Source organism: Agelaius tricolor, unplaced genomic scaffold (genome assembly GCF_023055355.1).
Source record: "Agelaius tricolor isolate 1412-34295 unplaced genomic scaffold, bAgeTri1.0.p SCAF_40, whole genome shotgun sequence".
NCBI lineage: Eukaryota > Metazoa > Chordata > Aves > Passeriformes > Icteridae > Agelaius > Agelaius tricolor.
This window is the reverse complement of record NW_027269300.1, coordinates 1,076,343-1,145,737: the sequence shown is the minus strand read 5'-3', so window position 1 is coordinate 1,145,737 and position 69,395 is coordinate 1,076,343. Positions and strand designations below refer to the sequence as shown.

Below are 69,395 nucleotides of genomic sequence, written 5' to 3'. Positions count from 1 at the left end.
CTTGGCAGGGCTTTGGGTGCTGGGGCAGCTGCTCCCAGCTCTCCTGCCTCCCAGTTCAGCTGCCCCAGTGCTTGGGGACAGGCCTTTGGCCTCTGGGCCCTGCGGCAGCAGGATGGCATTTCACAAACTTCTGTTCCGCACAGACCAAAAAAATGTGGAGCCTGACTGAAAGTCTTGTGCAGTTCCTGTGGGATGCAGATGGAGAGATAGTTTTCATGACAGTCATGCTACTCAGCTTTATCATCTTGGACAACGACGCGCTGATGCCCGGCCCCATCACACTGCAGCTGCTTGAGGCGCTCCTGCCACTCTTTGACCACGTAAGGCTCACTGCCCCCAGCCACGGCCACTGGCTGCTGCCCGCACACTGTGTCCTGTGCATTTGCAGGCCTGCGCCAAGCTGAGCCCCGTGCAGCTGCAATGCTGAGGTCTTGTCTTCTTGCTTCCATACAGAACAATTGGCAGGTTCAGCTGATCTCCATCCTGCTCTTCCAAACGTTGGTGACTCTTCCACAGGAAAGGGAAAAAAAGGCCCTGAAGACAGCCCTGCGCCAGAGCCTGCTGCCCCTCTTCTTCCACTGCCATGACGGCAATCGGCTTGTGGCACAGGTGAGGACTCGTGGGCTGCTGCTGTCCCCCTGGCAGGGAGCTCGGCTGCCTCCTGGCCTGGCGCCTGCCGGGCTGCAGCCTCCTGCAGGCCTTGGCCCAGGGACCCGGGTCCTGCGCCCTGGGCTGTGGGGCCAGCTCCGCGTCTCTGCTGCTCTCCAGGCTTCTGGGAAAACGCTGCTTTGTGTGGCCAAGTTCCTGAAGAGGAAGGATCTTGAAAGACTGGTGAAGAGCCAGAATCTGTGGAAGTTCAGCAAGTGCCTGGTAAGGAGGGCCTGGAAGCCCCAGCCTCAGCCCACAGAAGCCCCCTGAGGGCGGTGCAGGCAGCGCCCGGCCCAGGGGCTGAGCCCGCGCCAAGCCTTCCCTCCTGCCGCTCTCTCCAGCTGGCAAAAGACAGCAGCAGAGCGGCCGAGCACCTGCGCCGGGCCCTGCCCTACCTGCAGAGCCCACAGGAGTCCCTGCGAGCGGCAGCCATCAGGTTCATGGGTGAGCCACGAGCCTGGGCTCCCTCCCGGGCCCAGCCCGCCGCAGCTCGGCCCCAGCCCCGCCTGCTGCCCCGGCAGCGCCAGCCGGGCCCGGCGCCGTGGAGCCCCGGCTGGCCTGGGCATTGCTGCTGCCGCCCTCTGGCAGCCGTGCCCTGGGGCGGCAGCGTGCGCCAAGGGCCGGGCTGAGCCCTGCCGGGCCAGCAGCCCAGGTGGCCACAGCGCCAGCAGCGCCGCTGGCAGGGAGCTGTGCCGCTGGCGCCCTCACAGGCTCTTTGTTCACAGGGATGGCCGCGCGGCACCTGAGGGGGAAGAAGGAAGAGCTCCGGCTCATCTGCAACGGTGAGTGAGGCCAGCGGGGGCTGCCGGGGGAGCTGCAAGCCCTGCCCCGGCTGCCGAGGGCTCTGCTCCTTGCGCGCACCAGGGCTGGCGTGGGCAGAGCACACAGAGATTTCAGGGCCACCCGGGGCATTCGTGGCCAGCAGCTTTGGGCTGGTCCCCTTGGTCCCTGCTCCCTCCTGGCCATGGCTAGAGCCAGCTGCCATGGCCCTGCCAGGGCGCTCTCCTCGGCTCCCCGCAGATGCGGCATCTGACCATGGCTCTGTCCCTCTCTCTTTCAGCCCTTCAACACCTGACAGAGGACACCAGCAGTGCCGTGTCAGACGTGGCACTTGCAACATTGCATGTCCTCCAGGCACTGCAGAGTGAGCCATATTCCGTCTTCCAGAGGCTGCAAGATCAGCTCCGCAGGGCATGGAGGACTCGGCCTCGTCTCTCAGGGCTTGGCTGGCTGCGCTGCTGCAGCTCTGCAGAGAGCTGATGCCAGAGGCTCTGTCTGCTGGGACCACCTGAGGCAGGGGGAATTTTCCATTGCTTTCAGATTGTTCTTTTCTTCCTTTTGTTTTTTCTTTAGTATATGAATATAGAGTTTGTTAGAATACACAGATTCCCAGGAGCTTTCTTTTGCTACCCAGGCTGTGCAGGGCTTAGGGGAAGAGGGGGACAAGGGTGCCTGGGCTGGGCCAGCTGCCCAGGCGTGCAGTGTTGCAGGGAAAATGGCCAGAAGTCCCTTGGCCTTTGGTGGTTCTGCGGAAGCCTTTGTGCTGGTGACAGAGCGGCTGGGCAGGGGCCGGAGCTGCGGGGATCCCTGTGAGAGCGGTGCCTGGAGATGGCCACAAGCCCTGTGCCAGGCAGGAAGCGCCCTCTGTGTCCCCCTGCCCGCGTGCTGCTGGCTGGATTGCTGAGGGCTCCCGGCTGCCTCTGGATGGGGCTCCTCTGGAGCTGCTGTGGGGCTGCGGCGCTGCTGCCGGGCAGCTTGGCCAGGCTGGGGCAGCCCCTGAGGGGCTGGGGCGCTGGCAAGCCCTGAGCAATGGGGCTGTCAGAGGCCACAAGCAGCCCCCTGGCAGCTGCCTTCTTCCTGCCACAGTTGACTTGCAAGAGGGATCCTGGGCACTTTGCAACTAACAGCATCAGTGCTGGGTGAAAGCCAAACGCAGGGAAAACTCAGACCTTTGGTCTTGTCAGCAAAGCTTAGAATCAAACACAGCATTTGATCGGAGACCTTGGAAGGGGCTTCCAAACTTAGGTGCTAGAAGCCAGCATGCGGATTTCTAGTTGATTAGAGCGGAGACATGGGGAGGAAAGTTGAAGTGGAGGAAAGTTGAGAGTTTTAGGGCTGAAGATCTAGAAAAAATCCAAGTAGTTCCAATGGGAAACAAGAAGCTTAGGATGCAGTGCTGTAGGTTTGTGTGTCCTAGCATGATTGGCTAAGGAAGCTTCCACTGTAGCGCGAGTGCAGAAGAGGAAATATTGAAGCATTGGCTCCAAAACAGAAATATCCTTGTTGGCAGTGTCTTCTTGGCCAAGAAATCCTTCAAAGCTCTTGGAACTACAAGTCTTGCGGCCTTGTGAGCCATGCAGTGCAGATGTGAGCCAAAGTCACCCTTCCTGGCTATGGAGAAGAGAAGAAAAAGCAATGGCATCATCTAAAAAACTCAGAGGTCCTCTCTCTAGCTCCTTCCAAACTCCTTCAAATCCCCCAAAGTGGCATTCAGCTCCAAATAGATGACAAGGACTCTTAGTGCTGGCTCTTGGACTCCAGAGCAGCTGCTTTAGGATCTTTCCCATAAGGCTGTGGAGTTGTGTGCCAGCAATGGATCATTTGAAGAAACTTTCCCAAGTGACTTGCATGGAGGTTTGTTTGAAGGGTGTTTGAGGAGAAAGGCTCCCAGCAGAGGTCTGGCCTTTGGCCTAGCTGTGTCCCCTGCTGATTGTCAAGTGTGCCATCAGCTGCAGGGCTTTCTGGGCTAAAAATATCATCAAGTCACTTGGACTTGCTCTTTGTGGCCTCTAAGAGCTGGACCGAATTTTGGGGCAAATTTGGAGAGCTCATCTACGGCTGGATGGAGCAGCTAGGATTTTCCCAATTGCTGGCAATGGTTCTCCAGGTCCCTGGTGTAAACCGGGGCTCCCCAGCAACTGCGGATCTGCAAGATGATAAACAATTGCCTTGCTCTGAAGAGAGAGGCGTCTGCTAATGAAGGCAGAAGGCTTCTCTAAAATGGAAAATGAACATGCCCTCCCTTCAAATGATTCTAATTTAGAAATTCAAATGCTCTCAGGGAAAGATATGGGCATAGGAGTGAGCCCGCAGAGCCGGGCAGGGTTTGCTGATGCTCTGAGCCCTTGCTAAAGATCCTGTGCGGGCTGTCTTAGACACCTGGAGCCAGGGATTCCTTCCAAGCTGGGCCACTTGGGCTGGGCTGGGAGCGGCCCCAGGGCAGAAGGCAGTGTGTGCAAGGGCCCTGGCTGGCACGCTGCAGCACGGTCACCGTGCCATGGAACGGAACCCGGTGTCCAAGGCCCCTTTGTGACACGTGGGAAATAGAAGCTTGCCCGGCTGCTGGGAAGAGGCCACGGGGCAGAACGGGACAGAGCGGTGCCGTGAGGAGCCCCCGCACAGCGCACTCGTTCCTGTCTGACCCGCAGCCTTTCCCAGGCGTTATTCCTGCAGCTGAGCTCGAGGCCAGGCCACGGAACTTGGTGACCCGTGGCCTTGCCGAGGCTTCTCTTCTGCAGGTGCTCTCGAGGGCAGAGCGTGGCACTTGGTGCCCCAGAGGCATCTCCCATCCCTGCCACCAGTGCCATCGAGGCCTGACCACAATCCTTGACAGGAATCTCCTGTCCTTGTGGCAAGAACCCTGGAGATCAGAGTGCAGGACTTGCTGTCCTGTAGCCTTCCCCAGGCTTCTGTCTTGAAGGTGCCTTCCAGGCACAACTGCAGGACTTGCTAACTCGGAGCTTTTCCCAGGCATCTCTCCTGCAAGTAGCCACAAATCCACTCACTAACATGGAGCAGAGACCCCTGAGAGCGACCAAGGTGGCCTGGGGGGAACAGGAGGAAGAAGTCTCTGCAGCTGCCCCAGCATGGGAAACCAAAGAGGTGGTGCCGTTTGAGCTGCCGCAGGAGGGTGAGTGCCAGAGCTGGGCCACAGGCTTGGTGCCTGCAGCCAGCTTGGCAGATTTGCATCCCATCCCATCCCATCCCATCCCATCCCATCCCATCCCCTGGGCCATGCCCATGGACAGCACGGAAGAGGGGCCGGGCAGACACCCCGCAGGGGCCGTGCTCCGTCCCCTGGGGCATCCCGGGGCTCTCCCTGCCTGGGCAGCGCAGGGCTGGGCCGTGTTCTCCGGCCTCTCCCGCAGCCCCTCAGCTCTGGCTGCGCTCGCTCTTTGCCAGGTGCAGCCCTGGAGCGCACACAAGAGCAGGAGCCCTCCCGTGGCCTCTTCCGCAGAACAGCGCAGGTACCTGCAGCCATCCCCACCTGGGCTGGGCCTGCTGGCACCGCGCTTGCAGCATGTTCCCTGCAACATCCCTGGCTTCTTGCCCTTCTCCTACAGCCAGTTTGCAAATTCATCAAGAAAATCCGGGCAGAAGAGACCAGCCCCATGGGCACTGGGCTCAGAGCTTATTCGCACATCTTCAAAACCAAGACCAGTGCTGCTCTGCTGGATATGCTGGTAGAGGAGGGCTTTTCCAAGCCAAAGCAAGTAAGCAGCCTGTGGCCAGGCTTTGATCCTGCCAGGAATTGCTTGCTCTCAAAGCCATGCCTGCTGCTCACTGGAACTCTTGGAGGCCATGGCAGCGTGGTGGCAAGGGAAGCATTTGTCTGGAGAAGCTGGGCACATTCCTCCCTCTGGCCGCTTTCCAAGTGTCCCCGTGCCTTCTCCAGGTGCCCGCCCTGGTCAGGTACATCCACCAGTGGCTCCTGGCCAATCAGTTTGCTGAGCACAGGCTGAACAGGAGCCTGCTGGATCTGACGGAAGCACAGCCCGCTGACGTAGTCGTGACGCTCCTGCGTGTGGCCCCGTCCTGTGACAGGTATGGGGCCCACCTGCCCAGAGGGCTCAGGGCTCCCCAGCCCATCAGCCTGTACAGCCTGGCCCAGGTGTCCGAGCAACAGAGAGTTCCAGGGCCCTCTGGCTGCTCCCTTTGCAAGCCCTGCCATGTCAGGCCTCGAGCCTGCTGCCATGCTCCCTCGCTGCCCCTCAGGGGCCTGTCCCCACAGGCCTGGGCTGCCTGGCTGCTGCTGGCCAGTGGCAGTGGGCAGAGGCAGAGCTGGCAGCCAGCTCAGGTCTCCACTGCTGCCCAGGCCCCCGTGCTGTGTCTGAGACCCCCCTGAGACAGAGCTCTAACCCCACAGAGCTGCTTTCACCATGTGGAAGAGCATCATGTGCTCGCCCAGGACTGCAGAGCTGGCGCTGCTGATTCTCCTGCATGTGCTGGGCAGCTGGCCCAAGCACAGCATGTGCACCTCCGACCGGGACAAAACGGGTGTCTTTGTCCTGGCTGTGAGTTTCTCTAACTGGCCTTTGCTGGCCCCAAGGCCGCCTCTCCAGCAGCTCTCCATCCTCCTTCCCCCACTGCATCTCCCTGCCGCAGGCGCTGGCCTGAAACCTGGCCCAGGGGCAGCTCCAGGCCCACCAGGCCCCGTGCTCCCGCTGCGTCTCTCCGGGCCTCTCCCTGCCAAGCTCGGGCCCTGCCACACGGACACCTGGGCACTGAGCGCTCTCTCGGGGGCTTTGTCCTTTGCAGGCAACCGTGGTGATGTGGAAGATCCTCCAGGTGCCCTGTGTCCCACATATGGTGACGGTCTATTTCCCCCGCCTCTTTGTGCATTTGCTCTCCCAAGTGTTCTTCAGCACTCTGGATATGCCAGAGGAGGTCCATGCCTTCTGGAAGGGATGCCAGGAGGAATACGGCCTTGCCACCAGCCCCAACAGGTGCTCCATCCCACTCCTCCTGTCCCTGCCATGTCCCTGGCCAGGAGCCAGTGCTCCCAGCGTCACCTGGGCTTTGCTGTGCACGCAGGTTTGCAGTGCGGACCCTGAAGTCCCTGCTCTGCCACATGCAGCACAAGGATGTGGTGGTGGCAATGGAAGGCAACTGTGGCTGGGACACGCTGCTGTGTGCTGACACCCACCACTATGCCGTGGCTCTGCTGGCCAGGTGAGAGCCCCTTCTCCCCACAGCCTCTGACATTTGTGCTCCGGGCCCAGGGAGCTCCACACAGTGCCTGTGGTTGTGGGTCAGAGGGCCTTGTCATTGAGGGATGGCCAAGCAGATTGGAAAAGGCTGGCAGAGGAGGGTGCCCAGCAGGAGCTGCCTCCCAAATAGCCCAGGGCCCCTTGCAGGATGCTGGGGAAAGAGCAGAGCTCTGTGCGTCAGTCCTGGCAGAGCTTTTTCCCCCTGGCCCACAGGCTTGGCTCCTTTTTCTCCTGCCAGGGAGATGTGCTGTGTCTCCATCCCCTTGTGCTCCCGCATCGCTCGCTACCTGCTGCAGCTGCTCAGCACACAGGAGCCACGCTGGGAGCTGACCGGCCTGGCCTTCCTTGTGGAGGTGAGCCTGATGGCCAGCGCTGCCTGGCTCAGCTGCCTGCCAGCTCTCTGCCCTCTGGGAGCCGCAGCTGCCTGGGACGGTGCCCGCGGCCTGTGCTGCTGCCCGGGCCCAGGCCTGTGCGGCTCCGGGCTGCTGCCGGCCGGCTCCCCTGTCACTGCCCTGTGCCTTTCAGGCCCTCCAGTTCCTGGACTTGAGTCAACGTGGTGCTAACAGAGTCCTGCAAATCTTGTCAAGGCAGCTGCAGAGCCAGTGCAGAGAGAGGCGTCGCCTGGCGCTCAGGGCCCTTCTCGAGCTCATTGAGGAGCCCTTCATGGTGAGAAAGGGGCAGCGGCTGAGGCTGAGCTGGGGAATGCAGTCGCTTGGGCTTGGCAGGGCTTTGGGTGCTGGGGCAGCTGCTCCCAGCTCTCCTGCCTCCCAGTTCAGCTGCCCCAGTGCTTGGGGACAGGCCTTTGGCCTCTGGGCCCTGCGGCAGCAGGATGGCATTTCACAAACTTCTGTTCCGCACAGACCAAAAAAATGTGGAGCCTGACTGAAAGTCTTGTGCAGTTCCTGTGGGATGCAGATGGAGAGATAGTTTTCATGACAGTCATGCTACTCAGCTTTATCATCTTGGACAACGACGCGCTGATGCCCGGCCCCATCACACTGCAGCTGCTTGAGGCGCTCCTGCCACTCTTTGACCACGTAAGGCTCACTGCCCCCAGCCACGGCCACTGGCTGCTGCCCGCACACTGTGTCCTGTGCATTTGCAGGCCTGCGCCAAGCTGAGCCCCGTGCAGCTGCAATGCTGAGGTCTTGTCTTCTTGCTTCCATACAGAACAATTGGCAGGTTCAGCTGATCTCCATCCTGCTCTTCCAAACGTTGGTGACTCTTCCACAGGAAAGGGAAAAAAAGGCCCTGAAGACAGCCCTGCGCCAGAGCCTGCTGCCCCTCTTCTTCCACTGCCATGACGGCAATCGGCTTGTGGCACAGGTGAGGACTCGTGGGCTGCTGCTGTCCCCCTGGCAGGGGGCTCGGCTGCCTCCTGGCCTGGCGCCTGCCGGGCTGCAGCCTCCTGCAGGCCTTGGCCCAGGGACCCGGGTCCTGCGCCCTGGGCTGTGGGGCCAGCTCCGCGTCTCTGCTGCTCTCCAGGCTTCTGGGAAAACGCTGCTTTGTGTGGCCAAGTTCCTGAAGAGGAAGGATCTTGAAAGACTGGTGAAGAGCCAGAATCTGTGGAAGTTCAGCAAGTGCCTGGTAAGGAGGGCCTGGAAGCCCCAGCCTCAGCCCACAGAAGCCCCCTGAGGGCGGTGCAGGCAGCGCCCGGCCCAGGGGCTGAGCCCGCGCCAAGCCTTCCCTCCTGCCGCTCTCTGCAGCTGGCAAAAGACAGCAGCAGAGCGGCCGAGCACCTGCGCCGGGCCCTGCCCTACCTGCAGAGCCCACAGGAGTCCCTGCGAGCGGCAGCCATCAGGTTCACGGGTGAGCCACGAGCCCGGGCTCCCTCCCGGGCCCAGCCCGCCGCAGCTTGGCCCCAGCCCCGCCTGCTGCCCCGGCAGCGCCAGCCGCGCCCAGCGCCATGGAGCCCCGGCTGGCCTGGGCATTGCTGCTGCCGCCCTCTGGCAGCCGTGCCCTGGGGCGGCAGCGTGCGCCAAGGGCCGGGCTGAGCCCTGCCGGGCCAGCAGCCCGTGTGGCCACAGCGCCAGCAGCGCCGCTGGCAGGGAGCTGTGCTGCTGGCGCCCTCACAGGCTCTGTGTTCACAGGGATGGCCGCACGGCACCTGAGGGGGAAGAAGGAAGAGCTCCGGCTCATCTGCAATGGTGAGTGAGGCCAGCGGGGGCTGCCGGGGGAGCTGCAAGCCCTGCCCCGGCTGCCGAGGGCTCTGCTCCCTGTGTGCACCAGGGCCGGCATGGGCAGAGCACACAGAGATTTCAGGGCCACCCGGGGCATTCATGCCAGCAGCTTCGGGCTGGTCCCCTTGGTGCCTGCTCCCTCCTGGCCATGGCTAGAGCCGGCTGCCATGGCCCTGCCAGGGCGCTCTCCTCGGCTCCCCGCAGATGCGGCATCTGACCATGGCTCTGTCCCTCTCTCTTTCAGCCCTTCAACACCTGACAGAGGACACCAGCAGTGCTGTGTCAGACGTGGCACTTGCAACATTGCATGTCCTCCAGGCACTGCAGAGTGAGCCATATTCCGTCTTCCAGAGGCTGCAGGATCAGCTCCGCAGGGCATGGAGGACTCGGCCTGGTCTCTCGGCACTCGGCTGGCTGCGCTGCTGCAGCTCTGCAGAGAGCTGATGCCAGAGGCTCTGTCTGCTGGGACCACCTGAGGCAGGGGGAATTTTCCATTTCTTTCAGATTGTTCTTTTCTTCTTTTTGGTTTTTCTTTAGTATATGAATATAGAGTTTGTTATAATACACAGACTCCCAGGAGCTTTCTTTTGCTCCCCAGGCTCTGCAGGGCTTAGGGGAGGAGGGGGACAGGGGGCCCTGGGCTGGGCCAGCTGCCCAGGCGTGCAGTGTTGCAGGGAAAATGGCCAGAAGCCCCTTGGCCTTTGGTGGTGCTGCTGGAGCCTTTGTGCTGGTGACAGAGCGGCTGGGCAGGGGCCAGAGCTGCGGGGATCCTTGTGAGAGCGGTGCCTGGAGATGGCTACAAGCCCTGTGCCAGGCAGGAAGCGCCCTCTGTGTTCTCCTGCCTGTGTGCTGCTGGCTGGATTGCTGAGGGCTCCCGGGTGCCTCTGGATGGGGCTCCTCTGGAGCTGCTGTGGGGCTGCGGCGCTGCTGCCGGGCAGCTTGGCCGGGCTGGGGCAGCCCCTGAGGGGCTGGGGCCATGAAGGGATGAGGGGCTGGGAAGCCCTGACAGGACACGGCAGTGGGAAGGCACGAGGGGGATGTGTGAGGGAGTGGGTGGCTGTAACGTTGGCTGGAGTGGGAGTGGGTTGGAGACAGAGAGAGCACTCACCCCGATGTTCATGTGGGAAACAGAGAGCGTTTATTCTCAAGCCCTTCCTTCTAAAGGGCTTTTGAAAAACCCAGTCTGGATAATTTCATTGCTGTGATCTCTATGCCCTGTCAGATTCTGGCCAGTGAAATGCTGCAGCCCTGGGAGAGATGTGACTGGGCAAGGCCCCTGGCAGTCAAACCAGGGCTGGTACATTCACACAGCACGAGCCAGCCTGCACTGTGACACACGGCAACAGAGTGCAAGGCACAGCTCCAGGTGCTCCCCAGGAACCTTAGCTCTGGGAGCACTGTCTGCCCCAAGCTCCAGGGACTGCAGTGGGAGCCCGGCTGGGCTCTGCCCTGGGGCCATCCTGCAGGGACAGCTGGACACAGGGAGCATTCCCTTGCCACAAACAGCCAAGCCAGGGCTGCAGGGCAGCTGCTGCAGCCCGGACTGCACTGTTGTGTGCTGTGCTCTGGGGCTGGGGCTCCCCGCACAGGGCACTGGGCTGGTGTGCCACAGGAGACAGAGAAGCTTCAGCTTCAGCCTAACTGAGGTGGGTGCGTGGGCTGGGAAGGGTGGGGAGGCTCAAGGGGATGCACAGAGCTCATCCTGCTGCAAGGACGAGGAAAAGGGAGAGGGAGCTCAGCAGTGAGGAGAGCTGAGGGCTGGAGAGCAGCTCTGAATGACACTAAAATCCCACTGGACCTCTGAGACATTGCTGCTCCTCAGCCAGTGACAGGATGAGTCCCTAAACCTGGGGCTCTGCCTTCCTCATGGTGAGCGGCACCAAGGAAGGCAACAGTGTGATGGAGACTGCAATGGGCTGGGAACTCACTGGGGGAAAAGAGGGAGCAGTTGGGAAGTAAAAGGCAGGTGGAGGAGAGAACTGTTCAGAGAAGGGCTGAGCTACAACTTGAGCAAGATGAAAAATGTCATTTGGGGTCATCCCAGATTGATTTCATTTCAGAAGTTACTGAACAAGTTTATTTTCTGGGGGGTGTCATGTTTTCCCTTGGAGGTGTACACTCTGCAAACTTGAGCTGTGCTGCCAAAATGCTCAAGCAAGTCTGTGCTGCAGGTCACACCATTTCTTCTTTGGCTGATTCTGGCCCGGTGCTGAGCTCCAGCAGAGCCCAGAGCAGCCTCAGCACCCGCAGAGCCCGGCTGCAAGGAGAGAAAGCAGAAACCGCCCGTCAGCTGAAGGCTCCTGTGCCCTTGTCCCAGCCGCCCGCGGTGCCCAGGCCATGCTGGTCGTGCTCAGAGCGGTGCCCAGAGCTGCCCATCCCTGCGGCCTTTGGCACAGAGCAGGAGGGCAGGACATGTGCCCAGCCTGCAGCCAGCCAGGGCACATCCAGCCCTCAGCAGCTGCCCAGAGCAGGATGCTCCTGTGCTCGCTGCCATCTCCCAAAAGCTCTGATCCCACCCTGCCAAGCAGATGGGGACCCACCTCACGCCCTCCCCCGCTGGAAGAAAAGCTGGTCCTAAACGATGTCCTCAGCCTTCTCCAAGGGCACAGCCCATCCACGCCGCAGCGGCTCCCAAGCACTTCCCAATCCAGACTGGAGCCCACCTGGAACGCTTCCTCTAGGAAGACAAACAAATTATTGAAACTAGATTACAGACAAAAGGGGAAACAAGAAACAAGGTCAAAAATCTTATCTCTGCCAGGGGCTTGAGGAAGGCCCAACCCCTGCATGCCAGGGAAAAACCCACCCATGGGTGAGGGAAGCCCAGGCTTTCTCCCTTCCCCCCTGCACTGCCCCCCACAATAACGGTGATCCCAAAGCAAACAAGGGCAGTGGAGCAGCCCAAGCCCTTCCTTGCCTGCACAGCAAAGCAGCCCCTGCACAGCTTCTGGAGTCCCACCTCTGCTCCCACCATGGGGCTTTGTTTGTGTCGGGCTGGCTGCCCCAGCCCCAGCCCCAGCCCGGGGCACGGTGGGTGCTGGGGGCTGTTGGCAGGGCCAGGAGCCCACTCCCATTTTGTACCCACCCCAGCCCATGCCCCAGCCCTGCCAAAAGCAGCTGGGCAGCGGCTGAAGGATCAGCTGCACCCACCCCAGCAAAGGGGGAACCTTTGGTTCCTGGCCAGGCTGTGCAATGCCCAAATCTGGGAGCATCCCCCTGCGTGTGGACTCATCTGCAAATTCCCTGTGGAGCCTGGCTTTGGAGAAGATGCCCCAATCAAAGTCCAGCATCTTCAGCTGGCCAGTGGGCAGGTCCAGGAAGACGTTGTCATCCTTGATGTCATCCTCGCTATCTCCAGCAGCAGCAGCCCCACCTGGTACAGCTTCTCCAGGGGCTCCTTCTCCTTCCCTGGGCTGAGACCAGGCTCTCAGGGTTCTGCCCAGGGCCCCAGCTGTCAGGGAACCAGGACAAGCAAAACCAGCTCAGATGGCAGCCACCAGTGCTGGGCAGAGCAGCTCAGCTCCAGCACAAGGGCTGCGTGTTCCCATCTGATGAGCCCTGGGCAGTGACACAGGCAGGACAAAAAAGTCTGGGTTCCTTTGCTACTCATTGCCAAGGCATGTGTGGAACTGTAACTCACCAGGGCCCTGCATCAAAGTGTGCCTATGGCTCTCTCCCTTCTTCTAGGGCAGATGAATATCCTGCATCCAAGGATGACAGAGCAGCTCTTCTAATGAGGGCCTTTCCAAGTCCAGCATGGATAAACACCGCCTGATCAGATCTTGGCACTCTGGGCACAGAAACCAGAAACCACCAGGCAGTTGGAGAAGGCTCCTGTTGGCTTTGCCCCACTATTCCCATGCCCAGGCCTTGCTGGATGTGCTCAGAGCTGGGTCCAAGCTTTCCCATCAATTCCCTGTTTTGGAGGAGAGCAGGAGAGCAGGACATGTGCCACCTCCTCAGCAGCTGCCAGAGCAGGATGCCCACGAGCCCGCTGCTGTCTCCCAGCACTGGGATTCCTCCCGTGGCCAGAGATGACGATCCACCTTGAGAGAGCCCTTGTGGCAGCGAGAGCTGATGGTCCCAGCTGATGTTCTGGCCCCTCCTGAAAGGGTGCTCCCCGCAGACCATCTGCTGCAGCAGGATGCCCAGGGACCAGATGGGAGCTGGCTTGCCATAGTACCAGCCAAAGTGGCTCCATTCTGGGGGGCTGTATGACCGTGTTCCTATGGAATACAGATGGAGTTCAGCAGGGGGATGCTGCTGCTCCCAGAGCCTGGCCCCAGCATCCCTGGGCGTGCAGGGGCTGCCCCAGTGGCACACGGGGTGACCCACTGCATTCTGACCAGCACCTGGGACTTGTGCACAGACTTGGGGTTGGGAAAGAAGCCACTGGTGTTAGAAGAGGGCAGTGGAAACCCTGGCAAGGCCGAACCATAACAAGGAGGAACCCACTCAGTGCTGGTGAAAAACCATGCTGTTATGAATTCGAATGAGGCCAGATTTTGAGAAGGAAATAGGCTCTCATTTATCAAAACAAACTACAGAGGACGCGGAGTTTGAGATAAGCCCAAACTCCCACGCAACAACCCAAAGATAACAACATGTCCCAAACACGCTGGGTTCCCCCCCATATAGTACATCCCTCAGAAGGAGAAGAACCCCAACCCAACCAAACCCTCATTTTATAACCCCTCTCGGGTCCAGGATTGGTGGGGTTTGGATCCGCACGTTGATTGGTCATTTTCCGGTGTTCTCATTAGTCCTTATCGATATTCATTCTGGACCAATCATTTTCTCAGGGCGTCAAATGATTGGTCAAGTCCCCTGTCCAGTCACCTCCCGCCCCCCTTTGACTATCGCCCCCACCAAACCCTGGACCTCCCCTCCCCAGGACCCACAACAAACACCCATCAACTCACCCCAAAACAACAATTCCCAACCCAGCTCCAATGCAACACAAATTGAACACCATTTATAACAATGCCCTCCTCCTCCCTGCCTTCATTGCCCCAAAAACATTATGAACCCAAAGCAAACCAGGTGAGTGGAGCAGTCCAAACCCTTTCTCACCTGCACACCAAACCGGCTGGGGCTCAGGTTCTACCCCCCCTCTCTGCTACCCCACCCACGGGTGTTTTTGTTGGGCTGACTGCCCCAGCCCCAGCCCCAGTCCTGGCCAGAGTGGTGGGCAAAAGCTGCCAGCAGGGCTGGAAGCTGGCTCCCCACTCAGCCCTGCTCAAAAGCAACTCAGCTGAAGACTCAGTGCCATGAAGGGCAGCAAAAGGGAGAATCCCTGCTGCCACACCCAGCTTGGGCTGTGAGATCTTGGGCCATGAGATGCCGGGACCAGGAGCACACACCCCTGCATGGGCTCACCTGCAAAGTGAGTGTAGGCTGTCTCTTGCAGGTAGGTGCCACAGCCAAAGTCAATCAGTTTGGCCTGCCCGGTGTGCAGGTCAAGCAGGATGTTCTCTGGTTTGATGTCCCCGTGCAGGACCCCGCAGCTGGTGCAGTGCCGCACGGCCTCCAGCACCTGGCGGAACAGCTCCCGCGCCACCTCCTCGGGCAGGAACCCCCGTGCCCCAATGAAATGCTGCAGGTCCTGACACCGGTCTGGGCCCTCCAGCACCATCAAGATGTCGTTGGCGAGCTCGAGCCACTCCAGCAGCTGCACCACACCAGGGAAGCCAGTGGACACCTTGGCCAGCAGCACGATCTCCAGGGGTGCGCTGGTGCCGTTGGGCTGCGGGAGGAGCACGATGCTGTCAGTGGGGCCGATGCCGTGCCAGGGCTCGGGGAGCCCTCAGCCAGCCCGGGATGCTCTGCGCCCTGCGCTGGCCCCACGCCTGCTCTCCCTCGGGGCGTCTTGGCGGCTTCCACCCTGCCAGGGCTTGGCTCATCCCCGCCCGGCACGGCCCGGCTGCTGCCGCTGGCCCCACTCACTCACCAGCTCGCCCCAGTGCTGGACGCGCTTCCGTGGCACCCTTTTGATGGCCACCTGCAAGCCAAGGGCAGCAGCGGGCTCAGCTCGCCGCCCGCCCTGCCCAGACCCATCCTCCGCCCTCCTCTTCGTCCGCCCCCTCCTCCTGCGGCCGCCGCCGGCCCCGCCGCTCACCGGGGCGCCGTCCGAGAGCCGCGTGGCCGCGAAGACGCTGCCAAAGCCGCCGCGCCCCAGCAGCGAGCCCAGCCTGTCCTGCTCCTTCAGGCCCTCCTGCGCCTTCCCTGCGGGCGGGACGCGGCTGTCAGCGCTCGGCCTAGGGCCAGCAAGGGCCCCCGAGCGCCCCTCAAGCGCCCCGGGCCAGCCATGCCCAGGCGTTCGCTCCCGGGAACGGGACAGCGGCGGCTTGGGGCCGGCGGCCGCGCTGCCGAGCGGCGGAGCTCGGGCCGGGCAAGCCGCAGCGGAGGCGGCGGGAGCGGCCGCGCCGCCCGTGTCCTCCGCGGGGCCCGGGAGGAGCCGGGGCCGGGGCCGGGGCTGGGCTCGGTCCAGGCAGAGCCAAAGGGAGGCGATGCCGCCCAAGCCCCAGGCACTGACCCCCGCCCAGCAGCGCCACCGCCAGAACGGCCAGAGCCGGCTGGAGGCGAGACCGTGGCAGGACTCCCAGGGCCGGGCATGGGGCAGCCCCGCCCGGGGCCGGGGGCGGGCCGGGGGCATGGCCCGGCTGGGCATGGGGAAAGAGAGACTGGGAGAGGATGGGACACCGGGAAAGGGAGAGCAGGAGAGGGTGCGGGACTGTGGGAGAGGTAGAGGAGAAGCGAGAGGGAGTCGACAAAGTCGCTTCATTCGCTGCTTTCACTGCTGCTGCCGCCGCTACATTCGCTGCTGCCGCTGCAACTGAAGCTCTGGGGCCCTTTGTCCCCGTGTCTGTTTGTCAGCTGCCTGCTCGCCCCCGGGCCAAGCCCCGCACTCTCCTGGGGCAGCCCCTGAGCCTGTCCAAACACGGGAACTTTGCTGAGTTCAGCCAAGACCCAGAGTCTGGACTCCTGCACAGCGGCACAGGAATCCCCTCAGTCGCTGCTGTGCATTGTCCCTGCTGAAGGTCAAACACTATCAGAGAGTGTTCCCTGAATGCAGAATTTGTACCTGACCCAAGCACTGCACTTATCTCTCCAGCATTGCTTTCCAAAAAAAAAAAAAAAAGCAGAGGAAGGCAAACTGTGTATAGCTCATGGTATTTGACAGTCTCTAAAACGTGCCACGTCATGGATCTTAGAGGTGAGATCCATTTGGAATTAATGGGATGGAGAAATAATGCAAAGGGGAGCATAAAAATAAACAGAGAAAACATCTTGGTTTGTTTCTTTCTATTTTCATTTCATTTACTAAAAACTGTTTCAGTTCTTCCAGAATCTTGTCCACAGTCTTGTTTGCTCTTTCCAAGAACCTTTCCTGGAGAACCAGGTGCAGCTTCTGTCACAAGATGTGCCACCAACTGCAGCTTCTCTTGGCTTTCCACACCGTGCGAGCAGCAGGACTCCTGCAGCAAAGCAGGACAAATGTTTGAAGAACTTTACAGCTTGTTCTTTCTTTTCCTTGTGGGCTGGGCACTTGTGCCATTGGTGAGGTTTTCAATGTTACTGTTCTACCCTAAGAAACTATGATGGGCTCCTAGGAATTGTTAGGCCATGCAAGCCTGACTGAATGCAGAGAAAAAATCTCCAGAGCCTGCAGCCAGAAATGGAGAGCTGTGTGATAATCATTACAACATCCTGTGGGACATCTTGAAAGTGATGTAGAACATGAAAATGAGCTGACAGAGGGAGTTTGTTTCAGTGTTCAGTTCAGATGCTTCTACATCTCATGCATTGATATAAATCAAGAGTACAATCAGTTCATGAAAAGCACCAGAACAAGCTGGACCTCTGAGGAGATGACTGAAAGAATGTGAAAAGGAGAAATGCAGGGAATGACTTAGTGAGCTTTGCCTGTAGAAAGGATCATTTTTCCTAATAATTTCCAATCCATTCCCTCCACTTTTGTCCTTCACAGCGAACACCTTTTCATCCCAGTTTCCCCATGAAATGGGAACCCTGAGCTTGTGGAAGTGCCTGAAAGATGCCCTGTTCCTGTGCAGGGACACTGAGGCTGAGGCAGGAGCCTGAGCCCTCTCTAGGGCAGCCTCCTCCGAGCTGGAATTTGTGCCGTGCTGGGAGAGGAGGAGGAGGGGGAGAGCGCTGGCGCTGTGTGGCAGGAGCAGGAGGTTTGGGCCGCAGGACATTCCGTCTGCGCCGCTGCCCCGCAATGGGCGGCCGTGCCCGGGGCTCTGGGCCTGGCCCCGCGTGCGCTGAGCTCCCAGCACTGTGGGAGCTCCCCGGGCTGGGCTCAGCTTCCTGCTGGGCCTGGGCAGCAGGCTGGGCTCCAGCTGGGATCAGCAGCAGCTGGAAATACCTCTGGGCATCTCCATTCGCTGCTGCTGCTCGGAAGAAACAATGGAGAGAGCCGAGAAGTTCTGGTTTCTCTTTCTCCTGGTGGATTTTTTCATTTGATTTGACACTTGAGAGGCAATTTCTGTGATGGCCTCTGTCAGTTGATTCTATTTCAGCAGCAGCAGCAGCAGGGCTGTGTTTGAGCACTGCAAATATGGCCTGTGTGGCTGCTTTAATTCTCCTTGACTTTGTGCTCAGGGACTTGAGAGCATTTCAAGATCGGCTAATCATGATGCCTGTGACCAAAAGCCTGAGTGCACCTATTGCCGGCTGGGGGCTATGTACAAATCACCAACAGGACAGGACTGCTGAGGAATGTGTCTCGAGCTGTTTATTTTCCAGCATCAGTCTCATTACATGGTTATGACAATGGGATGATGCCTGCAGCTCGTGTCCTCAGCAGCAGACAAAGAACGCAATGTTACAACTTACTTTAAAAGTTTTTTTACCAATCCCACAAAGCAAAAGCATATTGATGGTAGTTCCATCCAACCACTATAAGCACAGGTACCTTTGGTTAAAACAGTGCTTGCTTATTTTGAGTACAATACCTGCTTGTAAGCCTTAAAACACAATGCACAGAGCTCAAGCTTAGAACTTCCTAATATCTGACTAGATATACTTCTCTGTAGCTTAGGGAGTTATTCTACCAAGCGTTAATACAAAAACCATTGTTCTATTTGTCCTTACTTTCTACTTCTATTATAACTTTACTGCTGACAAATCTTATGGCTACCACTTAGCTCTAATCCCAGTTCTGCTGTCTCTGAGGTCTGCCTTTTGCAGCTTTCCCAAAGCCCTCTGATTTTAAGGATTCCAAAATTCACTGTCACAAAAGCACTCTGGGTAGTGCTGATCAAAAAAGGCAATTGCAGTTTTACAGATAAATTTCAATTGGCAAGCAGAAGAGGGGCAAGAGCAGCCAGATTCTCCAATTCCCAAGGCAAAGGCAGCAGCAGCCTCCTGCTGTCACCTCAGGGTGAGTAAAACAGTGCTGAAAACAGTGCTGGAACCCAATCCTTTCTTTCTCTGAGGGCTGGCTCAGGGCAGCACAGGCAGGCCCTGAGGAGTCAGGGCTGTGTGTGGGTGATTGCTGCTCTAGTCCAGAATTGAGCTGGAAAAAGCCCTTGGGAGCCGAGGCAGGAGCAGGTGGGAAGGGGCCGGCGCTGCTGCTGCTCCTGGCCGGGAGCCCCGGCTGGGCCGGGCCGGCGCCCCCTGCGCTGCGGCTGCTGCTGCTGCCAGAGCCGGGCGGCACTCGGGGACAGGGAACGGACACGGGGGGACAGCAAAGGCCTGGAGGCTGCAGGGATGGTGGCGCTCAGGCCAGCGCCAGCACAGAGCTTCAGCCCGCAGGTAACCCCAAGGGAAACACTGGGGAAAGGCTCCATTTCAGCCTTTCTGCACTCGTGGCTGTGAAGGGACCGAAATAAAAGGAGAACAAGCAGGGCCCGACCCCTTCTCCTTTGGGAGGAGCCCCAGGCCTGGGGCTGTGAGAGGCCATGAGGGGCTGTCAGGGGCCATGAGGGTCTGTCAGGGGCTGTAAGGGGCTCTAAGGGGTCATGAGGAGCTGTGAAGGGCTGTGGTGGGTCATGAGGGGCCATGTGGAGTCATGAGGGGTTCTGGGAGGGGCTGAGAGAGGCTCTGATGGGTCATGAGGGGCTGTGAAGTGTGATGGCTCATGAGGGGTCATAAGAGGCCATGAGGGGCTCTGAGGGGCCATGAGGGGTAAACGGTCTCTGAGAGGCTGTGGGAGGCCAGGCACCTTATGGAACAAAGGATTCATTATGACACTCTGGAGACAAGGAGACTGTTGTTTGCATATGGAACCTTACGGAGTCAAAGTCCATAATGACATTCTGGGGCCTCATGTAACCATGGAGACCATTATGACACCTCAGGACTCACTGGAACCAAGGGGCCATTGTGACACTGCAGGGCCTCGTTTAACCAAGGGCTCATTGTAGCACGGCAGGGCCTCATGGAATCCAGGGGATCGTAGTGGGCCTCCATGAGGCCACGGGGACATTTTAACTCTGTGGAACCAAGGAGACCATTGTGACACTACAGGGCTGCATGGAACTAAGAACTGATGTAACAGTGAGGGGCCCAATGGAATCAAGAGGCCGTTCCATACTTCAGGGCTTCATGGAGCCCAGGTGCCCTTGTGGCACTGAAGAGCCTCATGGAATCCTGGAGACCATTATGGCACTTTGAGCCTTGTTGAATCAAGGGGCTCTGCAGGGCCTTGTGGAACCAAGGAGCTACACTGCAGGGACTTGTGAAAGCAATGAGAACATTCTGGCACCCTGAGTCCCCATTGCACCAAGGGGCCACTGTGCCACAGCCATGCCCTGAGGAACCAAGGCTCCATTGTGATCCTGGGGACCCCAATAGAAACAAGGGACCATTGTGCCATTGTGCATTTCCATGGAACCAAGGAAACCACTTTGACACTGCAAGGCCTCATGGAATCAAGGGGACATTGTGCCAATGGGGACCCAAAAGACCACTGTGATATCACTGGACTTAGGGAAACAAAGATCTGTTTTGATACTATGGGGCCTCATGGAACCAAGAGGCAATTGTGATGCTGCAGGGCCCCAAGGATCCAAGAACATGGAAAAGTTCTGGTTGGCTTGGCCTGACTCGTCCAGCTGACCTTGGCATGTTGAGGGTTGCTTCTCATCTGCCCCAAAAACCCTGGACTTCTGTGCTTTCGTTCCTGTGGGAAAGAACTCTCCTCCTCCAGGGGTTCATGGTTGAAATTGGGATTATACCTCCAAATTCAATTATATTGAAGGATGATCCCTGTATGAGACCTGCAAGAACAGACAGGTCTGGGTGGCCTTGGCATCCTGGCGGCCACCTCTCATCTGCCTTCAAAACACTGGGGGCCCAAGCTTTTCTTTCCATGGAAAAATCATCTTTCAGGTGTCCATAGCCAAAATTTGGAATCTGCCTCCAAAATTTCTTATATCCAAGGATAGCTCCCAGACAAAAGCTGCCAGGACTGTCTAGGTTCCCTTGGCTTCCTGAGGGCCAGCTCTCATCTGTCTGTGAAACACTGGGGCTCTGTACTTTCCTTCCTATGGAAAAGAACTGTCCTTCTCATCCAGGTGCCCATGGACAAAACTGGGATTTGGCCCCCCAAACTCCATCTACCCAAGGATTGCTCTCAAACAAAAGCTGCCAAGACAAACAGGTCTGGCTGGCCTTGGCCTCCTTGGGGCTGCCTCTAATCAGCCTTTGAAACACTGGGGCTCTGCCCTTTCCTTCCTGTGGAGAAGAACTGTCATTCTGGTCCAGGCACTCATGGCTGAAATGGAATTCCACCTCCAAAACTCCACAAATATCCAAGGGTTGCTTTCAGACAAAAGCTGCAAGGACAGACAGGCCTGGCTTGCCTTGGCCTCTGGTGACTGCCTCTGATCTGCCTTCAAAACCGTGGGGCTCTGTGGTTTCCTTCCTGTAGAAAAAACCGTCCTTCTTGTGCAGGCAGCCATGGCCTCAAGCACATGAGCACCGTACAGGGACAGAGGAGCTCTGTGCTCAGTGGGGTGGAGACTGAGGACAGCAGAGGAGAGGCCTGGGAGGGACTGAAGGGTGCTTTCAGAGATGGTGGATCCTTCTGACATAATAGTAATCAGGGAGAAAAAAAAGAAAAAAATTAATGTAAATTGCCGCTGGGGAGATACGGACTGGACACAAGGAGACTGGAATTTCCCTTCCAGGGCAGAGCTGTAATGCCCCACATCCCCCAGAAGGAGTCTGGGTCAGCCCCAGGCTTTGTGTGGGCAGGCAGAGGCAGGCAGGAGGCAGAGCTGCCAGCAAAGGAAGGGCCCAGCCAGCTGGGGCAGCCGGGGGATGCCGACAGCCTGCAGGGTCAGAGGCGCAGGGCAGGGACACCGTAGGACAGCCTGGGCTGCACAGGGCACAGGCATGGGCAGCAGCTGCAAGACAGCCCTGCCAGAGCCAACTGGGGCAGCACTTTGGCCATGGCTGCTGGGCCTGGGCCTGAGGCAGGAGCAGGAGACAAGTGACCCTTGCAGGCCTGGGGCCTCATGGCCTCCTTGTCCCTGCTATCCCACACGCTGCCCAGCATCGCAATAAACATAGACTTTCTAACTTTAAACTGTTAGAGAGTCTTTGTCTGTCACAGTTGGATATCAGTACTAGATCAATATCCATATATTTTTAATACATCACATCACTGCCTCCAGTGTCCTGGTCTAACTGGAACCTGGGGACACTTTACAGGCATGTCCCTCAGTGGGACCCATTAAAACTTCAGAAAATTTGGAGTCTAAATTAACACCTGAAGAAACTTTGAAGTTTCAATTTTACTTTGAGTTGTTGAGAAGTTTTTTGAACACTCTCTCAGGGACTGAGTCTGATGTAAACAACATCAAATCCCCAAGAGGCTCATTAAAGTCCTTGTGCTGTGTCTGTGCTGCTGAGCTTTAAAGGAACAGCTCTTCCCAGGGCCAGCTCCTCTCCCAGCCCAGCAGGGCTGAGGGCTCTGCCTGCAGGCACTGAGGGGACAGGAGCCAGGCAGAGACAGGCTGAAGGCAATCAGGATTGGGAAGACATTGAGCTGAGACTCCACCTGGGGAAAGATCTTCACAGCCCTGTGCATGGTGAGTGTGTGGGTGCAGGGCAATGTCCCCTGTGCTCCTGGAGGGATCTCCTGAAGCCAGCACACCCCAGAGCCTGGGGGATGTGTCAGGAGGACTCTCCCAGTTTCTCTGTGCCACAGGAGGAGGAGCAGGAGGAGGAGGAGGAGGAGGATGTGCTGCAGAGCGGGGCTGCCCTGGGCACCGTCAGAGGGACAGGGCATGACAGCTCCTGCTGCCAGGGACAGCTGCAGGGGCTGAAGCTGGGGCTGCAGCCAGGGCTGCCCAGGGCTGTCCTGCAGAGCAGCTCCTGCAGCCCTCAGGGCTCTTGGCCAGCCCAGGGCATGTGCCACCTGCCAGGGGCAGCTCTCAGCCTGCCTGGCAGCTCCCCATGGACGCTGCAGGGGAGAAGTTCCAGGTGCAAGGAGCCACCCCCATCAGGGCAGATTCCTCCTTCTCTGGAGATGGTGCTGCATGGCCAGGGCTGCTCTCAGCTTTCTCCTAAAGGGAAGGGAAAGGGGCTGTCAGCTTTGGCTGTCACTGAGCCTCCTGCACTGTCAGCCTGGGCATCAGCAGATGGGCCTCAGATCTCCCTCAGAAAGTGCCTCCTCAGCCTCCTCTCCCTACACACAGCAGCAGCAGCACCTTGGCTTGCAGCATCTCTGTTTGTCTGGCCTGCCCTTAAGGCCCTGCTGCCAGGGAGATGCCCCTGGGCAGTGCCCTGTGCTGGGAGGGGTCTGCAGGGCAGAGCTGAGCCCCCAGGGCTGGGCTGGGCTCTGGCAGCACTGGCTGGTACAAGGCTTGGATAGAGAGAAACAGCTCCCAGTAGGCACAACTCCAGGCAGCAGAGAGCCAGAACAACCCTTGGTATCGCTCCATGTTCAGCTGCACTGGGAAAGAGAGAAGGGTTTAGAGAAATCGACTTTAAAGCTGGAGTCTTTAAAAAAGCCACTTTATTTTTCAAGCTCGTTTTATGTTCGATCACCCTGAATTAAAGGGAGGTGAAATATGCAAAGGGCACCTGTGTGGGGACCAGCAGGTCTGACTGCACTGGGACACAGGGAGCCCTGTTTTCCTTCTGGGCTTCCCTGGGGTTCAGGCTGAGAGCAATGCTGAAGATGAATCAGTAACTCATGAGCAGAAACCCAAGCTCAAAAATAAAAATGTTGAGTGAAGTTCTCCGACAGGTAGAGAAGTAATTTTTAGGGAATTCCTTAAATAACCCCATAGGATTGACTCAAAGAGCTTGTCAGTGTCTTCTTTCAACAGTCCACCATGGCCAGAGTGAAGGAATGTCCAACAGCAGCAGCAGCTCCATCAGGCACTTCCTCCTGCTGGCATTGGCAGACACGCGGCAGCTGCAGCTCCTGCACTTCTGCCTCTTGCTGGGCATCTCCCTGGCTGCCCTCCTGGGCAACGGCCTCATCATCAGCGCCGTAGCCTGCGGCCACCACCTGCACACGCCCATGTTCTTCTTCCTGCTCAACCTGGCCCTCAGCGACCTGGGCTCCATCTGCATCACTGTCCCCAAAGCCATGCACAATTGCCTCTGGGACACCAGCACCATCTCCTACTCAGGATGTGCTGCTCAGGTGTTTCTTTTTGTCTTCTTCATTGGAACAGAGTTTTCCCTCCTGACCGTCATGTGCTACGACCGCTACGTGTCCATCTGCAAACCCCTGCACTACGGGACCCTCCTGGGCAGCAGAGCTTGTGCCCACATGGCAGCAGCTGCCTGGGCCAGTGGCTTTCTCAATGCTCTGCTGCACACAGCCAATACATTTTCCCTGCCCCTGTGCCATGGCAATGCCCTGGGCCAGTTCTTCTGTGAGGTTCCCCAGATCCTCAAGCTCTCCTGCTCACACTCCACCTTCAGAAAAATTTGGATTTCATTGCTTGGTGTCTGTTTAGGTTTTGGTTGTTTTGTGTTCATTGTTTTCTCCTATGTGCAGATCTTCAGGGCTGTGCTGAGGATCCCCTCTGAGCAGGGACGGCACAAAGCCTTTTCCACCTGCCTCCCTCACCTGGCTGTGGTCTCCCTCTTCGTCAGTACTGGCATATTTTCCTACCTGAAGCCCCCCTCCATCTCTTCCCCATCCCTGGATCTGACACTCTCAGTTCTGTACTCAGTGGTGCCTCCAGCCCTGAACCCCCTCATCTACAGCCTGAGGAACCAGGAGCTCAAGGCTGCAGTGTGCAAAATGATGACTGGACGATTTCAGAAACATTAAACTGCTGGAAAATTTTCTGTAAATCACATATAACAAAAGTCATCTTTAATAGTTCTTGTTGGTTTGGTTGTTGGGTTATTTTTTCCATTGTTTTAGATTTCAATGATGGTCATAAATCAAGGTCTGTGCTTCTGCCCTTTATCATTTTGTTTATCTCCACCTTTGCTGTGGCCCCAGACTGTGTGAATGAGGAGCTACACTTTCAGAGGCTTTAACGGAACTGAAGGATCTCCCAGCAGAGTTTTCTGCAGAGATGCCCTTCTGTTCCCTTCTCTGGAGCTGCAGCAGCAATGTCTGTGTGCAGAGCTGGGGCAGATCAGGGCTGGCCCAGCAGCTGTGCCCAGCAGCAGCAGCAGCAGCACTTGGTGTTGCCAGTGCTGCTGCCGTGGCCCTGCCCCGCTGCCCTGGTGGCCCTGGTGTTGCTGCAGGGCCTGAGTGCTCTCGGGGCCCGGCACAGCCCTGGGGGTGGCAGTGCCGGGGCTGCAGCAGGGACAGGCCATGGGCACTGCTGGGGCAGCGCTGACGCCTCAGCCCAGGGCCTGGGGGCTCCAGGCTCCTTGCCCAGGCTCTCTCAAGAACACGGCCAGGCCAATGCTCAGCACAGAAACCCCCGTGAGCAGCCCCAGGCTGGCCGTGGGCGGGCTGGGGGCAAACAGCATGGCTGGGGCTCTGCAAGGGCCCTGGGGCAGACGGGAAGGAGCAGCAGAGCAGGGGCTGATCCATCCCCAGTGCGCTGCACAGCCCAGGGCAGCGTCCCAGAGCATCCTCATGCAGCTGCCAACAACATCCCCCCTCTGCAGCCCTGGCCTCTCCCCCAGCTCACACAGGTGCCCCATCCTTGCAGGCACAGACACGGCAGCACTGGCTCAGCAGCCCCTGTTTGCATTGCACACAGCAGGGGCAGCACCCCCATGCTGTTGCTGTGGGGACATGAACCTGAGGGAGCACAAATGCCATCAGCCCCTGGGGCCAGCAAGGCCTGCGGGACACCAGGGAAACCACTCAGCTTTGTCCTGGCCTCTGCACTCAGCCGGAAAGTTTGTTCCCATCAGCTGGGAGTTTCCTGTCCCACTGCAGACGCTGTTGCTCAGAGCCAGGGCTGCCTGGCAGCCACCCCCAAACTGCCCCGAGCATTTCCTTGGCTTCACCTTTGCTTTCTCTCCTCTTTCCTGATCCAGATTTCTTCCTATTGCCCACCCCTGATCCCTCCCCTGCAAACAGCCCATCCCTGTTTGCCCTTTCCTCTCTGACCCCACTCCCCATTGCAGTTCCTGACTTGGCACCATGGGAACGTCCTTTGGGCAGCAGGATCATCCTACAAGTGCTGCAGGAATTGTCTGCAGGCTCCTGCAGTGCCTGGTGCTGCTCCCTTGCCAGAGGCACCCCAATCCAGGGGGGCACATCTGGGCTGCTGTGTCTGGCTCTGGGGCTCCCTGTTCTGGGCAGTGAGGAGGGGCTGCAGAGGCTCTGCAGGACTGACAGGATGGGCTTTGGGGCTGCCAGGAGAAGCTGAGGGACCTGGGCTGCTGGAGCTTCTGAAGAGGAGGCCCAAGGCTCATTGTGCAACTGCTCCAAGGGTGGTTCCAGAGAATCCCAGAATCAGCAAGGTTGGAAAAGACCTTGGAGATCATCAAGTCCAACCTGAGCCCTGACACCACCTTGTCTCCCTGAGCCTCCTCTTTTCTAGGATAAACAACCCCAGCTCCCTCAGCCACTCTGAACAGGACTTGTGTTCCAGACCCCTCCCCAGCCTTGTTGCCCTTCTCTGGACACACTCCAGCCCCTCCATGGCCTTCCTAAATTGGGGGCCCAGAACTGGACACAGCACTCGAGGTGTGGCCTCACCAGTGCTCAGTACAGGGGAAGAATCCCTGCCCTGCTCCTGCTGGCCACACCATTCCTGATCCAGGCCAGGAGCCATTGGCCTTCTTGCCCACCTGGGCACACTGCTGCCTCATGTCCAGCCTGCTGTCCATCAGTGCCCCAGGTCCCTTTCTGCCTGGCCGCTCTCCAGCCACTCTGTCCCCAGCCTGTAGCGCTGCAGGGGTTTTTGTGGCCAAAGTGCAGGACCCAGCACTTGGTCTTGTTCAACCTCACCTTGCTGGATTTGGGCCCTGGATCCAGCCTGTCCAGATCCCTCTGCAGAGCCCTCCCACCCTCCAGCAGATCCACACTCACACCCAGCTTGGTGTCATCTGCAAATTTGCTGATGCTGGACTCAGTCCCCTCATGCAGATCAGCAGTGCAGATATTGAAATCCACGCTGGCTGGCTCTGATCCCTCGGCCATCCTGTGGGTGCCCTGTGATGGCACTCAAGGTGATCTGTTCCATAACCTTGGAACAGCCCTCCTCCATTGATTAAAATCAATGAGTTAGAAAGTAGTAAGTAGCTATGGAACTGAGGAAAAGGGAATATTAATAGACTATGATAAAACACTCCACAGAAAACACAATTATGCTAAAGAGTCTCCTTCTCCTTTTGCAGAAAGGCCCCTCCCTGAGGACATACCCAGGGTGGTACAGAAAACTGCATCAAGAGCTTGTGGGGGGAAAGGGAGTTCTTTGTGTTGTAATGCCTATGGAAATTCTGTGCAGTGACAGAGCTCTTGTAAGAGCTGTAAATTGGTACAGTGCCTTCAGGCCTAAATTCAAGCTAGAAGCATGCTCCCAGAGCAGCAGCCTTTCTGTCACTGCTCTTGGACTGCAGCTTCAGAAACAGGCAAAACAGACCTCAGCTTAGAAAATCTAAAAGCTCCTTTTCGGTTCCTTGATCAGATTCAGGATATACTAGATTGCCAAGCAGCATGTATTCTATTTGCCACCTGTGTGCCAGTTGTCTTCTGTTAATTGGGCAGTTTTCCTTATCTCTTCCACAGCCACTCCTCCCTCCAGGGGAGACATCTGCTGATAATGGGCTATTGAATGTCACTGCATGGCTGATAAGAACTACAGCATCCCATTGGGAGATGCTCCGCCCAGAGGGAGGAGCCAAGCATTCCTACCCGGATATAATCTTGAAATTCTGGAACACCAGCACAGCTTCTCCACTGGATTTCCCAGAAGAACAGCAGCTGCCTCTTCCACTGGATCTTCAGAGGAAGACTACACCTTTCTACAGGATCCCTGCTCCAACAGAACCACCCCTGACACTCCAGGAGGGCTGCAGCCACAATTCCAAATGGACTGCTACCAACACCCTGACCCACAGGGTGTCAGGTTGTATTCTGACTCTGTCAGTGCTGTTTTGGTTTACTGCATTGTTTATTTTATCTTTTTATTTTCTTCCCTAATAAAGAACTGTTATTCCTGCTTCCATATTTTTACCTCAGAGCCCCCCTTAATTTAAAATTCATGACAATTCAGAAGGAAGGGATTTACATTTTTCCATTTCAAGGAAGGCTCCTGCCTTCCTTTGCAAACACCTGTCTTTCCAAACCAAGACAGAGGAGCCACCTGTGTTATACATGTAAATACTTAACACGAAAAAAGCAAGAGCCTCAAAAAGGCTAAACAGCTTGGTAATTTGTAGAAAGTAACTTTGATCAAAAATAAAATGTGTTATTAGATCGGTCTGAAGATGACATTCACAATTTTCCCTGTGATATTGTGCACTGTACTGTAACAGTGGATAGTAACTGGACATAGCCAGTAGGATAACTGGATATGCTTTTCAAACTTAGTATTCATTGAATTATTCATTGAATTCTCATCCTTCTGTACACTTCAGCTCTGCTGTAAACTTCAGGACATTTTTTCACAAGCTTCTAACAAGTTACTCTGGATCCATAATTCCTGAGACCAAAGGGAGCCCAAATGCCAAGTGGGATTACTCTTTCTCAAAGCCTGGAGTCACACAGAATGAAGCAGTACTTAAATCATCGTGTGCATCCCATACACATAACAGTCCAGTTACTGACCACCTGCAATAATTTTTTGACTTTTGCTACAAATTACCTTCAAGAGTAAGCTACAAATAATATCTTGAACCTGTTTAAATTCAGGGATGGCATTACAATTGCCCTAAAAAATTCTAAGGGGACCTAGTGCTGTTGCAGTAATACAAGAGAACTGTAAGTGTGGTTACAGTTGTTATTCATATCAGGTAAAAATGGATCAGTTCAGCTTTACAAAGCAAGAAACAAGTCATGGAGAGTTGAAATGATGGAGTTGGGACAGTGTAGCCAGTCTGCTTTTTGTGAGAGATGCTCTTAAGCAGTGGCAGCAGTAATGTACTCATCTCCTGTAACTTTGCTCCTTGTGATCTACTATCCACCTCTGCAATTTTTTCTGCTCTTTTTTTTTCTTTATTTCTTCAGCTGAGTACCAAAAGGAAATACAGAACTGCAGTGTTGCTACCAAAATAATAGATCTTTTTTTCAAACTAAAAAATACCCAGAGCTTTTAGGAAACACAACAGAACTGTTGCAAAGTATAAACAATACAAGATATTGAAGAGTATTTTGACATTACACTACATCAGCCAAAGAAATGGATTGTAGGGCTTGAGGAACAAGGATAGAAATGAAGTTTTGTTAAAAGGGCTTATTTTGGTCTCTATGTGGTTACTGTCATCACCCTGATGTAAATACTTCACAATCTCTTTAAATTTTCCTAAGTTGTATTATTTTGCAATCAGCTATGATTTTTTAAATTTCTCCCGCACCCATAACTGAATTATCTGAGCACAATCTCCAAACAAGACAAATGGCAAAGTAGCAAAGGGCTGCAATAACTGAACAGCCAACAGGATAAGCCACACTGGCATCTCTTTTGTTTCTTTTCCTCTTTGGTTTAAAATGCAACACATTTTCATTCCTTCTGATGACTCACCTCTGAAAGAAAAAGGCAGTAGCTGTTTTTGGCAGGGTAAGTTGCATTTGCAAATTGGCTCACCTTGTTGGCAGAAGAACTGCATTTTTTCTTATCAAAGCTGCTCATCGGCTCGAGTGGGGAGAAGGCGCAAAAGGATGAGAGAGGCTGGTGGAGCTCTGATGGTGTGAGGATCCAATGGTGCAAAGAGCTGGAAGGTGAAATCCCTTTTCTTGAGTTCACGGTCATTAGGGAAAGGGAGGGTGTGCCTGAGAGCTCAGTTCTGTCAGCCATATTCACCTAGTAAAAGGTTTTTTTCCTGTACCTGTGTGTGTGGCCAATGCCAAGGGATGGCAGCTCTTTCTGTTGTGGGGGCATTGCAGCCTCCAACTGCAGCCTATGCAACCTGAGCTGCATTGAAATGTGTTCTCCAGGGCTCCGTTTTGGGGCTGGTCCTGGTTAACATCTTTATTGATGATCTGGAGGTGGGCATTGAGAGCACCCTCAGTAAATTTGCAGATGCCCAGTTGGGTGGGAGTGTGGATCTGCTGGAGGACGGGAAGGCTCTGCAGTGAGACTTGGACAGACTCGATCAATGGGCCAAGGACAGGGGCGTGAGGTTCCACAAGGCCAAGTGGCCCATCCTGCAGGTCCCCAGCCGCCTCAGGGTGAGCCAAAGTGTGCCCAAGGGGGCAAGAGGCCAATGGCACCTGGCCTGGATCAGCAGCAGTGTGGGCAGCAGGAGCAGGCAGCACCTGCCCCTCTGTGCTGGGCACTGCTGAGGCCACACCTCGAGTGCTGTGTCCAGCTCGGGGCCCCTCGGGAAAAAGGACATTGAGGGGCTGAGTGTGGCCAGAGAAGGGCAGCAAGGCTCACAAAGGCTCTAGAAAACATGGCCCATGAGGAGTAGCTGAGGGAGCTGGGTTTCTTCAGTCTGGAGAAGAGGCTCAGGAGTGTTTATAAGCAAAAAATCTGCCCACTTTTTTTGAGAGAAAAATGTTACAAAAATTAGTCAGACCAGTGTTGCTGCTAAAGTGCTACCTGTTTTTTATGATAATTAGGAGTCATTGTCATTAATGGTTCTTTTTTCTGTATCAGTAAAGGCCCTGGCTAGGGCTAAGTTAATGGCTCCGAGACAGTGAAGGGAGGGGACCTCCCCAGTGAGGAGAAGGGACGAGAGGTAGGAAGGGGGCATGCAAAATAGCCTCATGACCAGCATGCCATGAGAAGCTACTACTCCAAACTTACTGAAAAGACCCCCAAAACAACAAGCCAATATGAAGTTGGGAAATTGGTGTGATGTTTGTATGTGAGGAACAGAGTGCTGGGCCTGCAGAGATGCTGAAAACCTTCGTAGCCCCTGACCCAGAGCAGAAAATCCTCTCAAACCAGGACTCAGAGAGAGAGAAAGAAGCTGTAGAGATCAACATCTGGGTCATGCCCAAAAGGCTCCCACAGGGACTGGACCCCCAGCTCTGCCCCTAATGGACAAAGCTGCCCAGATCCTCCTCCTCTGAGTCACCCTAGGAAAGACGATGGAGACTGCAGACCTGTTGAGCTTCCCAATCTTGAGCTGATCACTTTGAATAAAGGCATTAAAAGCAGAAAAAGTCTCCTGCCCTGTTTATTTCAGCTGGGGTTTGTCCGGGATAGCCACGCCAGAAGAGGACACCGGGAGTGGACATCTTGGACCTCGAGGACAGCTGGCCATCAGGACCAGAGAGATCGGCTTGGGACCAGTGACGCTGAGGAGCTCCGGACTGGTGAGAAATCCGGTGGCGGGAGTAGGAGAGGAGCTAGTGTGTGTGTGAGTGAGACGAGGGCCGGACCCTCGGAGCGAGAGTGGACCCCTCAGTGCCGCGTTTCCGGACTCTTGCGAAGGGCCCGGCCGGGAACAGCGGAAGCGCATGGAATCAGCGTGAGTGAGTCGTCTCCTAAGGGGGAGAGAGGGCCCCCTCTCCGGGCGTGTGGAGGAAATAGTTGTATGAGTGCCACGCACCCCCAAAAGGCCTGACAGAGGGAAGTCAGGCAGATTGCAAGTCCCAGGGAGGGTTCGGGCAAGCTCACAAGCCCTGCAGGCAAATTCAGTCCTGACAAAGGGGTCAGGCACAAATCCCAGCGAAGGAAGCTGGGGTTTGTTTTTAAGTCCTGATATGGTGAGGCCTGACATTTGGAAGGTTAGGCAAACTAGAAATCAGGCAGTTGTTTTTCCTGACAGAGGGGAGTCAGGCATGAACTGGCTTCTTACGCCATGGTTTTGTGTTTTCAAGTCCGGACAGATATAAGACCTGACATTAGTAAAGTTAGGCAATCAAGAGATCAGGCAGTTGTTTCAGTGTAAAGTCCTGAGCATCAGGCAAATAAATTTTTCTTGAGATTACCTGTCAGTAGAGGCACCTTTGGGATTTTTTTCTGTTGAGACCTGAAAAATGGGAGGGTGTAATAGTAAAAAGACAGGCAAGAGACTGAGGAATATACCTCCCAATAGCCCCTTGGGGGAACTGTTAGAGAAATGGCATTCTATAGAGGCCACAGAGGGATTAGATAAGGTGAAGATGATGCACTAAGTCTGGCCAGAATTAGAGGTGCAAGGAGGATGGCCTTGGTGTGGGACAAGGGACAAGTGGATGAACCAACAACTGAGTCATTGTCTGACAGCTCGAGGAGATACCGATCCTGAGCAATTATTGTATGTAGCTTGCTGGTTAAAGAACACTATTGGGGATGAAGGGGTGTGAATTTGTAAGGTACAGAAGAAGAAAGAGGGGAATGAAGGAGAGGATGCTGGAATTGGTAAAAGATGGGACCCCCTGGATTATTTGCCTCCTTCTGCCCCTCCACCTTATAATCCTCTTCCTCGGGCACCTCAAATGGCAGGTCCGGTTCTTCCCCCGGCTGCCATCTCATTACCGCCTGCTCAAATTCCTCCTTCTACCTCTTAGGCTTCTCCTATGGTAGACCCAGTATCTCCCCTAGTAACCACTCCCTCACCACCCCCTTTGGCTCCTCCAGTTCCTTCTGCACCACCACAAGTGCCTGCCTACTCCACCTGCTGCATTCTCCACCCCTTCTCCAGCTCCACTTAATACGTACCCAAGCTCTTCTCCCCCTCCTATTGCTGTCCCTTTACCTCCTCCTAGCTGGGACACAAATGCCTCCTTGCCCGGTAAACAGCTATCACCAAATACACCTGCTGATCTGCAGAAAGTTCAGGGTAACCCTGATATCCCTCAAACTGGTAGCATGGCGCCTGAAGATGGGCTGTACTGTAGTACCAGATCCAAGACCTCCAAGGCAGAGAGACTTTTTCCCCTCAGAGAAGTTCCTATGGGAGGAGTAGTGGGAGGTGTTGGCTTTGTGAATGCTCCTCTAACGGCTTCTGAGGTGCGAGGATTCAAGAAAGAGTTAGGGCATTTAGTTGAGGACCCAGTGGGCATAGCCAACCAAGTGGATCAATTCTTAGGCCCAAATATCTACACTTGGGGGGAGATGAATTCCATTCTAAATAGATTATTTTCCCCAGAAGAGGTCCAGATGATTAGGGTGGCTGGCATAAGAATTTGGGAGAAAGAGAACTGTCCCAAGTGCCATCAGGTGAACAGAAATTGCCACTGACAGATCCCAGCTGGAACCCTAACCAGGAGGAAGGGAGGAAGGCCATGATGGAATATAGGTCTTTGATAATTCAGGGATCAAAGAGTCAGTTCCCAAAGGAACTAATACCAAATTGGCATTTGAGGGGGCACAAGAGAAGGATGAAGCTCCTGCTGCTTGGCTTAATCGCCCAAAGCAGAACTTCCAATTGTACTCTAGAATAGACCCAGACACCACAGAAGGTCAAGTGCTACTAAAAGTCCAATTTGTTACCAAATCTTGGCCAGATATATGGAGAAAACTAGAAGAAATTGAAGATTGGCAGGAGAAGGACAGAAATGAGTTTTTAAGAGAAGCATTGAAAGTGTATTTAAGGAGAGAAGAAGAAAAAGCAAAGGCCAAGGCCAAGATCATGGTTGCCGTAGCTAAAGAAAGTGTGGGGTGGGTGGGTCCACCACCAGGAGGAGGCAAAGATAGGCCAGGACTGTCAGGTACAAGAGAGATAGAGAGACCTCAAGTCCCTTTGAGTGAACGACACTGCTATTATTGTGGAGAGGCAGGAGACGTCAGGAAGTTTTGTAGAAAGCTCAGTCTCGATGAGGCAATAGCCAGGGAACAAGAAGCCTTGGAGAGGGTTCTTAGAGGTGATGATTAAAGGTGTCAGGGGCTTTACACTTTAGGGGACCCAATGCAACATCTAGAAAAGCCCTTGGTAAACATTGAGGTGGGACCCCTAAATGAAGCATTTGAATTTTTGGTTGGATACAGGAGCAGATAAGTCCTGTCTCAACAAAGTACCAAAAAGTATTGTAAAATACCCAAAAACATCTGAGGTTAGACAAAAACAGCTAGGTAGAAGGATATCCAATAGCACTAGGACTGGACAGTAGCACTAAACTTGTAATAAGTGATGTGAAAGTAAAAGGTACCTTATTGTTATCTTGTTGTGTGTGTGAGAGTGAGTCACAAAGTCAGCCTCAACTTCCCGGGCAGGTAGGAAGGGGGCAGTAGAAAGAGTGTGTGTGACCTGCAAACCAGACCAGTGTTCCCTGGTGTGTGAGGGGGCCGTAGCTGTAAGAGCGTGAGTGACACGCAGGCAGCCTCACAGGTGAACGGGCACCGGAGGCAGCAGAGCCAGGGCCCTTCCAGAAGGCCCGGAGATACTGAGAGCTGGAGGCCAACCCCAAGGCGAGGGGGGGCCACAGGGACCCGTGATTTTCTGGCAATAAAGATCCACTTTGTGTCTTGAGGGTGGGAAGGAATGTGTGAAGGTGAATGAGAAATAAAAGTGAGTGAATGTAGACAAGTTAAAGTATAGGTAATGTGGATTGTGCATTGTAAGTTTTACCACATCTCCTTGGAGGGAGGTGCATTGTGTTGAAAAGTAGTGTGGGGAAAAAGTTTGTTTTAGATGCAAGGGGTTGAAAGAAAAGTGGTATTTAAGCTGTTAGTGAAAGTGAGAAACAGAGGCAGGGGATGAATAGACAAGATCTTGAAAATTGAACAGAAAACCAGTAAGTTAGATGCCGAGAAAAATGGGAGAATAAAAGCATGCTAGAAAAGATACTCCCAAGATAGCCCTTTGGGAGTTAAGTTAGCTAACAGAAATACAACTCCTTGCAAAATACAGAGTAGGCAGAAATTGATGAGAGAAACATGCAAGCTATGGAAAAAGGGAAATTAACAAATTATACATAACATTAACCCAAGAAATTGGGTTTTGATAAAATCACAGTAGACCATTAATGCCTATATTTGAAAGCCACTTTCAGGTACTCCTCATTGCTAATTCGACTGTGCGGACCAGAGGAAAACATTAGACCCACATCATCAGATTCCACACCACTCTCACCCCCTGGCACTGGACCAAGATTCAACATCAGTTTCACCCCCTAGCATTGGACCAGACTCCACACCACTCTCCCTCTGGCATTGGGCCAGACTCCACACCACTCTCCCTCTGGCACTGGGCTGGATTCAATGTCAGTTTCACCTAGGGGGTGAAACTGACATTGGACTGGATTCCACATGACTCACCCCCTAACTCAGGACAGGAGTCAACCACATCACGAGTTAATTCACCTGAGTATACCATTATAAAAAGACCAAAAGACTTCAAGTTGACTCTCAAAAGGAAGAGCCCAAAAGACTGATGAACTGAATAAGAAAAGAGTTTGGTATCAGAACCATACCTTATCTTAAAGTGTTATAAGACAGTTCTGTGTTTAAAATAAGTTTGTAAAAAGTTAAAGACTGTTAACAAGTAATTCTGGTTAAGTTCCCCCAATTCAGTTCCAAAGACTCCAGGTTAATCCTCTACAGACCACTCCCCTAAGAGAAACCAAAATTAGTAAGGAACGGACCAAGAGAAGTTTAACCAGAGAAGCGGGGAGAAGGGACTCTAAAGAGCTTGGAAGCTTCTTCTTGGTAAAGTTCCCCAAGAGGCAAGGCCGGGTGGGCCGGCCGTGCCAGATGACCCATACCAGATTCTTGGGAAGAGCAGTAATGATGGCTCTAATTGCTGGTGGTGCTCTGGGGAGCCCAAGAGAGCCGTGCAGTGAGTGCCACCAACCCCTCTATGAGGAGGAAGAAGTGAGCTCCTTGTCTAGAGTCCACACCAATTCTAACCCGAATTGTGTTACCCTCCCCCAATGTATTGGATAGTCCAGAATGCCACCACTTTTAGGCAGCAACTCCTGGGACAGTGCCCTGTAGGAGAAACCTGGTTGTGCTTGAATGTGATGCTACTGAAGCAAGCCTGGTACATCAGGTCAAAGAGAAAGAGACAGTAAAAGCAATAAGAGAACAAGACCATTTAGAGATACCCCGAGATAAGAACCTATTCATAAATTCAGTGAAAAAAGTTAGCCACAAACTAAATTTAACTGATTGTCGAGTTTGTACCCAGATGACCAAAATTTGGCCATGGGAAAAGATTAATCTAAGGCTATTAGAAATCTGTAACTGGATACAGAATAACTCAGAATTTAGTATTAATTTAGTATTAAGGGGTACAGTAGACCAGTAAAAAGAATGGTCTGTAAAAGGCATTTAGCAGTAAAGAACTCTGCTACCCAGTGGATCCCAAGAGATCCAAATAGATTTTGGTCTGTTGAAAGAAAAGAAAAGAACAAGTGTATCTACCATGAAGCATATGAATTTTATGAGTATACTGAAGAAGGGATAAACCCCTTTTGGGGAATGAAAGCCATTTCTAAATATTGGGAATGTCCAACACAACCTAAGCATACATTTTGGGGGGCCCCTAAACACCTGTTTTGGATCTGTGGTACTACAGCATACACTAAATTGCCAGGAGACTGGTCTGGCAGTTGCACCATTGGAATGATAAAACCAGCTTTCTTTTTATTACCCAAAGAATCTGGATCAAGTTTAGGAGTTCCTATATATGATGATTTAAGAAAAAGCAAACGGAGGTGGCAAAGTGCAATTGAAATTGGGGGAATCCAAAATTGTAAGAGCCAGGTTCGGACCCCAAGAAAAATTATCAAGACTTATGTCCCAGCCACCTGGGCTCAAGATGAGTCCTGGGCTTATTGGAACCTGATATCTATGCTAAACAGAATCATCAGGCTCCAGGCAGTAATAGAGATGAAGAGTGCAATCATTAGAAACATCTCAAATGAAATAAAAAACTAGCATATGTAAGTAACCAAGAACAGACTCCTACACTTGATTGACACTTGGTGGGACAACCTATGGACTTTCAAAGGAGATTGGTGGAAAAAGGTAGCTTTCTTCACTGTGTGTACACTTGCTGGTTTGCTCTTTTTATCATGCTTACTTCCCTGCTTCATTAAAAATGGTAATATCTGCCATGCAGACCAACCTAGGGATCTCTGAAGAAATTAACCTGAAGAAACCAGAAAAGGTAATAAAGTTAAGTGACCATGATTACCAGAGCACTCAAGAAATTTATAATCAATACAAAAACGTAAGGAAATTCTATGCTCATTGCATAGAATTGCAAGTTGAAATTGCAAGTTAATGCGAGCTAAAGTTTAAACCTGATCAAAGAAAAAGAGGGGGGACTGTTATGAGTAGAAAAGTTGTCCATTTTTTTAAAAGGTTGCAGAGTTCACAAGTTAAAACAATTTCTACCAAGTTGGAGTTATAACTATTTGTTGTTAATAATTTCATGTTGTAATCCCCTGTTGGTAATAGTTCTCCTTTAATTACCTTGTTGATGGTTAGAGCTCCCCTTTGTAGAGCATCACCCTGCTGCTTCCTGGAAGATGGCACCTGGGACTGTGAGGAAGGGGTGACATTGGGGTTGGCATGCAAATGAGAAAACCCCTCACCAAATCTAGCAGAGGAAACCATGAAAAACAATGAGCCACCATGGAATTAAAAGACTGAAGTGATGCCTAGACGTGAGGAACAGAATCCAGTGTCCGCTAAGACCCTTTTTACCCCTCACCCTAACCGAAGAGATGTCAGCTAGAAAGAAGATGTTGAATGTCAAACTGAAAAACCGGGAATTGCCTGGTGCTCTCGTGAGGACGGAGGCCTCAGGTCTGCCTGCAGACCAGCAGACAAAGCTGCACTCTTCCTCCTCCTCCATGCCATTCCTGGGAGCAGTGGTGGCGTGAGCACGACCTGTTGGTTCTCCCCACCTGAGCTAATTTTTAATAAAGGCATTTAAAAGGAGAAAGATCTCCTGCTCTATTTATTTCAGGAAGGTTCAGGCTGGAGCTGAGGAGAAAGCAAAGTCCCTCGCAGGGCAGAATGTTGGTGCTGGAGGTGTGGCAGTGTGAGGCTGGGCCATGGCCGGGCTCTGTGTGCCAGGAGCCGGCAGCGCTGGGTGCAGGGAGCCCAGGGAGGGCACAGAAACGCTGGGTGAGAAATGCTGGGGGACAGCGAGATGGGCGAGTGCAGCCGGCCAGGGCAGAGGAGCAGCACGCCCAGGGGCCACAGCCTGCAGGACAGATGGCCAAGGGCTGGGCAGGGCTGGCAGGGCCACAGGCAGCCAGGCCTTTGTGCCCTGGGCTCGGGCAGCGCCTCTGGAGGCCCCACAGGAGGAACTTTCCTGGCAGGGGCTGCACTTGGCTTCTCCCTCGGCCTCCCTGGGGAGGCTGGCAGGGGCTGCAGGTTGATGCCATTTGTCCTTGCTGCCCCTCACATCCCCCTGGCCCACCAAGAGCCCCGAGGCAGCCGTGAGGGACAGGCCCTGCTGGCCCAGGCTGGGCTCAGGCCTTGGCCTTTCTGCTTCCTGCAGCCAAGCCAGGCCTTGCTCAGCATTGCAGTTCCCCGCTCAGAGCCTTGGGCTCCCTGCAATCCTGGCCTCAAGGATCTGCTCTCGCCAGGCCCTCCAGGGCAGCCTTTGGCCCTCCCTGCCCTCACAGAGGCCCAGCCATGCTCCAAGGCACTTGGAGTTTTGCTGCTGACTCCTTGAGCAGCTTCTTCATCCTTCTCTCTGTGCCTGAGGCTCCTGGACCCAGCCCCAAATCCACCGTGGGGCTGATTAAAATCCAGAAAGCCCTCAGGAGCTCTTTGTCTCCCTTCCATTGCCTTTGAGTCTCCAGGCCTTGTGCAGTGATTGGAGTCAGTTTGGAGTTCTCTTCAGGAGGGAGATTTCAAAGTGCACCTCATGAATTCAAAGTGCACCACCTTTAGACAAGGGAATATTTTTTTACTTTTCATTTCAGAGAAGAGGGGATGGAAGCATTCCCCAGGTGATCTTGATGCTGAATGTCTCCTCAGGAGGTCTGGGCAGGGAGAAGAATGAGCCCCTTGCAGGCTGAGCCTGTTTGGACAACTTGCTCCTAAACCCCAGACTCACCATGTCTGACATCACCCACCTGGGACTGACATCCCTAAGCATAACAAAAATTTAAGCATTTTTCCTTATAAATAAATTCCAATTACTTAATAAAATGATAATTATATTATTCTGATAGTATTATTCAATTTTAATTACCCAATTTGTACATTTATATTAAAAAATCGATACACTTTTAGCAACACAGAAAATTATTGGTCATTGGTTCTAAGGAACACAATTCCCTTCATTAATTCATTAAGCTCTATTGGGTATTTATTTCTTCCTCTATATGGTAACTAATATTCTTTGTAGACCTTTTGGCATCATTCTTATCATCTTTTTTTTCGCATATGGTCAAGAGGAGGCACTTTGGGGTCCCTGGAGCCATTTCTGGGGCACATTTGGGGCAGTTTTGGGTCTGGGGAGGGGATTCAGAGAGAACTTGAGGGTCTGGAGGACACTTGGGGGAGCCGGTGGGAACTTGGACGGGGCACTCAGGGATTCTGAGGGACAGTTCGGGGTCCGGGGCAGCACTTGGGGGTCCTGGGGGGCCCTTGGAGGTCAGGGAGGGGAATTTGGGGCCGTTCGGGGTCCGGGCGGGTCCTTGGGGGGCTCGAACGGGGCTCTCTGGGGCGCGGGGGCTGATGGGAGTTGTAGGCGCAGGCCTAATACGGTTTAACGGGGCCACGGAGCATCACGAGAGTCCGAAGCGCAGCTGCAATGGGTCTCGGAGGGGCGCGGGGCATCACGGGAGATGAAGTCCCGGCTGGAATAGCGCTGGACGTGCGCCGCGGAGCATGATGGGAGCTGTAGTCCCGGAAGTGGTTGGAACGGGGCGTTTGGGGGTCCGGGAAGGCACTTGGGGGACACTTTTGCGTCCGAGCCCCGACTTGAGGTCCTCGGGGGAACTTAAATGGCTCGGGAATCCTTGGGGGGAGCTCGGGGAGCTCTAACCGGGCTCTTTAGGGCGTGGGAACGGCAGGAGTTTTAGGCTTGGGACTGTGTTCTGAGGGGCTCGGGGGCCACGGGGGATGAGAGGAGACAAATTCCCAGAAGGGGGTGTCCCGGGCATCTGTGGGGTTGGGAGCACGCAGGGGGTCCGGGGACGCTTTTGTGGGGTCCCAAATGGGCACTGAGGTGGCACTGAAGGATCCTTCAGGGTCTGGGGGATACTTATGGGACAGATGGGGGCGGATCCCGGGGTTCTGTGGAGCGCGGGGCATGACGGGCGTTGCAGTCCCAGATGCAATGTGGCTGTATCCGGCCGCGGGGCATGATGGGAGTTGTAAGCAAAAAATTAAAATACGGCGCCTGTCTAGGCCCCGGCCCCAGGCCCGGATCTCTGGCGCTGATTGGCTGTGAGCGGTGATGGGCAGAAGCCTCGGGGAATGAGAGGCGGTGGAGGCGGGAACAGCCTCTCCGTTCCCTCCCAGTACAGCCCAGTTCATTCCCAGTACTACCCCAGTACAGCCCCAGTAAAACTCCAGTGCCCCTCCAATCCCTCCCAGTACAGCCCAGTCCCTCCAGTTCCTCCCAATTTCAAACACAGGGTGCCCCAGTGTCCCCATTCTTCCCCACAGCGTTCCCAGTGTTCCCCAGTATGTCCCAGTCCTCCCCAGTATTTCCAAGGACAGTTTAATTTCTCACAGTGGCCGTGGCAGCCAAACCCAGCAGTGGGGTCAGTGCAGTTCCCATGGCCACAGCCCCTTGCAGTGGCCCAGTGCAGCTTGGGCTGCTGGTCCACCCTCACAACTGGCCCAGGGCAGCTCTGCAGTGGCTTTGGTGGCCCCTTGGGCTGGCACACACCTGAGCAGTGTGTCTGTTTTCAGTGGGGAAACTCAGGAGTTTCAGATTGCTTCAAAAAATGCGAAAAGGGAAAACCCCTCTTAGGCTGGGTGCAGCCAGCTCTCCAAGCACAGCAGGTCCCAGGGGAGTGAGGACAGACAGGATGGCGCGGGGCACTGTGGAGCAAGGTTGTCCACACTGGGTCAGAGCTCAAGGCACAGCTTCTGTGAGCAGGCCAGAGCTGCTGAGGAGAGACCCTGGGTCAATCTCAATCACAGAATGCTTCAATCACCTCTGCTCTAAAGAGAAATAAAATAAAAATACGTCATTTAAAATAGGAATGTCTGTTTCTGACAAGTTCTTTGAAATCTTTCTCCATCACTGGACTAGGAAAACTTTAATGACCCTCTCAGGGCTTTGGTGTTGTTTACATCAGACTCAATCCCTGAGAGAGTGTCATGGTTTAACACTGGCACAATGCCAGTGCCCCCATGAAGATACCTTCTCCCTGGTTTCTGCTGTGAGATGTGACCAGGAATAAGCAAAGCAGGCTCCTACTTAGGGAAAAAAAAAAAACAACAGAACTTTATTAACTACTCTACAACTACAGATAAAAAGGAACACACACACAGGGAAAATGAAAACTTCACAAATGCATTTCCTCCTCCCCCCACCAAATTTCTAACACAATACATTTGTTCCTCAAATCACCAACTCTCGGTCCAGCAGCACCTTTTAGACAATCAATCCTCAGTTCATCAAGAGGAGAGGAGTCCTTCTTGTGCCATGGGCTTCCCCTGGAAACACAATCGAAGCCTCATGTGTTCCTGTGTCACTTGTGGCACCGCCCGGAGTACATCTGCCGTCGTGACTTCTTCCTTTTCATGTCCAATGCTCTCACCACTGAACACGGACCAGAACTGCTTCTAGGGTTGTCTTTTAAGGATGCTCTGTCCAGATCCAAAAAAGGCACAGTCTCTCCTTTGGGACACCTGTCCCCACAATCTCTCCTTTGGGACACCTGTCCCCCCCATATTTTTCACCCCCTGGGGCCGAGGGGCATCAACACTGAACCCTCTTGGCTCTGAGGCCATTGCCTCCCCCTAGAATGCAGTCTCTGTATCACAAGGAACATGGTTCTGTCCATGGCTATACAAAAAGAGTCCAGCAAAAGCTACTCCATCATCTCTTCCCACTAAGATTCTTCTCTATTCTTCTACTATCTCTCACTTGCCCAGACCTCTCTCACACTGGCCCATTTCCTTTTTCATCTTCCACTCTATCTTCTAGGAAAGATCAATGTTCTGTAAAGTTCTCATTTTCCAAAAACGGGTTAAAAGCTCCTACAAGCGGCCGGCTGAACCCCCCCCTCTTCTCCGTCCCAGCCGTGCTGCCGGCACAGGCCCATGTTTATCAAGCTTCAAGGTCACAGTCTCAGGCAGCGGCTCTTTCTCTCTCTCTCTCTGTCTCTCAGGGGGGGCTGCCCGATGGCTCCCGGTGTCTCTCTCTCTCTTTCTCTCTTCCACCCTTCCACCCCCGGGCTCAGGCCTACCTCTCTTGGCCACATGGCTTTCCCCTCCCCCTGCCCAGCTAGAAGCAGGGCCGGGGGAGAGACCCGAACTCTTTCCCGCCGGAAACCCAAGAGGGCCTCCCAGGGGAGAGCTCTGCTTTTAACCCCGTGTTCTCAGAGGTGTGTCCATGTCCCAATGGCCAGGTTAAATGCCAATATTAAAGCCTGAATATCCATTGGCCAAAAACACAGCATCCCAAAAAACACATTTCCTGTCAAACCACCACAGAGAGTCTTCAAAAAACTTCTCAACACTCAAAGGTAAATTGGAACTCCAAAGTTTCTTGAAGTTTTAATGTGTCCCACTGAGGGACACGACTGAGAAAGAGTCCCCAGGTTCCAGTTAGAGCAGAACAGTGGAGGCAGTGATGACAGCTGGGGACAAACAAGGCAAAGGTGTCTCTGGTGCTGAGCAAAGCTGGATGTGTTTGAGGAATGCCAAGGGCCAAGGCCTGAGCCCCAGGGCCTGGCCAGGCAGATCCTGTCCCTCCCTCCTTGCTCAGGGCTCTTGCCGGGATGGGCAGTGGCATGTGGGGATGTGCAATGCCAAGGGCAGGAGCATGGGGCGGCCCCTGCCAGGCTGCTGAGCAGGGACAAGGAGGCCATGAGGCCCCAGGCCTGCAAGGGTCACTTGTCTCCTGCTCCTGCCTCAGGCCCAGGCCCAGCAGCCATGGCCAAAGTGCTGCCCCAGTTGGCTCTGGCAGGGCTGTCTTGCAGCTGCTGCCCATGCCTGTGCCCTGTGCAGCCCAGGCTGTCCTACGGTGTCCCTGCCCTGCGCCGCTGTCCCTGCAGGCTGTCGGCATCCCCCGGCTGCCCCACCTGGCTGGGCCCTTCCTTTGCTGACAGCTCTGCCTCCTGCCTGCCTCTGCCTGCCCACACAAAGCCTTGGGCTGATACCAAAAGGGTTCATCCCATTTTTACCCTGCCTGGGAACTTTCAGCACAGGAACAAGGCATGCAGGGGCTGCTTTCCCAGCAACGGTGGTTGGAAGAGAAGAAGAAGACATCTGGCTCAAGGGTGCAGGGATAGAGAAAACAAGGAGTGAATCTGGGAACTTGGGGTGGGTTTTATGGAAATGGGTAAATTGTTATACACATTTAGTGACTGTGTATAAGCAACACACAGGTAGAATTACATGTCCACGTAAGGTTAGGAGTTATCCCATGCTGGACCTCAGATCTGAATAAATGATGCCCTCTGAAATAGCAAATGAGAGTTATAGAGCCTTATTCTGGTATTTCAGAGATTTGGTGACAGCTGGGCTTCACAGAACCAAGGAGTCAGATGTGACACTGTGGAACCCCATGGAACAAAGGGTCCCTGGTGATGCAGTGGAACCCCATGGAACCAAAAGTCCATTGTATCAGAGCAAGGCCTCATGGAACCAAGGAGAGCATTGCTGACAGTGTGGAAGCTCCTGGAGCCATGGGGTCATTGTGACAGTGTGGGGCTGCATGGAACCAATGGTCCATTGTGACACTGCAGAACCTTCTGGAATCAAGGGGATCATGTTCTGCTCTGGAACCTCATGGAACAAAGGATCCATGGTGACACCGCAGTGCTCAGACCATTGTTGACAGTGTGAAAGCTCCTGGAATCAAAAGTCCATTGTGACACGGCAAGGCCTCCTGGAACCAAGGGTCCCTTGTGGCTCTGTGGGGCTTCCCAGAACCAAGGAGACCATTTGGACACTGTGGGGCCTCATGGAACCACCTGGCACTGTGACACAGCGGGACCACATGGAGCCAAGGGGCCACTGAGACACTGAGGAACCTCATGGAACCAAAGGTCCATTGTTACACTGAGGGGCCCTGTGGAACCAATGGGACCATGGTGACACCGTGGTGCTCCATGGAACCAAGGGGCCATTCTGATTCTGCTTTGCCTCATGGAGCCAAGGGGCCACCACAACACTGAGGGGCCTCGTGGAACTAAGGCAGCCTTGTGACACTGTGGGGCCCTTGGAACTAAGGGTCCATTGGGAGATTGTGGGGCCTCATGGAACCATGGAGGCCATTTTCACACTTTGAGGCCCTGTGAAACCAAAGGGCCATTGTGTCACTTTCTGTCTCCATGGAACCAAGGAGTCCATTGTGACACTATGAGACCATGTTGGGCAATTGTGGCCCTGTGTGGCACCACGGAACCAAGGGACCATTGTGACACTACAGAGCCCCATGGAACTAACGATTCATGGAACAATGTGGGACTGATGGAACCAAAGGTCCATTATGACATTGCAGGGCCTCATGGAACTAAGGGAGGACAATTGTGACACTGTGGGGCCCAATGGAAGCAAGGGGCCAGTGTGACACAGCTGGGCCTCATGCAGCCAAGGGCCACTGTGATTCTGAGGAGCTCAAAAGAACCAAGGGGCCATTGTGACACTCTGCACCTGTGGAGGCCCTGAGAGGCATTCCCTGGATTAGGGAGACACAAGAAGCTTCAGGATGAAGAAGAGACGAGAATGTTGACTCCATGATCAGAAGGCTTGATTTATTATTTTATGATATATGTTACATTAAGACTATACTAAAAAGAAATAGACAGGAAAAGGTTTCTTCAGAAGCTAGCTAAGCTAAGAATAGACAAGAATGAATAACAAAGATCTGTGTCTCAGACAGAGAGCAAGAGCCAGCTCTGTCATGAGTGGTCAGTAAATCCAAACATCCACAGGAGACCAATCACGGGTCTACCTGTTGCATTCCACAGCAGCAGATAACCATTGTTTACGTTTGGTTGCTGAAACTGCAGCTTCTCACAAGGAAAAATCCTAAGAAAGGATTTTTCATGAAAGATGTCTGTGACATTCCCTCAAAAGCTTTTCAACCCCATTAGCTCCTTCCCCTTGTTCTGTGTCCCTCAGCCACTCCCTCCCTATTCCCCATTGGCCCCCATCTTTGTACTGCCCCATGGCACTGATCAGCCCCTTCCTCTGGAGATACAGAAACCTGGACTCCCCCCAGGAGTCCTGCCTTGTGATCCTGAACATCTCACTGCACGGCTGAATCAAACATCTGTGGGTACCATGCAAAGGCCCTTTTTGCTTCCCTATCCTGGGCTTTATTAGCAGCTATTCCAGCTGCAACAATGGTCCCTTATGGCAGTGTGGATCCATGGACACCATGGTGACACTGTGGGACCTCATGGATCCACGGGGCCATTGTGACACTGAAGAACTTCATGGAATCCAGGGTCCATTGGGACACAGCAGGGCCTCATTGGAACAAAGGAACCATTGCTGACAGTACAGAAACTCATGGAACCAAGGGGCCGTGGTGACACAGCAGGGCCACATGGAACCCAGGAGACCAGTGACATTTAGGAACCTCATGGAACCAGAGTCCATTACTGCAGAAACAAGGAGACCATTGTTGATGCTATGGAAGCTCATGGAACCAAGCAGCCATTGTGACACTCCAGGGCCTCATTGAACCGGGCAGACCATTGTGACACCACAGAACCTCATGGCACTGAGGGTTTATCGTGACACAGCAGGGCCCATGGAGCCAATTGTCCATTGTGACAATGAGGATCTGAGGAGACCGTGGTGACACCATGGAAGCTCATGGAACCATGGGTCCATTGTGACAAAGCAAGGCCTTGTGGAAGCAAGGAGACCATTGTGACATCATGGAACCTCAGGGAACCAAGGAGACCATTGTGACATCATGGAACCTCATGAAACCAAGGATCCATTGTTACAGTCCAGAACCAAGGCCACCACTGTGACTGTACAGAACCTCACAGGACCAAGATTCCATTGTTATGCACTGGGGCTTCATGGAACCAAGGAACCACTGTGACACAGCAGGGCCACATGGAACCAATGGTCCATGGAGATACTGCAGATCCAAGGAGACCATGGTGATGCTGTGGAACCTCATGGAACCAAGGAGCCATTATGACACTCTGGGGCCCCATGGAACCAAATATTCATGGTGACACAGCGGGGCTGCTTGTGACCAATTGTCCATTGTGACACTGCAGATCCAAGAGACCTTGGTGACACTGTGGCAGTTGATGGAACCAAGGGGCTGTTGTGACACACCAAGGCCTCGTGGAGCAAAGGAGAGCATTGTGGCAGTGCAGAACCAAGGAGGCCATTTTGACAGTACAGAACCCAATGGAACCAAGGGTCCATTGTTCTACAGCAGGGCCTCATGGAACCAAGGGGCCATTGTGAAACTGTGGGGCATAATGGAGCCAAGGACACCACTGATACTGAAATCCACTGGATAGAAACTTCTGAGCAGAATTTGGAGTATTTAAAAGCAGGTCTTCTTTATTACAGCATGGTGGTCACTTGGGCCATCCTTCCTCCATTTGAGTGCACTGAGCATTGAATGAACCGAGTTTTTACTACACACACTCATTATGTATCCATTAGCTATCCCCACTTCCTTTATTTGACATTGTTGCACACCTTATCCCAAGTCCTTACATGGTTCTTTGGGGTCTGTCTTCAGCATCCAGTGTCCTTTTTAGGTGGCTGTTCTTTGACCCCTCCTTTTGAGTAAGAGCAATATTATTGTTCTGCATAACTTGTGTTTTGTCAGCCTTGCAGAGCTGAGCTGGCATCCTGCTTGCATTTCATGTGGTTTCTGTTTGCCAGTGGCACATCCTCAATCAGTTTCTCCAAGGCTGTGCTGTTCTGTTCTACTGTCCTTGACAAGAGTAAATGTTGTTCTGTTCTCCTGTCCTTGTCTCAGTGCTCGCCCTGCATGAGGTGTCTGCAACCCCCCCAACCGATGGGCCTGGGGTGGGCAAGTGTTCCTGGGGAACAGGGATGGGAGAGCTGGGCTGGACTGACCCAAGGGATGTTCCACTCCATGTCACACCATGATCAGCAATCACCTGAGACAAGCAGGGGGGCCAGGGGGGTAGGGGATTAATTTCTTTTTAAGAGATTTTTCTTTCAAAACAGCACCTACACATACAGAACCCTGTCCTGCCACAAGGTGGTTAAATGTTTTCTGCTGATGGGAGATTTCCTGTGGATTTTCTTTTCTTCTGTTTGTGGCCTTTTCTTTTTGTGGTTGGTTTGTTTGTAGGGTTTTTGTGTTGTTGGTGGTGGGTTTTGCTTTGGTTTTTTTGGTTGTGTTTGGAGTGGGTTTTTGTGCTTGGGTTTGGGTTTTTCCCTGTTGAATTGCCTTTCTTCTGATGCATAAGATTTTTTTCTGCCTTTTCCTGTGTCTTGGTTGGCACCTGATGGGAAGAAAAATTTAAACAACTCATTCATCTTGCCTGATTCTGTTTTGCTGGGCAGCATAGAAGGAGTCAATGGACAGAGCTTTGGGAGAGGCTAAAGGGTTAAAAGGCAAAACCTCCATTGTGTGGATGAGCACGTTACAGGAAAAATCCTTTGCTCCCAGCACCGTAATATTTTCTGTATTCAGTATTCTGTTGTATTTTTGATAAGGTTTTAATAAACCTTTTATATTTTTGGAAGTGGGCATAATTTCTCACACCTCCATGCAAGGACAAACAACCTCCTGCAGGTGGGGAGAGGCCAGTGCTGGCAATGGTGGCTGCAGGGGCTGCTGTGGGACAATTGCCCTGGGGCACCTTCCCAGGCTGTCCCAGGACAAAGACACAGCCCAGGCCCTGCTCTGCTGCTGCCTCAGGTCCATGCCAGGAGCTCTGGCTGGGCCAGGACACTGCTGTGAGCGCCCCCTGCACACTCCCCCCTGCCCCAGGCCCTGGGCTTTGCTGGGCCAGGGCATTCCTGGAGCACATTGCTGACAGCAGCTCTGGAGGAGAGCAAAGCCTCCCTGCCCTGCCCTCAGGAGATGCCCTTTGCTGATGGAGCTGCTGTGCTGGAGCCCAGCTGTGTCCCAGCAGTGCCCATGGCCTGGCCCTGCCTGTGGCCACAGCAGGGACACGCAGCAGGACAGGGACCAAGCTGCCAGAGCACTCCGGCCTTACAGCCACAGCAGGGCTGGCAAGGACAGGGTGGAGCTGGGCAGAGCAGATGGGGGAAGAGCCAGGGCCATTGTCCCTGGCTGTGCTGCTGTGCTGGGAGTCTCTTCCCTCCACCTCTGCTCACAGGCACTGCCCCTGCGGGGACAGAGAAGGGCTGAGGAAATGGCTTGGACAGACAAGTCAGGGCAGGCACTTGTTTTTATTTAAATGCCAAGGAAACAAGCCTCTTGCAAGTGTTTGTATTTCAAAAGAAAGGTAGATATTCATGTAGAAATGCTAAGAGTAATTCTGCAGTATTTTGTAAAAAACCACAACAACAGTAGAAAAAAGTTACCAAATAAAAATGGACAAATAGGGGGAAAAAAGGCTGAGATTGTTACATTCTGAAGGCTCTGCAGCAGAAAATGTTTCTGAAATGCTTCTGAAAACACAGTCTCATCAATTTTCTCAGGGCATCCTTGAGCTCCTGGTTCCTCAGGCTGTAGATGAGGGGGTTCAGGGCTGGAGGCACCACCGAGTACAGAACTGACAGGGCCAGATCCAGGGATGGGGAGGAGATGGAGGGGGGCTTCAGGTAGGCAAAGACTGCAGTGCTGATAAACAGGGAGACCACGGCCAGGTGAGGGAGGCAGGTGGAAAAGGCTTTGTGCCGTCCCTGCTCAGAGGGAATCCTCAGCACAGCCCTGAAGATCTGCACATAGGAGAAAACCATGGATGCAAAACAACCTAAACCTAAGGATGCACCAAATGCAATGGGCCCAAGTTCCCTGAGGTAGGATTTGGAGCAGGAGAGCTTGAGGATGTGTGGGATTTCACAGAAGAACTGGCCCAGGGCATTGCCATGGCACAGGGGCAGGGAAAATGTATTGGCTGTGTGCAGCAGAGCATGGAGAAAGGCACTGGCCCAGGCAGCTGCTGCCATGTGGGCACAAGCTCTGCTGCCCAGGAGGGTCCCGTAGTGCAGGGGTTTGCAGATGGACACGTAGCGGTCGTAGCACATGATGGTCAGGAGGGAAACCTCTGCTGAGATAAAGAACATAAAGAAAAATACCTGAGCAGCACATGCTGAGTAGGAGATGGTGCTGGAGTCCCAGAGGCAATTGTGCATGGCTTTGGGGACAGTGGTGCAGATGGAGCCCAGGTCGCTGAGGGCCAGGTTGAGCAGGAAGAAGAACATGGGCGTGTGCAGGTGGTGGCCGCAGGCTACGGCGCTGATGATGAGGCCGTTGCCCAGGAGGGCAGCCAGGGAGATGCCCAGCAAGAGGCAGAAGTGCAGGAGCTGCAGGTGCCGCGTGTCTGCCAATGCCAGCAGGAGGAAGTGCCTGATGGAGCTGCTGTTGGACATCCCATCACTCTGGACATGGTGGACTGTTGAAACAAGACATTGACAAGCTCTTTGAGTCAATCCTTTGGGGTTATTTTAGGAATTCCCTCAAAACTACTTTTCCACCTGTGGGGCCATTTGACTCAACATTTTTATTTTTTAACCTTGGGTTTTTACTGCTGAGTTTCTGCTTCATCTTCAGCATTGCTCTCAGGCTGAACCCCAGGGAAGCCCAGAAGGAAAACAGGGCTCCCTGTGTCCCAGGGCAGTCAGACCTCCTGGTCCCCACACAGGTGCCCTTTGCAGATTTCACTTCCTTCTAATTCAGGGTGATCGAACATAAAACGAGCTTGAAAAATAAATGGGGAGTTTTTAAAGATTCCAGCTTTAAAGTCGATTTCTCTAAGCCCTTCTCTCTTTCCCAGCGCGGCTGAACAGGAATGGATACCAAGGGTTGGTCTGGCTCCCTGCTGCCTGGAGTTGTGCCTGCTGGGAGCTGTTTCTCTCTATCCAAGCCTTGTCCATGCCAGCGCTCCCAGAGCCCAGCCCAGCCCTGGGGCTCAGATCTGCCCTGCAGACCCCTCCCAGCACAGGGCACTGCCCAGGGGCATCTCCCTGGCAGCAGGGCCTTAAGGGCAGGCCAGACAAACAGAGATGCTGCAAGCCAAGGTGCTGCTGCTGCTGTGTGTAGGGAGAGGAGGCTGAAGAGGCACTTTCTGAGGGAGATCTGAGGCCCATCTGCTGATGCCCAGGCTGACAGTGCAGGAGGCTCAGGGACACAGCCAAAGCTGACAGCCCCTTTCCCTTCCCTTTAGGAGAAAGCTGAGAGCAGCCCTGGCCATGCAGCACCATCTCCAGAGCAGGAGGAATCTGCCCTGATGGGGGTGGCTCCTTGCACCTGGAACTTCTCCCCTGCAGCGTCCATGGGGAGCTGCCAGGCAGGCTGAGAGCTGCCCCTGGCAGGTGGCACATGCCCTGGGCTGGCCAAGAGCCCTGAGGGCTGCAGGAGCTGCTCTGCAGGACAGCCCTGGGCAGCCCTGGCTGCAGCCCCAGCTTCAGCCCCTGCAGCCGTCCCTGGCAGCAGGAGCCGTCCTGCCCTGTCCCTCTGATGGTGCCAAGGGCAGCCCCGCTCTGCAGCACATCCTCCTCCTCCTCCTCCTCCTCCTCCTGCTCCTGCTCCTCCTGTGCCACAGAGAAACTGGGAGAGTCCTCCTGACACATCCCCCAGGCTCTGGGGTGTGCTGGCTTCAGGAGATCCCTCCAGGAGCACAGGGGACATTGCCCTGCACCCACACACTCACCATGCACAGAGCTGTGAAGATCTTTCCCCAGGTGAAGTCTCAGCTCAATGTCTTCCCAATCCTGATTGCCTTCAGCCTGTCTCTGCCTGGCTCCTGTCCCCTCAGTGCCTGCAGGCAGAGCCCTCAGCCCTGCTGGGCTGGGAGAGGAGCTGGCCCTGGGAAGAGCTGTTCCTTTAAAGCTCAGCAGCACAGACACAGCACAAGGACTTTAATGAGCCACTTGGGGATTTGATGTTGTTTACATCAGACTCAGTCCCTGAGAGAGTGCTCAAAAAACTTCACAAGAATTCAAAGTTAAATTGAAACACTGAAGTTTCTTGAAGTTTTAATGGGTTCCACTGAGGGAAATGACTGAGAAAGTGTCCCCAGGTTCCAGTTCGAGCAGAACACTGCAGGCAGTGATGACAGCTGGGGACAAACAAGGCCAAGGTGTCTCTGGTGCTGAGCAAAGCTGGATGTGTTTGAGGAATGCCAAGGGCCAAGGCCTGAGCCCCAGGGCCTGGCCAGGCAGATCCTGTCCCTCCCTCCTTGCTCAGGGCTCTTGCCGGGATGGGCAGTGGCATGTGGGGATGTGCAATGCCAAGGGCAGGAGCATGGGGCGGCCCCTGCCAGGCTGCTGAGCAGGGACAAGGAGGCCATGAGGCCCCAGGCCTGCAAGGGTCACTTGTCTCCTGCTCCTGCCTCAGTGCTTTCCTTTTTATGGAGAAGAACCATCCCTCCTTCCCAGGCACCCTTGGTGGGAAAACAGGACTCCCATACAACTAACCAATACGATTAAGCTGAAGCCATTGATTGTTTACATTATGCACTTATTTATGCATTCTAACTCTACTGCACACACTGATCACGCAGCTCTTCTTTGGTGCCTCTCTCTTGTCCAAGTGTTCTGCACTCACTTCTCTGGGTATGTCATTGGTTACAGTCCAGGTGGTTCACAGCCCTCTGTTATCTAGTTCTTGTGGTCTTGGCATTCTGTTTCTCAGCATTTTCTTTCTTCATTTAGCACAGTTTATGTCTTAGTAACCTTGGTGAATTCCAGAGGGCTCTGATGAGAATAACTACAAGCAATATGGCTGGTGCACAGTGTGGCCTAAGTTGTTCAGATACATTGCTACAACTCCCCCTTCTTCTTCTTGCACCAGCCAAACCCTTTTCATTGTATTTTCTACCAAGTGGGTCACCAATATCACTATGCATGGAATAGCTCAAAGCAATATAATAATAACTACTAGTAATAACAAAGCTCCCTTTAAGGTATCTTTCAATCATCCAGTTATTCCCCCTCCCTCAAACCATTCATCCAAGCCCCAATCATTCAGAGTCAATTTCTTCATGTTGTCTTGTAGTTGTTTGAGTTTCCTGTGAATGGATGTAGACTGGTCAGCGAGATTCATACAACACATTCCTTCAAAATCCTCACACCTGTGTCCATGTGCTAACAGCAAAAAATCTATAGCAGCTCTGTTTTGCAGTGTGCCATGTCTAATACTATCTACATCAGTGAGCATTTGATTTAAAATAGCTGAACTTGTGTTCAGTGTGGGAATCCACAAAATCAGAGGGTTTTAGGGAAAGCTGCAAAAGGCAGGCCTCAGAGACAGCAGGACTCTGATTAGAGCTAAGCAGTAGCCATGAGATTGGTCAGCAGAAAAATTATTTAAAAAGTAGAAAAGCAAGGACAAATAGAACAATGGTCTGTGTATTAACGCTTATCTAGAAAAACTCTCTAAGCTACAGAAAAGTTTTTCTAGCAAGATATTAGGAAGTTTGAAGCTTAATAATGGAGCTCTGTGCATTGTGTTTTAAGGCTTATAAGCAGGTATTGTATTCAAAATAAACAAGCATTGTTTTAACCAAAGGTACCTGTGCTTATCGTGGTTGGATAGAACTACTGTCAATATGCTTTTGCTTTGTGGGATTGGTCAAAAAACTTTTAAAGTAAGTTGTAACATTGCATTCTTTGTCTGCTGCCATGGACACGACCTGCTGGCATCTTCCCATTGTCATAACCATGTAATGAGACTGATGCTGGAAAATAAAACAGCTCAAGGCACGTTCCACAGCAGCCCCGTCCCGTTTGTGATTTGTACATAGCCCCTGGCTCTCTCTATACAAGACAGACTGTGCAAAGTACTTTATGCTATGAATTTCATGCATTGCTCTCAAAAAGAACCAAAACCCCCCTGTCTTAAGGCACTTTCGTAACAACATGTATACACATCTCAAAGAAAGACCTCCAGTACTTGACCAGAATTATGAATCTAAAATTATTGAAGGGCCATACCCTCTCATTATATGGGGCAGAGGATATGCTTGTGTTTCTACAGGTACAGGACCCCGGTGGATTCCCAGAAGATTTCTCAGTAGACCACAGATCTGAAGACGACCCCTCGAATGAACACAAAGTCAGCTCCCTCTCCCACCATGCCACAGAAGCAGCTTTCTCTTGGAGGTGAAGAAAAAAGAAATTCATATATCCAAACGTTGTGGCAAGGACACTCATCGCACGTAGATACATCCCACTGATAACATCCATGTCAATCTCAAACACAGACACACCCCTGCCTTTTCCACCATCCCTCTACCAGTGACCCTTTATCCCTACCCCCTCCCTCTTTCCCGTCTTGAAACTGCTCCTTTTTCCCTCCCTCAAACTTCCCTTAAAAAAGAGTAGGGCGTGATTGGGAGGAGTTGGGAAGAACTATAGGGGGAACTTAAAAATATTTAAGAATGTCTTAAAATAAGTCAACTAATGTGTGTTTTTACCATACACAAGTGAAAACTACCCAGTGGGAAAGAAGAAGTATGATTCTTTCTGTCACACCCTCCAGGGCACCCCCCAGCAGTACCAGTGCCATCGTTGTCATCGTCTTTATCAGCGCCCTCATCTGTATCCAAGTGACCACCGGCTGGATCGTCCCTCAGCCAAAACAAAACATCTGGGTCACTTTGGCAAAGTCATTAAAGCAAGACAATCTTTGCATGGCCATTGGAAGCGTAGACGGTCCGCTCTTAACATGCCTGGTGGGAGTCCCCCTGTCACCAAACGACCGCCCGTATGTAGGTAAGAAACCCAACCCCATGGACACCAGGGACCAATGGATGAAGATCCTCCCACACCATGTCTCCACAGGACTTGCTTTTCCAGGCCCAGGATGGTGTTCTGGGCAGTGGTGTGAGGCACAGGGTCGGTCTCCAGCCATCCCGTGGTGGCTTCCACCATGGTCAGCATGTAGCGCTTGCCCTGGCGTGTCTGGGGCAGTGGGATGGAGTCAATCTGCCAGGCCTCCCCATACTTGTACTTGGACCACTGCCCACCGTACCACAGGGGCTTCACCTGCTGGGCCTGCTTGATGGCAGCACACGTCTCACAGTCATGGATAACCTGAGAAATACTGTCCATGGTTAGATCCACCTCTCGGTCTCGTGCCCACTTACAGGTGGCACCTCTGCCCTGATGACCTGAGGCATCATGGGCCCATTGAGCTGGGAACAACTCCCCCGTATGTTGCCAATCTAAGTCTATCTTTGGCACCTCTATCTTTGCAGCCTGACCTACCTGCTCGTTGTTTTGGTGTTCCTCACTAGCCCGACTCTTGGGGACATGGGCATCTACGTGGCAGACTTTCACAGGCAGCTTCTCCAACCAAGAAGCAATGTCTTCCCATTCATCAGCAGCCCAGATTGATTTTCCCCTATGCTGCCAGTTGGACTTTTTCCACCTTTCCAGCCAGCCCCACAGATCATTGGCTACCATCCATGAATCGATATAAAAGGTATCGTTTTGGCCCCTTCTCTCTTTCAGCAATGTCCAGGGCCATCTGAATGGCTTTGAGTTCAGTAAATTGACGTGATCCACCTTCTCCTTTGGTAGCTTGTGCAATCTGTCCTGTGGGGCTCCATACAGCTGCTTTCCATTCCCAGTTCTTCCCTACAATGTGACAGGAACCGTCAGTGAAAAGAGCGTAGCGTGTTTCCTCTGCTGGTAGTTGGTTGTACGGTGGAGCTTCCTCAGCCCGTGTCACTTGTACCTGCTCCTCTTTGTCAGTGAGACCAATGTTTTCACCTTCCAGCCAGTTTGTATTTATCTCCAAAATCCCAAGGTGATTCAGGTTTCCAATACAGGCACGCTGTGTGATCAGAGCAATCCATTTGCCCCATGTGGTGTCAGTGGTGTGGTGGGTACAGAGAACCTTTCTTTTAAACATCCGCCCCAGCACCAGTAGTCGGGGTGCCAGGAGGAGTTGTGCTTCTGTGCCAATCACCTCTGAGGTCCCTTGACCTCCTTCATAGGCAGCCAAGATTTCCTTCTCAGTGGGAGTGTAGTTGGCTTTGGATCCTCTGTAACTTCGGCTCCAGAATCCCAGTGATCGGCCTTGAGTCTCCCCAGGCACCTTCTGCCAAAGGCTCCAGGACAAGCCATTGTTCCTGGCTGCAGAGTAGAGCACGTTCTTCACCTCTGCTCCTGACTGGGCCAAGGGCTACTGCATGAGCGATCTCCTGCTTGATCTGAGCAAAGGCTGGTTGCTGCTCAGGGCCCCAGTGGAACTCGTTCTTCTTGCAAGGGACCAGGTGGAGAGGGCTCACAACCTGGCTGTACTCAGGAATGTGCATTCTCCAAAAACCTATGGCTAAGAAAGCTTGTGTTTCCTTCTTGCTGGTCGGTGGAGACATTGTTGTGATCTTACTGATGACCTCAGTGGGAATCAGACGCCATCCATCTTGCCACTTCACTCCCAGAAGCTGGATCTCTCGGGCAGGTCCTTTGACTTTGCTCTTCTTGATGGCGAAGCCAGCTTCCAGCAGAATCTGGATGATCCTCTCTCCTTTCTCAAACACTTCCATTGCCGTGTTCCCCCACACAATGATGTCCTCGATGTACTGCAGGTGTTCTGGAGCCTCACCCTTTTCCAGCGCAGCCTGGATCAGTCCATGGCAGATGGTGGGGCTGTGCTTCCACCCCTGGGGCAGTCGGTTCCAGGTGTACTGCACGCCCCTCCAGGTGAAAGGAAACTGAGGCCTGCATCTGCTGCCAGAGGAATGGAGAAAAACGCGTTAGCAATGTCTATAGTGGCAAAGCACTTTGCTGCCTTGGACTCCAGCTCGTACTGGAGCTCCAGCATGTCCGGCACAGCAGCGCTCAGCGGTGGAGTCACTTCATTCAAGGCACGATAGCCCACAGTCAATCTCCATTCTCTGTCAGATTGTGCACAGGCCAGATGGGACTGTTGAAGAGTGAGTGGGATTTGCTGAGCACCCCTTGGCTCTCCAGCTCACGGATCATTCTGTGGATGGGGATCACGGCATCTCAATTTGTTGCTATTTCACCATGACTTGGCATTTTCCTATCTTTAAGCCTCTTCCCTCCACAGAGCCCTAGCAGGCTCGGAGCCTGCTACAGATCACGGCATCTTAATTTGTTCAACACTGCCAGTGGTGCACCGTCGAGGTGACAATTGGTACTTGTTGCTCTTCCACCCTCAGGAGTCCTACTGCAGATGCGTTTTCTGATAGTCCAGGCAAGGTGTTCAACTGCTTAATGTTCTCTGCCTCTACCGCAGCTATTCCAAAAGCCCACCCGAGTCCCTTGGGGTGTTTGTGAAGCCATTCTGGAAGAAGTCTATGCCCAGAATACACAGGGCCTCTGGGCCAGTCACAATAGGATGTTTCTGCCACTCCTTCCCAGTCAGGCTCACCTCAGCTCCCAACAGGGTCAATTGCTGTGATCCCCCCATCACCCCAGCAATGGAAACAGGTTCTGCCCCTGCATGTCCCGATGGCATTAGGGTACACTGCACACCAGTATCAACTAAGGCGTTGTATTTTTGTGGCTCCAATGTGCCAGGCCATCGGATCCACACCATCCAGAAAATCCGGTTCTGCTGTGCCTCTTCCTGGCTAGAGGCAGGACCCCCCTAGCCCTGGTTATTATTTCTTTCCTGGGCATACATGGTAGAGGTTCCTTCAAGGGGATCTGACAGATCACACCTGGCAGCTTGGTCATGGGAGGCTGGGGCTGCCTTCACTTTAGTGGAACTCCCTCAGTTAGTGTTTCCCTCCTTGAGCTGATGCACCCGTGCTGCCAGGAGAGAAGTGGATTTCCCCTCCCACCTTCCCATGTCTTCCCCATGGTCACGCAGGAAGAACTACAGGTTGGCTCATTGGGTGTACCCTCTCTCTCTAGCTGGGGGATGTTGGGCTCTGACTTTGGGGCCTGTAACCTTCACTGGTGCCAAATTCATCTTCCTCACCTCCTCCTTCATCTCTCTCATTGTAGGAAACATATGTTTGTGCTGTTCTTGTGAGCCAGCGAAGGCTTCCTGAAGATCAGGAAAGCCCCGTATCTCTCTGGAGGAAGATACCAAGGCTATCACCATGACACCATGGAGAAAGAGAGAGAGGTAGAAGATAGGGACTTTAGTTGGCTCTCAGAGTGACATGGCTCCTTGGTCACCTACAGAGAACTTTGTTTCTTTCTTATGACCAATGGGCAGTGAATGTGTCTGTTAAGTAAATGTAAATATCTTGACAGAGTATAACAGCAACATGTTGCTATAATAAATCTCTCGTGCACCCTCCTGATGGAGTCGTGGTACTTTGTGCTGTGTCGTGCTCTATATCGACATCTGGTGGCCCTGCCATGATTGCAACAGGACTGTAAAAAAGGAAAGACAAAAGAGAGAAAACATTGAAAGGTACCCTAAAAACGAGTGAAGGCAGCAAGGACGCTGCGGAGGTCCGGACCTAATTCCGACGTCTGATTCGAGGTAAGTGACTGGGAAAAATAATGGGAAATAATTTATTAAATGAGGAAAAGGCTGTTTTGTCCACGTGGAAGGCTTCATTGAAAAGAAAAAATGTTCAAGCTTCTGATTATGCTCCTGGTAGTTTACTGACATGGTGTAAATCACAGGACTTTGAAGCTGATGCTGGCATTGCCTTCAGTGTCCGGGCATGGTAAAGGTTTGGGAAGAGACTATGGGAAGAGATATCTAAGGGGTATAAGACAGTTGTTGATTTGGCTGCTACCTGGAGACTGTTGTATGAGGCGTTGAAGGTGTAATATATGTTATGAAATAATTCATGCTTATAGAGAGAACATATTTATAAGACTGTGAAATCCAAAATAGTCTCTGACCACAAACAGCCCAGAGGCAGACGTCTGCTTGGAATCTCAAGGTTCCTGAAGGCAGCAGGAGAACAATGCCCAGTTAACTTATGAATAGACGTGTCCAACGTGATGATTGCTGCTATCCCAAGTGATCGGAAGGCGCCTGAGGACGATCATTGCCCAACTGATACAATCGATCGAGATAGCAGAAGTTGCCAGAAAAATACATCGGAATAGACGACTTCCCCGGACGCAATTAACGCCGGCTATTGACCAGGAAACAGCGATTGTCCAGCTCTGCACAGTGAAAGAAACTGTCTGGAATATGCAGTTACAAAAGAAATCGGGACTCCTCTGCCTCAGGCATAACAAACTGTATAAAACAGCCCCGCAAGAAGTGGCGCTCGTGAACAGGGGAAGGTCTGATGCAATAGAGGTCAGATCCAGGTTCACCCAGCGCCAACCCCGGGCTCGACACTTTCTCTTTGGCTCTGGGGTTTTTGAGGACCGTATTTTGGTCATGGAAAAAAAAAAATCTTTTTCTCATTTTGAATAATTTGGCTTTCTGATTGATCATTTATAACAAAGGAACAGAAAGCAGAACAAGATAGAGGGGAGGAATTGGAGGAAGAGGAATTAGCACAAGAAACTGAAGTAGAGGAACAGGAGGAAGTTGAGGCTGAGCCTGTCCATGTATCTCCCCCTGAAGAGCCTGCTGCAGTTGCTGTGGAGGTTCCCCCAGGGTTTGCTATCGTGAGAATCAAACGGCAGGCTGAGACTGCTCCTTGGTACTCATCTCCAACAGACTGCTGAGTGTATGTTAAACCTGTGTTAAACTGCTCAGCAGTTGGTTGAACTGAGTACCAAACCAAAGTATCTTGCGCCTGCACAGCAATTAGCCAAAATGAAGTTCCAGAAGAAGCCAAGTGAAAAACAGGCTGGGTCCTTGGCCCTTCTGTCTCTCCCTGGGCCGTTTGCTCCCCTGCTCCCCTCTCACCCTCCTGTGGATCAGTTGCTCCCCACCACCCCCAGCTTTCCCTTGAGCCCTCCGTCCCTCCTCTGCCCTCCTTCGAGTCCTCTGCCTACACTCCAGCCCCAGCTGAGCCATCTGGACTGGCCCTCCCTCCTGAACTGGTTGAACAAAAGCAATTTTTAACATTGTGTCCTTCTTTCTCTAGTGATAGTTCTGATGGTGAACTGCCGGTTATAAGTACACCTAAAAAGATACAGGAATCTGTTTCTGTTAGCCCTCGGAGCAGATCCAGGCCTGCTGTTCCTTGGACTCTGCCTCCCTGCCAGGTGGCTGTGCCTCCTTGACACCCTTTGCAATTCTGGGAGCATGTGAGAATGAAAGCAGCTGAAGTGGGAGATTGGAATTTGTTAGAGAAAAGAGGTGCACCTAAAAGGATGGAGATGGCTTCTGCTGCTTCTGGTGGGCCTGTGGCTTTTCCTGTTTTCAAAGCTGTTCCTAATTTGGGACAAGAAGATAGCCATCAGGTTTTTGCATGGAGGGATCTCCAGTCAAAAGTAGATCAGTATGGTGTTAACTCTTCCCAGGTGATGCAAGTGATTCGTGTTCTAAATGCTGATGTGCTTGCACCTTATGATATTGTTCACCTTGCTATGATTCTGTTTCAGCCAGTGCAGTATGGTGTGTTTCAAGCTACCTGGAAACAAATGGTTGAAAGAGCAGCATTGGACAATGTGCAGTTACCTCAGCAGGATCCACGTCACGCTGTGGGAGCTGATGCCTTGCTGGGCAATGGACCATTCTCTAACCCAGATATGCAGGCAAGATGGGACCCCCTGGTTCTGGCATGGGCCCAGCAGCTGGGTATGAGTGTCCCCATGATATTTTCTGAAAAATCCTCTTTGCCCAGGATTTTCTCCTGGGAAGCTGAGAAGCCTCAGAGAGGAATGAAAACAATAAGTATCTGATTGATGCTCCTGTGTTTGCTGCTTTGGAATGTGGCTTGAACATTGTTTACCAACAGGTGAATGTTTGATTGGTTCCATGTGAATTGTTTTAATTTAATGACCAATCATGGTCCAGCTGTGTCGAGGCTCTGAGGAATCATGGGGTTTTATCATCATTCTTTTCTAGCCTTCTGATGTATCCTTTCTCTATAGTTTAGTATAGTTTTAGTATATAATTTCTTTTTATAAAATATAATGCCATAAAATAATAAATCAGCCCTCTGAGAACATGGAGTCAAATTCTCATCTCTCACCTTGTCCTGGGGACCTCACAAACACCACACATGAGTGCTTTACTCCAAACAATGGAAATGGCAGCTCCTAAACCAAGGTTTATTACCATCCAGCAAGGGGTGAAGGAACCTTTGCTGCAGTTTGTGGAGAGGGTTGCTGCAGCCCTTGAGAAGCAAGTAGAAGATGATAAGTTGAGGCAAATGTTATGCAGACAGCCTGGGACAACGCAAACAAAGATTGCAGGTGAATTATTGATTCTTTAGCGGGAGATCCCCCACTGTCTGATCTTGTAGTTGCTTGCTCAAAGGTTGGTTCGGTTGAGCATAAAATGGCTGCTTTGGCTGAAGTCATGAAGTCTTCACCCAGATGTTCTGCTTGTGAAGAATCGGGGCATGTGAAGACACAATGCCCTCAAACTGCTGGACGATGTGTACACTCCAGTTGGTTTGGTTATCGCCCCGGAGAAAGTTCAAAGGCAGATGCCTTGGAAATATTTGGGGTTGATAATCACCAATACACAAATTGTGCCTCAACCTGTAAAATTGGACATTGATATTAAAACTGCTGTTGACGTACAGAAATTTGTTGGTGCAATAGGTTGGCTTAGGCCATACTTGGGGATAACCAATCATCAACTGCAACCTTTGTATGACTTACTATCCAGGATAACTTCCTCTACCAATGAGAGACATTTGACTGCTGCAGCAAACAAGGCTGTAGAAGTTGTTGAATTGGCCTTGACATCTAAATTTGTTACCAGAACAGAGTTGCTCTTGGTGTGCAATTATTGATTTTGAGAGATGATGAAATACCATGCAGATTGTTGTGTCAATGGAATGATAAATGGGAAGACAAATTGCATATTTTGGAGTGGATATTTCTATCTTTCAGGTCCTGAAAAACAGCTCCAGGCCTGTATGAGCTTTTTGCAGACATCATTATCAAAGGTCGCAGATGCTGCCATGAGATCTTAGGCCGTGCTCCTGTAACTATTGTCATACCGGTACAACAATGGTATTTTGAGTGGAGTTTTCAAAACAATCATGAGTTGCACTCTGCATTATCTTCCTTTACAGGTCAAATAGCATATCATTTACCTTCTCATCCTATTTTGGATTTCACTAAGAAGATTCCCTTTCAGGGGAAACAATTTTGCTCTTCTGTGCCAATGGAAGGTGCAACAGTTTTTACAGATAGATTAGGAAAAACTGGAAAAACTGCTGTAGCCTGGAAGAAGAATGACTGCTGGGAATATGAAGCAATGGTTCAACAAGGGTCTTTTAATTAGTTGAACTTTGTGCCGTACTTTTGGCCTTTACCTTATTTCCTAATTCCATCAATATAGTTGCTGATTCTGTTTATGTTGCTAATTGAGTGAAACAGTTGGATCAAGCTGTGTTGTATAATGTAAAGGAGAAACCATTATTTGTTATGTTGTTAAAATTGTGGATTGTTATTCGTACTCAAAAGCATTCTTATTTTATTATGCATATCCATAGCCATACATTGCTACCTGGATTCTTTGTTGAAGGTAGCACCTATGTGGATTCCCTTGTGGCTGCCTCAGCAGTAAAAATGGTGCCTAATGTGTTACAGCAAGCTGTTCTATCTCACCAATTTTTTCATCAGAGTGCTCAGGCACTACGGCAGCAATTTAAGTCATCACACAGCAAAGCAAAGTCAATTATTTCTTCTTGCCCTGATTGTCATATGGATCATGTTTCACAATATTACGGCACTAATCCTAGAGGCTTACTCCCTTTGCAAGAATGGCAAACAGATGTTACAAAAATGCCTGAATTTGGCAGTCTAAAGTATGTTCATGTTAAAATTGACGCTTTTTCTCATGCCATGGTTGCTTCAGCATTGGCAGGTGAAACAGCTCGGGGTGTTATTTGTCATTTTTGCCACGCCTTTTCCATCTTAGGCGTTCCATCACATGTAAAGACAGATAACGGCCCAGTGTATGTTTCAAAGAAATTGCAAGTGTTTTTTCATGCCTGGGGTGTTGATCATTCCACTGGTATTCGACAGGCCAAGCAATTATTGAACGTGCTCATGGTGTGTTGAAATGACATGTACAAAAAAAAAGGGGGAATGCAGAGGGAGTCGCCTCAAGTGAGATTAGATAAAACCGTTTATGTCTTAAACTTTCCACGTCCTTTACCTGACTTAGAATTGTCTCCTATATTCTATCATTTTTTGTCTTTGAATTCAAAACAGCCAAACTTTCAGAAAGGTATTAATGTATGGGTAGAAGACTTAATCACGGGAAAGTGGACTGGCCCAGTGGAATTAGTAACATGGAGAAGAGGATATGCATGAGTTTTAACAGGAAATGGCTCTCGTTGGGTCTCTGCCCATTGTGTTAAACCTTATTTGGAGCACACAGGAAAGGACAGCATGGGTGGTTCTACAGCGGAAGCAAAATGAGTAGGCAATTGCATTGGTTATTAGGTGGATGGAAGCATGGACCCTCAAGGAATGTGTGGTAAAGATGGTAATTCGAGACAGAGTGAAGGGAGTTATAGGCTTACCCTGAAAATACAAAATTTAAGTTAGTGGGTGTTACTTTTGCTTCTTTTCCTTGAATTGTCTTACAGAGAGGTTGGTAGTACTGAGAAATGTGTCTTGTACCATTTCCTTTTGCAGGGCACCAACAATGCCAAAAATAGGGCAATTTGATGTACCTAAGGGAGAAGTGTTGCCTTTGCAGAGGGGTTGAATTAGTAGCTGAACTCCAAACTTGGAGCAACTAGGTTGGTTGCCCATTATGATAGCAGCAACCAGTTGCAAAGTTAAATGGATGCTACTTGGTCCTAAGTGGTGACTAGGCAGATGACTTGGTCTCTGACTCTGTGTGGGTGAAAGTTATTTGACTAGAGGTGAAGGTGTCATTCTGCTACAAATGTGTCATCTGGAAATTGCGAGGTCTGTAATGGTATTTGAAGATCTATTTTTTATGTGCCTTGTTTGTATATGAGTGTTAAGATTGTGAGGGTGTGTGTTGTGGATTGGGTAGAAGTTGGTTAGTTGTAAGTGAATGAAGAATGGATCCTCTGTCTGCTTGGATTTTTGCAAGGTTCCTGCAGAAGTCCTTAGCAGTTGTTTTTGTGGGTCAAATACAAAAAGGAGGTCTTGTAGGAAAGACACTTTTGTGCTGTTGCTGTAAGCCAGCGAAGGCTTCCTGAAGATAAGGAAAGCCCCATATCTCTCTGGAGGAAGGTACCAAGGCTATCAGCATGGCAACGTGAAGAAAGAGAGAAGTTACAAGATATGGACTTTAGTTGGCTCACAGAGTGACGCGGCTCCTTTTCACCTATTGAGAAGTTTATTTTTCATGACCAATGGGCAGTGTATGTGTTTGTTAAGTAAAGATAATAATCTTGTAAAGCTATAAAGACAACCTGTTGCTTTAATAAATCTCTCTTATACAGCCTTCTGATCTGAGTCCTGGTGCTTGTGCCATGTCGTGCTCTATAGCGACACCTCATCTCCTCTTTAGGGCCTTGATCACAGCAGAGACAGGAGCCTGCATGGGGCCATTGATCACACTCTCACAATTTCTAAGCTTGTTGGTGACAGAGCCCACCGTCTCTCGGTTGTTATCGGCATTAATCATTGCAGTGAAGGTGGTGTATTGAGATGGCCCCAGATTTGCCAGACTCCACAGCATTTGCCCTGTGCACTGACCTTGTCAGGGTCATTATCATGCTGTCCATCCCTCCCAAAGAGTACCTCCAATACTGCCACTTCTCTCAGCTGTTGGATCCCTTCCTCAAGGATCTTCCAGCACATTCTATGGTGCTGCTCCTGCATTCTCTCCCTGGGGACAAACCTCTCTCTGACACTCAATAAAAGCTGCTCCCAGAGACAAAGGGACCCTAGCTCCCTTACAAAAATCTGATTCATACCCGAGTCCTGGATCAAGGGTCCCAAATTCCTTGCCTCACCACCATCCAGTTGTACCCATAAGGTCCCAGACCCGGAGTAACCAGGTTGTATAAGCCTCAGGTCCCCGTCGTACAATGTCTTTGTTCAGATTACAGAGACTTTTGTACATCAGGGACTCAGTGATGATCTCAACCGTGGGCTCCCCTGCGGGTTGTGAGGGGCCTCCATGTTTACCCTTATCTAGGGTGATCTGATTTCATCTTAGACCTCCTTGTTTCCACAGGGGCGACTGCTGCTGGCTGTGACTGCCCTTGCAGTTCAGCTGGAACCTGGACGGTTGTAACATCTGTGGGTTCCACTGCTGCACCATCAGACTCTCCCTCTTTGAGGCAGGGGGAGAGTTTCTCACCAGCTGGGGAAATGTGCTCCTTCAGCATCTGGCCCATCTCCTTCACCAGAGCCCCCACCCAGTCTGGGTGGTTCATTTCTGAGCTGGGCTGTGGGGCAGGGTCAGGCCCTGGGGCAGCAGCATCCCTTGTCTCTGGGTAGGTGCCAGGGTGGTTATCCAGGTTAATCTTCCCTTATCTCTGGATGCTAAATAGAACAGGCCTATCAGCAACACCAACCACTGTATGATATCATTAGCATTTAGAGTGGATCTGAACCCTTTGAAAACTGGTGGGGCAGACCCAAAGAGCTGGGTGAAGGGTTGGGAGAAAATTTCTTCTGGTGTAATCTCCTTACAATGGGTACCATTATTAAAATAACCCCAAAACCATACAGTTAGTGTGTGATAGCTCTGAATCCATGTGCCTGCCTTCCAGTGGAAGTTAAAGATCCATGAATTCCTCACCTCATTAAGCCATAAAGCAAACTGGATAACAGCCTCAGCAGCCTTAGTTATGGTTAGCCTGTGTTCCAGGGATGGCCGGGGTGCTCCTGATGGGGCAGAAGGAAGAGCCCCAGGCCCTCTGTGAGGGTGATGAGGGCAGTGGGCTGTCAGCGGGGGCTGGCCGGGCGAGCTGCAGTGCCTGGGCAGGAGCTGCAATCCCTGCCCCGGCTGCGGTGGCTTCGCTCCTTGTGTGGAACAGGGGTGGTGTGGGCAGAGCACACAGAGATTCCAGGGACATGGGTGAGGGGATTCATGGCCAGCACCTTGCAGCTGATCCCCTTGGCCCCTCCTCTCTTGTGGCCATGGCAAGAGCTGGGTGGGATGGCCCTGGCAGAAAGGTCTCCATGGATTCCTGCACATCCAGGTTCTGACCATGGCTCTGTTCCTCTCTCTTCCAGCCCTTCAAGCCCTGAGTGAAGACAACAGCCTGTCCCACATAAGCACATTTGTTCAGGTGATGTTCGAGGGAAGAGCTGCAGAACAACTTTCATCTGCTGGCTCAGAAGAACCAGTGTCTCTTGAGGACCTCCAGGTCCCTTGGAAGGTGAGACCACCTGGAGACCAGAGGAGACCAGCTGGAGCTCCAGGCACAGCTGATGATTGGCACAGCTGAGCCTGGGGAAGCTCCCATAGCTCCTGCCTTCCTCTCCCTGTTGACAGCTCCCTCTCTCCAGCCCTCAGACCCTGCCTGTGGTAGTTGGTGTTTTACAGTTGTTTTAATACAAAAGATAGATTTCCTGTGTTAGTCAGTTATAATGGTTTCTCCCATGTACCCCATTTTGTTCCCCCTAATGGTTCAGTCCTAAGTTGTTCACCACAAAGTTTTCTGCCACTTGTCTGCCCATCAATGTGTCAGTCTCCCTGCTCCTCCCCTCATTCCCTTAGAAGCCCTTGTCAATCTCAGTTGTACTACCCCTTACTCTTGTCAGTCTCTGTAGTCACTCCCCTTGTATTCTCAAATGTTCTGTGTCAGTTAGCTATGTCTCGATGGTTGATTGCTTTGTGAGGCTTCTTCCCTCCCCTGAATGATCCTTATTGGAGTTGCTCAGTGATCTGTTCCTCCCCTAAGATCCCCTCATTGGGTGAGAGTTGTATCCACCCCTTGTACCATCCATTCTTTAAAAATGCTAGTCGGACCCATTTTCTTTGTGACTTGCATCTGACTCCTTTTGGGAATAAACCTTCCTTGGAAACTCAGACAAGTGATCCTTCCTTGTTTCCTTTGCCTCTGATTTCTCGTGCCGTGCTCCTGCTGTGTCACCCACGCCGTAGCGATTACCGCCACCCTGGACGGTCTCGGCAGAGATCAGGGGGCGGCCACTCTCGAGTGTGCCCTCGGCCACCAAGGGTGTGCCAGCCAGAGAACCTCCATCCCGTGGCTGCAGAGCCCTTCCACACCTGCCCATCCCCTTTCTCCCTTCCAGCTCATCCCTTTGCTTCACCTTCCATTAATAAACAGTTTGGCTTCTTCACTTTACCTGCATCTCTGTGGAGCTGGAGCGATGCAGATCCAGGGCCCTGGGACACTCAGGCCCCTCCTGCCGTTCTCCTCCACGCTGTGTTTTGTGCACAGACACAGAGGAACGAGAGCAGAGGAGGCTGGAAAGGTCCCTGTGCTGAAGGTCCAGTTCCACAACACTGTGGAGTTAGAGATGTTGCTGGGCACCCTGGAGGCCCTGGACATTGGAGGAGCCAACCCGAGGATGCTCTGAACCCAGCTGTGAGGGATTCCATGGCAAGCATCCGTGGAGGGCAAAGGAGCTTGGAATGCTGGAAGGTTTCAGGAACAGCTTCCTGAAAGCACGGCAGTGCACCATCCCTGCCCTGGATCAGGAAGAGGGCAGAACCAGAGACCATCTGGGCTTAACAGAGAGCTTTGGCTGTGCCTAAGAGCAAATGAAGCAGCAGCACGGTGCCCGAGACTCGGACGCGCGACCGTGCCAGTGCCCGGAGCGCTGTCAGGCAGTGCCGGGATCCCGGGTGTGGTTCTGGTCCCCAAAACCGAGGAATGGCAGCCCCAGGCTCAGACCCAGTCAGAAAGCCAAACAAATGAGACCAGAGGGAGGGCACCCTTCCAGTTTCTCGTGGGCATGGCCACAAAACAGCCCCTGCTGCTCCTTCCTCCGCCTGTGTTTGGGGTGTGCTGGTGGCAGAGCCAGCCAGGTTGTGCTCTGTGTTCCAAAGCCTGTTGAGAGCGGGCATGAAAAGCGCTGTGTGCACAGCACAGTCCTGGAAGGTGCTGGCAAGAGCGTCCTGCAGGGACAGGGCTCTGGGCTCTGGCTGGGAACAGCCTGGTTTTGCTGCTGAGAGCGCAGGCAGGAGCTGAGGCAGGTGAAGAGGCAGCGGGCAGCTTGTGTTTGTAGAGGGCCTGGGGCTGCACATCTGAACCTCCCCCTGGACACACACTTGGGGGAATACGAGCTAGAGCTGGAGTGCCTGTCCTGAAAGGACCTGGAGTCATTCAGCCTTGCCAGCTTTTCTCAAGAGTGTGTTGGTGTTCCCCAGGAAAGCTGCACATTTGGGGAAATGCCTTTGGAGGAAGGGGGCTTGCTTCTCAAGGAAAGTGCTTCCCAGGGAGCTCCCAGTGAGGTTGGTGCAAGTGTCCCCCTTTGGCTATCTGTCCTCCTTTCAGTCCTTGAGGCCCATTGCACTTGGCAGAGGGGCAGGGCAAGGGAGAAGGCTGTGAAGAGCAGGTTTGGCATCTGCCTGGACCTGCAGAGACCAACCCAAGCATCTGCAGCAGGGTGGGTTCCCCCCTTTGGACAGAGGTGTGAGCAGGAGCATCTCTGTCCAGCCATGAGGCCCAAAGCTCCTTTGAGAGCTGTGAATTAAAAGGCCTTTACACACACACTTTTCTCATCTTCCCTGTCTGCTGTGTGTCAACTCTTGACAATGTGCATTTGCCTCCTGCCTGGTGGAAGCTGCTGTGGCCCAGGGCCGGCACAGAGCTGGGCTGTGTGGGCCAGGCAGCTTGGAGAGCCTTGGCTGATCTTGGTGTGTCCCTGGCCTCAGAAATGGCTTGGAAGGTTTGCCTCCCAAGGCATCCTGCTCATTGGCTCTCCCTGTGCATCTTGGAGAGAGCAAGGTGGGCATTTCTGGCAGCTGGGCATCAGCAGGCCTCAAAATGGGGGCGTGTTGTGGAGCAAGCCCAGCTGAGATACCTGAGAGGAGCCCAGTGCTCCTTGCTCCCCTCTGCTGACACGTGAGCGTTTGTCTGGTTTTGGGACGGTCCTGGCTGTGTCAGGGGTGCTACGTGGACACGAGACAGCCGGTCCTGTCCTGCTGGGTCCCAGCAGTGCCTCACAGCAGCCCTGCATCCACGTCAGGATGCTGGCTAAGAGAGGTCCTGGAAGCTGAGGCAGCTGATTTTAAGCTTATGCAGGTGCCTACAGCTCAAGGGCAATGGTGTTCCCTTGGGATATTGCAGTCCTGAGGGCTCTCCCTCATTCAAAGAAATCGGCAGACAAATGCATTGTCTGCCAAAAGCCCTTTTATTGACTTGGCAGGAGGAAAGGTGTCTGCACCCCACTAAAATGTGTCTCTGCCACGTATAAATTTCATTGGGTTGATGTAAGAATTGTATCAAAAATACCATCCATTTTTAAACTGCTGAGATGATTCGACAGGCAAGGGGTTAGAAGTACATTGTGTCAGATTCCTAGACTTGAAGCTGATGTCCAGGCACTGGCCAGGAGCGCTCTCGATGCCCCAAAGCAGCACAAAGTCTTCCTCATGGCTTCCCTGCACTGGGCTGATTCCCCACTTGCCCTTAGTTCTTCTGGCAGACTATGTCTAAAGCTTTTGTCAAGTCACTCTCTTGTCAAGTTAGACCTGCCAGGTTTTTCTTATGCTAGCTGGTGCTAAGGACTTATGTCTGTCTGTGCTAAGCACTTGTTTACTAATGTGAATTGCTTGTGCTTACTTATGTCAAACCAAGGCCTTTTTCCATTGCCAAAGGTGCCTGAGGCCCCCTGCTCCTTGTGGCACCAGTTGCTTTGCTGTGGGATGTTCTGCCTCCCCGGAGAGTAAAGAGGGAGCTGGAGAAAGAGCTGGCCAGGCTGCTCTGGATCCTTTCCCAGCAGCCCTGGCTGAGTGGAGCAGTCCGAGCTGAGCGCAGAGGTGCCCATGGAACAGCCGTGCCCAGGAAGGCTCGGTGGGAAGGGTGATCCAGGAACCACAGGCCTGGCAGCCTGAGCTGCCACCGGGGAAGGCCTTGGAGCAGATCCTCCTGAGTGCCAGCCCACGGCACGTGCAGGGAGCCAGGGCGTCTGCTGGAGGCTGGGAAAGCTCTGCGGAGGGACAGGGACAGCTGGGGGTCCTGGTGGGGTGTTGAGGGCTTCTGTGTGGGAGTTTGGGGGGTTGGTGTTGCTGGGGTGTTGGGGAAGGCGTTGTCTGGAAGGTGAGAGGTCTAGGCTGGAATTTGGGTCAGTTTGAAGGCAGCATCTGTGCTTTGGCACAGCTTTGGTTACAGAGGGCAGAAAGAATATCTGTGACTCTTCCTCTTCATGGTCCTGATTCTCCTGCAGGGAACAAGAGGGGAGAGCTGTACTTTACTGGCCACTTAGATATCAGTATCAGGGGGAGGATTAGCCCTTTTGCCATCTACTGATTTGCTTGGGCTACTTTTGTAACACTGAGTGGACTTGGATTTCTTGAGAGCTTTTATTCCTTAAGAGAACTAGGATATTATCATCCCTTCATAGGAAACTGTTTGCAAACCAAAGAATGGCCTTTTGTTTGCCTCTGTGTAGTGTTATGTTCTGTAAAGTGACTCTCAGTGGATGATGTTAAGGCAAATGAGTTGCTGCTTTGAGATGGGAAGCAAAATTCCAACTCTTCACCTTCTCAGGCCATCCCAATGAATTTGGGAAGTTTACAACTTTTTGGAACTACTTGAGTTGAGCAATGGGAAGTAAAACTTTCCTCAACTGAGGAGTCTTAAATGCCAGGTTCTTCTTTGCCTTCACCACTAAGGTGTTTTTGTGCTGAAGGAAATGACTTCAATGAGAAAATAATTTCAGCATGGAGTAAGAGACCAAGTGTTGCCAGCAGTTGCTGCAGGTGCTGCTCCCAACAGCCCCTGCAGGAAGGAGCACAGCCCCCA

At 52.8% G+C, this 69,395-nt stretch overlaps 3 protein-coding genes across 3 annotated transcripts; 1 reads left to right on the top strand and 2 right to left on the bottom strand.

The window, feature by feature from the left end:
- Positions 1–12,501: 12,501 nt before the first annotated feature.
- Positions 12,502–15,488, bottom strand: LOC139603730 (serine/threonine-protein kinase pim-1-like). Its single transcript, XM_071454624.1, has 5 exons — positions 14,937–15,488; positions 14,769–14,819; positions 14,198–14,564; positions 12,865–13,044; positions 12,502–12,608 (listed from the first exon to the last, which is right to left on the bottom strand). Exons 1-5 carry the CDS (start codon positions 15,486–15,488, stop codon positions 12,502–12,504), a joined length of 1,257 nt encoding a protein of 418 aa, XP_071310725.1.
- An 8,013-nt stretch (positions 15,489–23,501) lies between these two features.
- On the top strand, positions 23,502–24,089 carry LOC139603632 (olfactory receptor 14J1-like). Its single transcript, XM_071454524.1, has one exon. It carries the CDS (start codon positions 23,502–23,504, stop codon positions 24,087–24,089), a length of 588 nt encoding a protein of 195 aa, XP_071310625.1.
- Positions 24,090–47,934: 23,845 nt separating this feature from the next.
- On the bottom strand, positions 47,935–48,903 carry LOC139603631 (olfactory receptor 14J1-like). Its single transcript, XM_071454523.1, has one exon. It carries the CDS (start codon positions 48,901–48,903, stop codon positions 47,935–47,937), a length of 969 nt encoding a protein of 322 aa, XP_071310624.1.
- Between the last annotated feature and the right edge of the window lie 20,492 nt (positions 48,904–69,395).

Excerpts from the sequence above, each read along its gene's own strand:
- LOC139603730 (XM_071454624.1), bottom strand. The coding sequence starts at position 15,488 with ATGCCCAGCCGGGCCATGCCCCCGGCCCGCCCCCGGCCCCGGGCGGGG. Across the intron at positions 14,565-14,768 it reads TCCAGCACTGGGGCGAGCTG|CCCAACGGCACCAGCGCACC; the intron begins GTGAGTGAGTGG and ends CTCCTCCCGCAG. Across the intron at positions 12,609-12,864 it reads GCCACAAGGGCTCTCTCAAG|AGTGCCAAGATCTGATCAGG; the intron begins GTGGATCGTCAT and ends TTCTGTGCCCAG.
- LOC139603632 (XM_071454524.1), top strand. The coding sequence starts at position 23,502 with ATGTGCTACGACCGCTACGTGTCCATCTGCAAACCCCTGCACTACGGG.
- LOC139603631 (XM_071454523.1), bottom strand. The coding sequence starts at position 48,903 with ATGTCCAACAGCAGCTCCATCAGGCACTTCCTCCTGCTGGCATTGGCA.